The sequence below is a fragment of the Peromyscus leucopus genome, chromosome 7, assembly GCF_004664715.2.
Source record: "Peromyscus leucopus breed LL Stock chromosome 7, UCI_PerLeu_2.1, whole genome shotgun sequence".
NCBI classification, from domain to species: domain Eukaryota; kingdom Metazoa; phylum Chordata; class Mammalia; order Rodentia; family Cricetidae; genus Peromyscus; species Peromyscus leucopus.
Genome location: NC_051069.1, coordinates 18,971,135 through 19,043,223, shown reverse-complemented (window position 1 = coordinate 19,043,223; position 72,089 = coordinate 18,971,135). Strand labels below are relative to the sequence as shown.

The window sequence follows — 72,089 nt, the reverse complement described above, 5'->3', positions numbered from 1 at the left end:
CGTTTCATTAGTCTCCTTTTGATACTGATTGGTGCTTTATAAACCCTAAAGCTTAGTGACAGGTGACAGCTACATATTGTTTTTCATGAGTCTGTGGCTGGGTACATGCTGCTCAGCATCAGGCTCGGCTGCTCTTGGCAAGGCTTGTGGAAGCTTCTGTGCTTAGTTCACAAGCCAGCTGGGGGCTGGCTGATCTAAAAGAGCTCTGACATGCACAGCCTGGCTTTCCCTACATGGGAAAGTCTTTAGTCTTCCAGCAGGCCAACTCAAGCTTGCTCTCCTGGTGGTGGCCAAGTTCAAGCAGAAGGAACAGCAGGGAATTCAAAACATCTTCAAGTCTTTGCCTGTGTCAAGTCGATCTTGTCTATTGGCCAAGAGGAAGGCACCAGGCAGGCCCAGCATCAGTGGGAAGAACAGAGAGATTATATTAAAGGAAAGGGCGACATTTAGGATGACTGGTCTAACCCATCCTAGCTGGAGTGTTGTTCTAAGGAGAGACATTTGAGTCCCTCCCTTTGACTCTCAGACTGTGGGATAATGGATCCCAAGAAAGTGGAATTTCCCCCCAAGAGTCTCATGCTGGGAGAAGGAAAAGGCTGGAGCCTGTTGTCAACCTGACGGGGGAGGGAAGCTTGTTTCCACCCAGTTCTCATAACTTGTAAGGCTACCTTCCCTGAGATCCTGGAGCTGAGACAAAGATGGCTCAGTGACTGGCTGGGGATGGAGCAGGCAAGCTACATCTTGACTAGGATTGTTTACCTATTGTCCTCTATTTAAACCTAGACCTCATGTCAGGACCCAAAAGACAGACTTGGAGGAAGCATCATGGAACCTCTTTTGTTCCTCTTCTCGATGCGATCACATAGAATAAATCTCCACTCTCTACTTTTATTATTACCTGTCTCTCATTGGTTTGTTGAGGGTGAGTGTCTGAGCCTGGCTTGTAAGGACTGCCAGAGCCCGGGCTCTGACTCTACCAACTCCAGGAACAGTACAATATTCAAATTAAAGTAGTTTAAAACTGTCTAAGTTGGTTGGTTGTTAATGGTGTGTGTGTGTGTGTGTGTGTGCGCGTGTGTGGTCTTTTTTTTTTTTTTTGGTTTTTCGAGACAGGGTTTCTCTGTGTAGCTTTGCGCCTTTCCTGGGACTCACTTGGTAGCCCAGAGTGGCTTCGAACTCGCAGAGATCCGCCTGGGTCTGCCTCCCAAGTGCTGGGATTAAAGGCATGTGCCACCACCGCCCGGCATGTGTAGTCTTTAACCTACCAATAGAGTGAGTAGTAGCTGGTTTGGGGCATCTACCCCTTTCTTTCCATTTCTACAACTTCTTGCAAAGGAACCTGATTTCTTTAGTGGTGCATAACTCTCCCTGTGTAAGTGGGAGATGTTTTCAAAATGATGTGTAGCCAATCAAAGCACCATGCTCTCCTAGCAATGGTGATTGCTCAGGAATGGGCATATCCCAAACTGGACTAAGACCCTTTAGTCTTTGTATGAAGCAGCCTTCCCTGGTGGACCACAAATCTCACTGTATACAGAGTGGGGGCTGCTTTTGTCACTGTGGAGCCAACGGATGGGGGCTGACTTAATCCAGTTGCTGATTCTTTGAGCTGCTAGAGTCACTTATGTCATGTGATACAGACATATGACTCATTTTTTTCAGTCACACAAGACAATACATCATTTATTTTTATTTAAATGAATTCAAGATTTGTACATATCAAATACTTAGATCAATGTCTTCAGGGAATACTCAAATATCTGCTATTATTTGTTTATACCAATTCAAGTTGTGTTTTCTGTCCTTTGCAATAAAAAGAATCCTAACTGATACAACTGAGAAGAAAATAAGATGGCAAAAGAACCCATTTACAGTAGCAATAGGGGAAATTAAAATAGCAAAACAAAACAAAACAAAAAAACCAACCCAGATCTGTAGTTACTGACCTAAGAAATAAGAGAGATACATGTGAAGAAAATGACTTAAGTTTATTAAGTGATCTTAAGAAGTTCTGAATATTTGAAAAGAAACAATCAGAGCCTGGATGGAAAGATGACATATTTAAATGGATTAGATTTCCCTTAAACTATCTATAAAATTTCTCTTCATGGGTTCTCACTCCACCTCATCCCCACCCCCACATTCTGATACCCTTCCCTCATCCTTCCAAATGGGCACACTTCTCCTGTAATCACTGTTGTGGTTTGAATGAGAACGGCCCCCATAGGCTCATGTATTTGAATGCTTGGTCCCCAGTTGGTGGAACTGCTAGGGAAGGATTAGGATGTGTGGCCTTGTTGGAGGAGGTGTGTCACTGGAGACAGGTTTTAAGGTTGCAAAATCCTATACCATTCCCAGTTTTTTTTTCTTTGTTTCTCTGCCTCCAGTTTGTGGATCAAGATGTAAGTTCTCAGTTATTGCTCCAGAGCCATGCCTGCCTGCCTGCTACCATGCTTCCTGCCATGTTGATCATGGACTCTAACTCTGTAGCCATGAGCCCCACAATTAAATGGTTTCTTCTATAGGTTGCCTTGGTGATGGAAAAGTAACTAAGACAACCACGCACTATTTCCTTCCATGCTGGTCATATGCATATTTTCTGAATCTGTTTCTTATACACACCCACCTCCACACTTCCAGTTTAGGCCTCTATAAACCCGGACTGCATTGCACTTTTAATCCCTCAACAGTCTTGCTGCCACGTTCAGATTCACCAGCTTTTTAACAAAGCAGTGAAAGACACCATTATCTTGTCTCCCTTCTTATCCTATGTTCCTTTTCTCTGATAGCTCTGAATGGTTTGTAATACTCTGCTCTGATCACTTTTCCTCACTTCTGTGTCACTGTGCATGTCCTCAAGATTAGCTTCCCCAACACCATCCATGGTTCAGTAACAGCTAGGCGTGTTCATACATCTATCTCTCAACTTGAATTAAGAAATACATCTTACGCACCTTGGTAAACTGGCACCGTGTTTGGTACATAGTATGACTTTGTGAGGGTTTACTGCTGAATAGATGAAAGAATAAATAGCTCCCTATACCTCTACTGCAGAGGAGCAGGGAAAATGAGCATTTCCTGGAGGGATATTCCACCTCCACAATAGAGACAGAAGCAAGTCTGCTCTAGGGTGTGTGGAACTCATGCCTGAGAGGACCTAGGCAGGATATTCGGGGTCGAACTAAAGCAGAATCTGCAGGATTGAGCAGCGAGAGGGAAATGAACACAGTCACTTGAGCTGAAACTGTCATTCCACAAAGCAGTGACAATAACAAGGCATACATATTCATGATGTCATTATCCTGAGACTTTATGAGGTGTTGGCAGAGGATGAACTTTGCCGGAATTTTCGCTTCATTGCCTGAAATTATTACTGATAAAATAACAGTAATAACAAAACCCAACAAAGCAAAACCCAGTGGTCTCTGTGAACCAACGAGATGATGAGAAACTCAAGGTAATGGCTGAGCGGAGGCAGATTTGGGTGAGCACCCGCCCAGGGCTCCTGTCTGCCAAGACTTTTATTGGGAATATCCTCAGGCTTGGCTCGCACTCCTAGGCCTGATTGCTGAAGACAGTTTCTTCCTTGCCAAAGAACATGCATAAATTTAGACTCCCAAGGCTATGCTTGCTTTCTCAGAGAATATTATTTTATTATTCAAATGAAACTATAAATTTCTTCAGATTATGGGTACCATATGTGCTCATGGAAGGAAACATGGAAAATATAAGATATGTATACAGTAAAAGTAACTCCTAATCCTATTATTCCAACATAATAATTTTGTCATATTTTTGTTCAAATCATTTTCTCAAAAATACAGAGTAAAGCTTAGCAAGTGGGATATACTCTCTGGTTGCCTAATGAAGACCTGAAGAACAAGTGTGTTTGCCAGGTAGGAATTGGAAAGCTTGGAGAGAAGCACTCAGCCTTGCTTTGCCTCAGTTTCTCAGTCTGTAAAGGATCAGTTGAAACAGCATTCCCCAGAGTTAGTTCTGAAGTGAGTGAGAGAATGGATGGGAATAACCTGGCTCAAAGAACAGCATGGAGTAGGTTGCTAGGGACTGGGAGCTGTTGCTAGTATAACTTCTCTGAAGTCATTCTGGCCCCCTCTCCATAGCTAACTGCTGCATCCAGTTTCCAAACCCTGATGATCTTACATATTTCACTCTGTTCAAATACCATTGCCTTCCTGGAGGAGATAAGATGCTTTATTTAATCCACCCCCTGTGTCTGCTTTGGTTTAGGCCCTCGGGGTTTCTTGCTTGGGCACCCCATTCCTTTTGCTTCTTTTCCTACTCACTTCCCAATTATTGATCATGCAGGAAGCAGGAGAATTTCTTAAATGTGATCTGACCGTATCATATTCCTATGACAGTCACTGGGCACTTCATTATCCCAAGGACTACCACCCAGCAGTTCTAACAAGGAGTGAACTATTGATGTATATTAAAGCATGAATGGGATGGATCTGAAGGGAATTATACTGAGCTATAAAACCAGTTTTGTTTTGTTTTTTAAATCAGGGCTGGAGAGATGGCTCAGGAGTTGAGTGCTGGCTGCTCTATCCGAGTGTGAGTCATGGTACCCATGTCAGGTGCCTTATGGCGGCCTGTAACTCCAGTTCCTGGGGATCCAGTGCCTCCATGGGTACACAATCTCACAAGCTCCTATCTACACACACACACACACACACACACACACACACATTCATAATATAAAATAATAAAACACTAAAAGAAAATAAAACCTCATACATACTGTGTAACCCCATTTTTAACTCTTGAGATGATTGAACAGTGGATATAGATTAGTGACTGCTAGGGCTTGAGACTGGGATTGGGGTGGAAAGTGAGTGTGGTTATAAAAAAAACCAGCACAAAACAGCTTTCTCCCCCAAATTAATTCATTTTATCCACAATATCCATAAAAAGCAACTACATTTTGCATAGTATTCTTATTACAGAGAATTGTTATGGTGATGGAATTGTTCTAAATATTGTCACTGTTGGTGATGATGCAAACTCGCCTTCACATTAAAATTACATAAAACTAAACAACAGACACTTTGGTTCATATAAAAACTGGGAGAATTGAGTAAGGTAGGTGGATTGTATCAATGTTGGTTTTCTGATTGCCATATTGCCCTGTAATTACATATCACATCATGGCAGGAAGAGAATATAGAAATGATCTGTTCATATCATTCATGAAAGTTATTTGTTACAAGATTCTTAGAGGTTTCATAAAAATGCTGGGTTTAAAAACAATTATATGATATAAAAGTGTTAATAAAAAAATAAACCCACAGAAAATCAGGAGTGTTTTTGAAAAATCCTATTTAGGCCATTCATGCAGACTTACACTTGGGTAAATAGGTGTAATTAAGAAAAGAGAGCCTCACACATTTGTGTATCCACACCCATTAATTCATCTATGTGGCTTACAGTACGGATAAATGTAACCCCAAACCTACAGTTAGATAAGAGCATTGGAATAGCTTTCCTGTAATTGGATGGTACTTTAAGTTGAATTTACATACATCATATTAGAGATCACAAAAAAATCAGATCATTGCTAGTCTTTTGATTTAAATATTGATTCTATCTTATTGGTAAAATATTTTGGTGCTCTCTTAAAACAGGGTCAGTAGAATATGCAGAGTTCATTGTTCTGGTAGAATTGGTGACTTCAAGGTTCTGGATCCACTCCAGGAAGTACAAGGCTCAGACTTCAAGTAACTTCTATACAAAATTACTGCTAAAGATGGAATTGTATGTGCCCCACACCCATTCATACACTGAAGGCTTAATATCTAATGTAACTATATCTGGAAATAATTAAGGTTGAAGAGTTTGTAAGGGTGGGGCCTTAATCCAACAGGATTAGTGTCCTTGTAATAAAATATTGATAACTATCACTCCATGTGAACACACTAAGCAGGCCAAATGAGCACAAATTAGAAGGTGGCCATCACCAAGACATGGTTGTCCTGACATGCTGATTTTGGACTTCAAGTCTCCAAATCCAGGAGAATTAAGCCCCCCTGTCTATGGTACTGTCTATGGTCCAAGTTGATGAAAACAGTTGCCAAGCTACAACTGGATGGTTTCATTACAATGGTTAAAATGTAGAGTCTCCTTGTGTTTACCAGCAGCTAGGAGGCTGGCCATCCTGGCAGACACCTTGAGAGAAGGACATTCGAAGAAAGCCCTCCTTTGGGGGTCTGTGCCCGCTGCACCAGCCTTGCCAACTGTAGGAAACACCCTGGGGAGTGTACCAGAAGGAAGTATGAACACAATCTCCTGAAGAAGCTGTGTCTGCAGAGGCCGATTGGCTGATCAGAATGTCAGTGCTGTGGAGGGGCGGGCATGCTGCAGGAGCAAAGGCTAGCTGCCCTAGCTTGGGCTAGTTCTAGCCCTCTGGAACAGCCATTCCTTGCCCACCTCTGTGTTGGTACTACAATCTTGTGACTAGTAGTTTAAAACCTTTTGGAATCTATTAATTTAGTGGTTGACTAGCTTCTGTCAATCCAAAAGCTAAGAAAGTCATCAGATACTGTCTTGGACCTGTATAAAATCTTGCCCCATCCACTATATTTGTCTCTCTGACAATGTATTTTAAACTTGCCATGATTTATAACTTTCTTTGTTCTAGAAAACTAACTTGATGAAACCGCTTCCACATTGGAACATCGAATATGGGGTAACCCAAATCTGTGTTCCCAGGCCATGGTCACTCAGAACAGTTCCAGAAAAAGACTATCTCTTATTCCCCTTAAGACGAGAACTCTGGTTATGGAGCCAACAGAAAGCAAGTGCTTGTTCTGGTGATGCCCCCTCCCCCTCCCTTCACCATCCCCACTTGTTTGTACCACGAGAGGAGAGGCAACAGAACACACAATCTTTTTATGGTAGTGGTTCTTGTGTGAGTTTTTCTGTGTGATGTGAACAAAGCCTACAGACACGGACTCCGTATGTGATCCCACCAAAATCTAGCTTAGTGAACTGGTGAGTTCATTGACATTACTTACAGGATCAGAGGTGGAGGGTTGCTTGCAGGAACATGGGTGACTCAATGACAGCCGTAGCACCAAAAAGCCCACCCCAGAATGGATGACGACTCCCAGAAAGCTGCATCGCTAGAGCTCCATGTATAATCTGCAGGCAGCTCAGTCTGCCAGAGTCTCCTTTATTCAGTTATTGTTACTGCTTATATAGCCGCGGGGAGAAGCCTTGTGAATATTATAATTTCTTCAGCACTGGGAGTCTGGTAAGTCTCCTTTACCAGCTAAGTCTTATGAAGCCCCCTCCCTGCTCCCAGGAGAGGATCTTCCATTCCAGGTCTGAGGAGATAGCTACCCTGCTGAGGGAGGCATAGAGTCAAGTTCTGACAGGAGTGGAAGGGAAACGGAATGATTGCTGCTTTTCTGGATCATTCACAATTGAAGCCAGACCTTGTCGGGTTTCATGGAGAGCCACCGGATCAATACCTCCAGAGCGGAGCTTCTCAGCTTTGTGTGTACACAAATCACCCAGAGAGGGAGTCACCAGGACAGTCTCATTCAGCAGGTCTGAGGGGGGCCCAGGTTGTTCCTTTCTCTTAGCGTTTATGGTTGGGGTCCACACGCTGGATTTGGAAAAGTTCCGGGTTTTAGACTTGGAGGCACCTGAGAACAAAGCTACCATCTTGCTTCCCGTTTGATCTCTAGACTTGGCCTGATGCCCAGCACGGGAATAATTTCTCAATAAATATTTGCCTAAGTGAATGAATGGGGAAATTGTCCATAAGGACAAATCTTATAGATTTTCTCTTGGTGTTAGCGCCTAGCCAAAACCCAAATAGATACAAACCAAACCACAATTAAACATGTGTTTATTACTTGGAAGTCTCCAAGCGCTTTAATTAATAATGACTTATTTGATTCTCATGCTTTCTGTAATCCTCCCAGGAGGAATGGTCATTATTAGTTTGTTACATGTATAAAAGTCAGACAGGCTGAGTCATTGCCCTAAGGAAGGCTAGCAGCATGGGCACTAGAAAATTGACCTTCCAGTTGCCAGGAGTTTTCCTGCTATACGCTAGAGAAAGTAAAAACATAAGGAATCCCTTGTCGGCTTGAGACCAGTGATGCCCCCGCTTCTCTGTGTTTGGAATACACTCAGCACAGAGGCACCACCATGACAAAAATGTAATGTGGTGTGATAGGAAGAAGTTTCTCAAAAAACTTTGTTAAGCTCTGTTTGGGAGACTTGGGCAAATCAGGGGCCACTGGTGACCCCTCGCTGTCCTAACAGAACACTTATATCTCCTTTTAGCTTCTCCCAAGTCCTGAGATGTATTTCCTTGCCCAGAACAACATCCTGCAGACACCAGGCTCTCCAGGCGGAGTTCAGCCAGTGGGCAACCAGGTCCAGCCTGCCTGGTTCACTGTAGCTCTGATCGTTGTTTCCTTGCTTGTTCTAAAAGAAAAGAAAAGAAAAAACAAAAACCAAAAAACAAGGGGAGGGGCTCTTTACATCTGAATTCAAATCTTATGCTTTCCTCATTTCTGGATTCTGGAATTAGAAATGTCCTGAATAAAACCAGTTCATCTGACCTTTGTACGCACTGTAGGCAGCAACCATCAAGGGACACGTTGACTAGCAGGGTAGGGAGGGGTTAACTTTTTTCTTTTTAAGTGTTCATGTGCGTGTGTGTGTGTGTGTGTGTGTGTGTGTGTGTGTGTGTGTGTGTGATGTATGCTCACATGGGTGTGCAGGTGTGTATGCTTGTATGCAAATATGCAGAAGCCTGGGCAGGATACCAGACGTCCTCTTCTGTGCTCTCTGAACCAGGAGCTAGGCTAGCTTGGCCAGTGAGTTTGCAGGGAGTATCCATTCAGCTAGGCTAGCTTGGCCAGTGAGTTTGCAGGGTCCCCCTGTCTCCATCCACTGAGGCTGGGGTTACAAGCATGCATGCAACTTTTTACATGAATTCTGGGGTTCAAACTCAAGTCCTTATTTCTGTAGAACAAGGCTCTTACTCACTCAGCCATCTCTTGAGGCCTGGTTTTTCCAAATTTAATCTTAGTTTCTCTCGTCTTTGCTATGCTTCATAAATTGTCATGAATTTTCTTCTATGGCTCCCCCTGAAAGCATAATACAGGCCTCGATATTTAGATAAAAAGTAACTTTTGGTCTGTGACCTTGCTCTGACTTCTTTCCTTACCATGTCTTGTGTATCTGTGAAGTATCCCAAGGATATTAATGGATGACATCATACTCATTAGTGTGTCTGTAAGCAGCAGGGTTCTGGAGGCTACACAAGGTCAGTGGGATAGGCGGGGGAGGGAGATGTATTATTAATGAAGAGTCCACATGTTAACCGTCTCACATATTTCTTTTTCCACAGACATGCACGGTAGCATCTGACCTGAACATGACCCAGCCCAGGCTCTGCAAATCCATCTTGCTGAGGCTTCCACTGGGAAGCAGTAAGAAGGAGAGCCAACTTCCTTCCCCAGGGAGACAGGCGAGAAAGAACTTAAGAGACTGCCCCAGTTGTTTGTGTATCAAAGCAGGGAATTCTCCAAAGGCAAATGGGAAATGGGAAAATTCAACAGCATTTATAGGTATGAATTTACCTTGCAGATATCTGAGTGGGAAATACTAACTTGTTATCACCTAGGAGTAAGATGTGAGCATCTATGGATGTTTATAATCCACCAGAAGCTTGGGCAGTAGGGTAGAATTCTAAGTGGAAGGTGTGGTGGTTTGAGAGAAAATGGCCCCAAAGGGAGTGAACTGTTAGGGGGTGTGGCTTTGTTGGAGTAGGTGTGGCCTTGTTGGAGGAAGTGTGTCACTGTAGGGGTGGGCTTTGAGGTCTCATATATGTATGCTCAAGCCACTCCCAGTGACCCAGACCACTTTCTGTTCCCTGTGAGTCAAGACATAAGAACTCTCAGCTCCTTCCCTAGAACATGTCTGCCTGCATGGTGCCTTGCTCCCCGCCATGATGATAATGGACTAATCCTCTGAACTGTAATCAAGCCACCCCAATGAAATGTTTTCCTTTGTAAGAGTTGCCATGGTCATGGTGTCTCTTCACAGCAATAGAAATCCTAAGACAGAGGATATAATGATTAGAAGTCTTGGCTTAGGGCCTTGAAGTTCAAGGGTTAGTTTAGCACCCCCTGCCCCCACCCCCATCTTCTTCCACTTTTCTCTTCCCTTCCTCCTCTTCCTTCTCCTCTTCTTCTGTCGATATTTTTGGATTTTTTTTCATTTTTCTTTATTAAGAAATTTTCTTTATTTTATTTTATTTTACAATACAATTCAGTTCTACATATCAGCCACGGATTTCCTTGTTTCCGCCCCCCTCTCCTTCCCCCCAGCACACCCCTTATTCCCACCTCCTCCAGGCCAAAAGCTCCCCCGAGGACTGAGATCAACCTGGTAGACTCAGTCCAGGCAGGTCCAGTCCCCTCCTCCCAGGCCGAGCCAAGCGACCCTGCATAAGCCCCACGTTTCAGTCAACTCATGCAATGAGCACAGGACCCGGTCCCACTGCCTGGATGCTGGATACTTTTGGATTTTGAGATAGGATCACACGTGGTAGCACAGGCTGGCTTGGAACTTGTGATTTTCCTGCCTTAGCCTCCTCAGCACAGGGATTATGGGTGTGAGCCACTATGCCTGATTCATTTCCTTCCCTGTCTTGAGTCCTTTGGCACCGCATTGAAATCCTATAGGCCTGCTTGTCAAGAAAAGCCGGGGAGGGGCAGGGAAGGGGGAACACGGTGTGTGGGCTGGAGAGATGGCTCAGAGGTTAAGAGCACCGGTTGCTCTTTAGAGGACTTGGGTTCAATTCCCAGCCACCACATGGTGGTTTACAACTATCTGATACCCTCTTCTGATATACATGGGCATCAAGCACGCATGTGGTACACGTACATACATGCATGCAAAACACTCACACATAAAATAAAATGAATAATTCTAGCAATTAAAAAAAAAGAAAAGAAGAGCAAGTAAGAAGCAAACAAAAGCTCCTGAACTTCCGATGCTGTCAAGGAGCTGAAACCATGCAAGTTCAGGGCTAGCTGGGTCCCACACATGGCGCTGGAGCTCACTAAACACTAGCATTAGAAATGGAATCCAAGCTGGAACCTCTTCCCAGGCCTTGATGTTGCACTTGGTTCTGCTTTTCTGCCCCATTTCTGAACTAGAACATTCCCGATTATGCTCCCAGGAGGACTGGAGTCAATGCTTTTGCAGAGGATGTATTACTGTGCCCCAGGTTCCTCCGTGGCTCTGGGCTCAGTGAACTGAGAATTTCTGCTTTTCATTTTCTCTATCCTCTTCCTCTTTTCTCTGGCACCTTCTATTTTCTTCACTCTTGCTCTTCCAACTCTGGTTCCACTGTTCCTCCTATTCAGTCTGGACCTGGCCTCCTCTATTTGCAGATCAGTATAGACTGTGCCCATGGAATTTGATTGTCAGGGTTCATTTCCCCATCACATTTTCGGCCTACTCTTTGCGGTTGAAATTCTCAACTCAAAAAAACGATATATCAAAAAAGACCCATACCTCCGATGTATTTATGACATACCTCTGATGTAATTATGACAGTATTTATGACAGGATCCCATGATGCACTTCTGCTAGAGCAGGAAAGCAAAGAGATGCACTTGTATCTGCATCAGTGAGTTACGAGCAGACAGTTCGTATTTATATCTGTCTTTTGGTCCACTTCGGTCATATAACATCTCTTTCCTTAAACTGCCCCTGTTTAGTCTGTTGTACCAAAGCAGTCAACAGCATCCTCTTTCTCTCTCAAACATTCCCTGATTTGGAGTATGTATTGTAAAGCCATCCCCTCCCGTCTTTGGAATGATGCCTATCTGGGCTTCTTTACAAATACAGACAAGATGATGGATTACCAGGAAATGTTTTTCACCTCAGCACAATAACAACTGTGGAAGACAAATCTACCCAAAGTCTCGTTTCAGAAACAATGCTTCAAAGAGTATTTTTTATTTCTTTCCTTGTAGTGCAAACTAGAAATGTTTTAAAAATCATATATCAAGTAGTGTTTTGGAAAACTTAAAGGGAATGTGCTACACAATTTACATTTTATGTGGTCAACCCTTGCTCAGGGGAATAAACACGAGCATGCTAAGAATACCCTGGGGAACCACATACATACACAGCATACATCCCACGTCTCTGATGCTCCTGAAACCTTCTCCTCTTCGTTTTCTCACCTCGCTCTGTGTGACTGGGTAGACTGCATCTCCTACAAAGAGGTGTGAATGAGAAGGCTAATAATACCTTGAAGGAGCTGGCAGCGACTGTTCATCCTAAAACTGTGCAGCCGTGTTTAGATACTACCAAAAGCATCCAAGGAGCCGGGAGGGGAATGTCTTAGCTTGGTAACGTGAGCTACCTCTACCTGAGCAGAAGAGAACCACATGCCATCACGCTGCATTGCCAATGCAGGACTACAGTAAATAGGAAGAGGCAGTATACATATGCAGTTGGTAAAGTCTGCCTTGCATATGGAGCAATGCTTGGATCTGCAGGTAGAAGTACTGTGTGCTCAAGACAGAGACCATCTACTCGGCTCACGGCTTTCCCTTCTGGAGACATTGTTCTTGGTACGCAGTAAGCATCGACTGACTCTCCCCTCCTCATCGTCTAACAGAGGGCACGGGTTGCAGGAGAGGTAGTAGAAATGCTACCACCTGACTCCAGGACTGAGAGAGAAAAATGACAGTCCTGGAGTGGAGGAATCCTACCGGGCAACAACAGGCAGCTGAGGGTTTTTAAAAAATCAGACGTCTTGTGATAATCATGGGAGATTTTATAGAAAGCAATGAAGAAAAAGTAAGAGGGTAAGGAATGGTGATACATGCCTTTAATCTTAATTTAACTGATGATGGAGGCAGGTGAATATCTGAATTCCAGGCCAGCCTAGGCTACACAGTGAGTTCCAGGTCAGGCAGGGTTACATAGTGAGAGTCTGTCAAAAATTAAATAAATAAATAAATAAATAAATAAATAAATAAAAGATCTTACTCATTAAAGCATCGTCAGACCTTAGGATCAAGGAAATCTCTCAGCCATAACACCTTCTAAATTACACCTGGCTACTCTGAAAGACAGTAATTTATAACCAATTGTTTGTCTTTGACATTCCACCCACTCACAGATTTGCATATCTTAAGACCCATAGAGCACAAAGACATCCGAATGAAACCCACTCTCCGTTACTGTAGAATGATATGTAATTTATTCATATACCGACAGTTAGGCAGTACTCAAAATTCATTTAAATAAGCAAGTGATTACACAAACATCTAATAATACTAAAATCGATAGTCCCAAAGTATAAAATACCATGGGTATGAAATACCATGGTAAATACTATTCAACAGACTACGATCATAATTCCAAACTAAATCACATTTTGAAGAAGATGATTCTTAGCAGTTTGAGGATAATTTCATTTTTTTCTTCTCCCAAGCAACTTCTTCCACTGTTATAAGGATGCTAATTTCAAGGAATAGTGCATGGTATCATTGCTCGGGTTTCTGTGTTGTAACACGTTTTCTTGCAAAAAATTAAAAATATTGCCCCTCAACATAGAAAACAAACCAGTCAGCCCCCAACCCCCTAAAGCGAAGATGCTTGAATTGGGGTAGTGCTAACTCTGGGGTTCAGCAAGGGGCAGGCAGTGAGAAACCCTTTGCAGCCTCGGAAAGATATGGCTTCTTTTCTGTAGCTCCAAGCATCATACACATATGTAGACATCCAAGCCATGAAGTGATGGGGATAAAGTAAGCTTCTATCCTGACGACTGCAACACAGTTGCAACCGTGGTTACGTTAGGCTACAGGTCTGCAGGGTTTCACACAAGGACGGCTCCTATTTAAGCTAATTTCTTACAGCCTCATTACATTTTGGTGAAGTGCAGCTGTATGTGCAGGAAGAGTTTGGCTTATCATGTGTCTGTCTGCGTTATTTTAAAGTCTTACACTTTCCCAGAATGAGGTCCAAGCATGAAGCCAGCGTGAGAAGCTAGCCGCAGTCCTGATGAAACATTTTAATAAGTAGGAACACAGAATGAGATGCAGTTTAATCTCTTTCATACAAATTACAGCTAGGGAGTTATTATACATTTTTAATATTGAATGATGAGGAGGAGGGAAAAAAATCTAAAAAAATATAAAACTTTCTTCATACCTGGGCGTCAAGGTCAGATGCTAACACTGCATAATGCCACAATCTGAGCAGTCACTGGAGGGCAGATACTCCAGACATCGTGGTATTTGGGGGATCTTGGAATTATGACCAAGAGATGAAAATACTGTACCAAAAGGCATGCATATATATATATATGTATATGTATAATCACTATGTGCATTCGGTGTGTGAGCTGTCACCTAAGCAGAGATCTAAGACAACAATGAGGCAGTGTTCTGAGGATCTGTTGAAACCGGCGTGGGCACTACATGTTGATTAAGCCCTCAGATGCAGCAAAATGTGGGCACAGCGCCATGTCTGGGTTCTGTAGCTGTTTTATGATCCTCTTGCGGAATTTCTCCCGCACGCGATTAAATTCCATTATGTCCATGGGGTCCTCCTCAATCCAAAACTTGTGAAACTCGTGCATCAGATAGCCTGTTAGGGACAAGACAGTGAGAAGACCGCAAGAAAACAGTCCTTAGCCACCTTCCAAACCACCGTGGAGGAGTCAGACCAAAGCATCAGTCTCCGTGGAGTTCACAGGAAACACCAAGATTTAAAGTATGACCAGTGGAGTAGAAGCTGCCAAGCTGCCTATTCTGTTTCCTCTTTTTGCAGCTAGTATCAGAGACATTTTCAGCTCCACAAAGCAGGAGGGCAAATCAATTCTATCACCTCTTGAATATGAATCATACTGGGAACATGCTCTCTTTTCTTAATTTTTTTTTTTTTTTTTTTTTTTTACTTTTCTGAGTGTTGGCCTGTTATGTATGGCTGTACACCACATTGTGCAGTTCCCTTGGAGGCCAGAAGGGGCACTGGATCCCCTGGAACTGGAGTTACAGTTGTGAGCTGCTACTTGAGTGCTGGGAATCCAATCTGGATCCTCTGGAAGAGCAAGCAGTCAGAGCTCTTAACCAATGAGCAATCTCATCAGCTCAACTTGGATTTTTGGTTTCCTTCCTTTCTCTCTCTGTCTCTCTCTCTCCCCCTCTCTTTCTTTCAAGGCAAGGTTTCTCTATGTAGCCTGGAACTTGCTCTATAGACCAGCCTCTGCCTCCCAAATGTTGGGACTAAAGGCATGCATTACAATTCCTTTATTATTTTTAATTATTTCAAAAATATTTTCAAATTCTTAAAATTATGTTTATTTAGCTATGCTTGTATTCAGGTATATAGGTGTGTGCCCATGTGAGTACACACGTGAGTGCACATGTGAGCACACATGTTTGTAGAGGCCAGGGGATACTATTGGGCATCTCTCTCCATCTTACATATTGAGGTGGAGCCTCTCGCTTGAACACAGAACTTGCCACTTCAGTTAGTCTAGTTAACTAGCTTGTTCTGGGGGTCACCCCTCTATGCCTCCTGAGCACCGCGATTGCGGATGGGCCGTCATGTCTACTTGGTATTTATATGGCTTCTGGGAATCTGAGCTCTGGTCTTGCTTGCAAGGCAAGTGATTACCCAGTGAGCCACCTCCCCTCCCCTGAACTTGTTCCAAAAGACCAACAATGACTCCTTCATCCTCCCTCCCAACTAAATTAACACAACAATCCAGTCCTTCAAAAGTACTCCACTCTGCCCTTTTTCCTCTTGGTATTCAATTTAACTAAAATTTTAAATTGCCCCAACACATCAGACAAATGCATTTAACCATCTAGTATGAGACAGTAAGAACTATAAATCAAATCTAAGCTATACAGACTCGTGATCAGCTTCATGTAATTGCTAATAATACTTCCTTCCAAAGTAAAATTCCATATTCAAAAGCTTTTGTGTCTCAAAGTTGATGTTTATGAACACTCTGGAGTGGAAATGTTCTTGGAATAAGTGTTAAGTCTTTGAAGGAAGAATCTGTTTATTGTTTATTTTTCCTTCCCCATTTCCCCTCTCTTCCATCACATTGCTCGTTTTTACACACATCTAAAATAACTGAAATGTGAATACTTCCTTTAAAAGAAAGTATTTTATTTGTTTGTATGTAGTAAACCCCAATGCAACTGCAGGTCTCTCTATAAATTAGAAAAAAAAGAAGAAGAAGAAAAGAGAAGAATCCCAGTTTAAAAAAAGAAGTGAATGCTCTACGAGTTGTTCTTTGTTCTAACTTTAGAAGGTGCAAGCAAATCCAGACGGAATGCTGGAGAGGATCCTGGTTGGGCTCTCAGAACTTCTACTTTCGTGTATAAAGAGAATCTAGGAGGAATGAGCAAGGGAAGGAATGCAGAAATAGAAGAGAACTGGGAAAAAACATACTCAATGGAACAACTAAGGAAACAGCTTTTCTTCTGGTAACTAACAATGTGTGGAAATAGCTTCAACATAATTCTACAACAGTTTTAAAACATCATATTCATGTTTCATTATAACACAGTATTGGAGGTGTCCTTCCACAACACACACTGCTTGATGATGACCCGTTTACACAAACACACACCTTCATTACTCCTCTCACAGCGTATGTAGGCACACTTAGACACTTCTAAGAACTCAGTCACTCAAGCGCAGGAGAAAAGGTTGAGGGAGTAATTATTTTACATTGATTTTGGGTTGTTTATTCTGTTTCATTTCTTCTCTCTCTCTCTCTCTCTCTCTCTCTCTCTCTCTCTCTCTCTCTTTCTCTCTCTCTCTCTCTTTTGACAAGGTCTCTCACAGCCCAGTCTGCCCTTGAACTCACTGTGTTACAGAGGACCTTGGATACCTGCCTGATTCTCCTACTTCCACCTCCCAGTGCATTACCACACCTGGTTTATGTGTGATTAGGGATTGAACCTACGGCCGATGTGTGCCAGGAGAGCATTCTACCAAGTGAACTACATCCCCGTCCCTATTCCATTTCTTCCAGGGCAATGGACAAGACTGCTTCTTAACATTTCTAATGGAGGCATTCACTCCCCTTATCCAGCTGGCCTTGGGGCTACACAAAAGCTGACTACTAGGAAAACTGCAAATCAGGTCCACCATCACGCCAGGACCTGTCTTCTCTATTTCCACTCATGCTACCCTTTGGTTCCCTGAGGGGGCCCGAGGCTGAGTCCAGGCTTGGGCATCTCTAGGAGCAGCACTGGAGTGACACAGATGAGGGGATGATTTGTTTTGTTTTGTTTTGTATTTTTAAAAGGCCGTGGTATGGAGTCCTGGTTAGTTAGTCTTCAATGTGTAATCCTCCTACTTCAGCCCAAGATTCTTAGAAGGTTCCTGGGTAGGAAGCTGTTGGCCTGTACTTCATGGAACAAATCTAATCCTTCTCTGACACTTGCAGTGTGCTTTGTGCCCAGCACGCATCTCTTCTCCAGGTTAAGCGTCTGGCCTCTCCATCACAGCTCATGTGAAGTGTTGGTCCTACTCGCTTCAATGCGTGATGACAGCGCTGTCTCTTCTGACCCCTGCATCTTACTGGCCCACAGGAACTCAACCCTCTGTCCATTTCAGTGAGTGGAAAAAGTTCCTAAAACATCTCAGGAATAGCCTGGGGTAATTTGTTAAACATGCAGATCCACCCAGATTCAGCCAGATGAATCTCTATCTCTGAAGTTTAAAACCTAAGATCTAGAAGACTCCATCTTTTTACATCCCTCCCTGGCCTCCTTCTAGGAATGTTTCAATTGATATGGTTATAAAAGAAATAAATGAAAATTCATAATTTCTTCTCTTCTTAATATATAAAACACACATATACTTTTTCCAACTGGTCTTTGAGCTCAAAAAAGCATACTTGAGTTGTTTTGCTAGGAGAGTCAGATTTATATTATTATGAATTAAAATCATCCATGATATATTCATCTCATTGGCATACTTCCATTGACATCAATAAAACAGGTACTGTGGAAACTAATTTTTTTTAATTTGAGTTTTTGCTGTATTTATATGGTACAATGTGAAAATTTGGTCCATGAGTGTGATATGGACTATCAAATCAGAATATGTAGCATGTTGATCTCCTTGTAATGAATAATTTAATGAATATATTAACTTACACATAAAGATGCCCACTTTCCTACAGTGTGCAGACACCCTGGCATCTGACTCTGAAGGGGATGTAGTATATCTCAGAGTTCTAGGAGAACTCAGACAGTTGTTTCCCTCATTTTTCTATTTTATACACAATTGCAGAGGACCATCTTGGAGAGTGGGGGTGCTTCATACTCTGACACCATTTTCATGGTACTTCCTTGATAAGCACAAATGTAAACTGTAAATCCTGTAAACAGATTCCCAGGGACTCTCCCTATCTTATCAGGAAAATGAGTAGAGACCATATAACATGATTGCAATAAAAATACAGAAATGGTGACCTGGCTTCCAAAGTACATATTATAATCATAAAACTCCACTCATTTATGTATTGTTACACAGCATTCAAATATTCATTTGGCCAGTTGTCTGGTCAACCTGTCTACCAATTATGTATGTAACAGATACACTGTTGGGCACTGAAGATGGAGAAAAAGGTAAGAGTTCTCATGTTTCCTAATTCTCTGTCTCTTGGAGAGAGAGAGAGAGAGATGGGTATTTAATATCTGACAATGATTTGTTAGCTGAGAACGCTAACAAAGGAGTGTGGAAAGGGAGGGAGAAAACGGAGTCAATCCATTGCTTCTAGTCTTCAGTTTCATTCATGCCCCAGTGCTGTGGGTTGGCCAACCAGACTTTATGTCTCTACCTTACAGATGTGGACACTGGGTTCAGCCAGGAAGCTCAAACAGGGCATGCTCACACAGTTGACAGCGGAAAGCCTGAGCTGAAACAGGCAGTCTTCCCATCGTTGCTACAGGCTGCTTCCTCTGGTGCTTATTTCTATGTTAACGGTTCTCTCTCTTGAAGGTCAAAGAACAGATAATCCGCTCTGTCTTTTGTGCTTGTCCCTTCCTTAACTTTACCCCATTACAGTTGGGCTGTGTGTTCAGTGGAGCTTTAGATTGGCTGGCATTTTTGCAACAACAAGCCTTGGCAGCGCAACGTTCACTGACTAAGACTGTAAAGTCAGGACGATAGAGCCATTACATTCTTATTTCCTTCCCTCTAGATGAAATACTTGTTTTGAATACTAATTTGGCTTGCCATCTGAAGCCTGATGCATATTTATTGCTGCTCAAATGTGTCTTGGTTTTGCTTCACTGCACCCTGTTGCTAGAGAGCAGAGACATGTGCAAGGACACAGATAATTGTAAGAACATCACAGGGGAGATTGCAGAAGTGACCGTGCCCACTGGAGGGGCAATGAATCCAGGGCATGGTTCGCCTCTTCTAAAGACACCCAGTCTCTCTGACCATAACCTAATCCGTTGGTGATTGCTGCTCTTTCTGAAACCTGAAGAGTGTCTTGGGAAATAAGATACACTGCTTCATGCTTATATATCTGGGCTAGGACTCTCCTGAAAAACCTATCAATTGGGTAAAGCTAAAACATTTCCAGATCAGCTACACCCTCTTTTTCCCTGAAAAGAATATCATTCAGTATTATAGTTATCTTATCTGTCAGTCCATCCATCCATCCATCCATCCATCCATCCATCCATCCATCCATCCATCCATCCAATATATAGTTACTAAACTCTCTACTAGGCTGAGCATTTAGCAATAACAAAACATCTCCTCCTACCCTTAGATATCAATTCTTTTCAGTTTAAACACGGGAGACGTCGGTTGCTGTGTGGTTCTGATTTTTAACTCCAAGCAGATGAATCACGAGTCTGGAGGCAGAGCCCTTCTAGCCCATCAGAGCTCTGTGGCTTCTTACAGGAATGTCCATTTTTTGTGGCTTTGAATAGATTTCCCCAAAGGAATTTACCTCCAGTTCGCCTCAAATTAAACTCATCCTATTTTTCCTTGCAAGAGCGTCCCTGATTTACCCAAGAAAGATGGAAACTATAGAACAGAGCAACTTATAAAGGGCTAACAAAAACATAGTGCAAGAGATTTTGTTTGTTAACAGCTATGTTCATACTCTCCAGCATGGCTCAAAGCTCTTCAGGGTCCATTCCAAATTCTTCTCTTAAACTTCCTGCATCATATCTAACCATACCCTCTCAGTATCGTATCTAATCGTACCCTCTCTACTATACTGTTTGGATCTGCTGTACACTCCCATCTTGTGGCCTGTGTCTTTACCACTTCTCTGGCTAGGTCCCTCAGCACCCATTGCTTTGTGTTCTGCTCTTCAGCCTTAGGTTTTCACTGAGAATGGCATTTGCTTTAGGGAGCTCTCTCTGCTTCAGACTCAGTGGGTGATGACGGCCATATGCCTTTGCAGTGCTTTAAGAGTATGTTGTACTTAATGGTTTCAATGCCGGTCTTCCTCAGGATAGACCCTGATTTGCAGTAAAATCCCAGTGATATTTGTTGGGAATGGAGTTGTTACAGGAGTGAATATAATCACCCACGGGTCAAAATGGGAGCTATAAAATGTCATGTGAAGACCTTAGATTTTCTAACAAGTTATAAAGTAAATACTTCGAATATTGTTTTCATTTTTGCCAGTGATACTTGCATTGTTCAGTACCAGATAGTTTAATATGTTTTAATGGGAAAACAAAGCACCAAGCAGGCAGTGGCCTCTCCTATCCTAGTCCTTGCTCTAAAGTTGCTCTGGCTGAGCCTTCTGACTGTCAAACTCTATAGCCCCACGCATGCTGCATTCCATTTCTGGGCTGTTTTCTAAACCCCTATTTACAGAAGATACAGGTCTAGGCCCTGTTCACCAGCCCAACCATACTCAGTTCCTTACCGTTTTTTTAATCTAGGACTAATTGCCTACTTTGTTCATTTACTTAGTTTTCCATTTAATTTAACCACAAACCACCTTCCCTAAGGATGCCAAATGCATCCTAGATGTGTTCAACCATGGTAGATGTTTGTTTGCTCAGTTTCAGAGCATTGTCAAAATCCAGATCGATTCTTCTGAGCCTATTGTGTGGGATCTGCTTTGGGAGGGCCCCCTTCCCTCACCTGAGGATTCCCTTCTCTTTCCTCCCGGAAAGACTTCCTGTTGTCCAGGTTCATTTATTCTTTCTGGAATTACTCTCTTATTTTGTAGAAACATCATATTTTTCAGGAGTTTCCTTGTCAAGTTATGGAGAAGCAAAATATTTAAGACCTTGTATTTATAAAAAAAAAATGTCTGTCCTGATACTCAATACTCAATTGATAAGTTAGCCTGGGAATATAATTTGAAATTGTAAATCATATCCCCTTTGTGCCATCTTAAGTTTCTATAGTCATTATTTCATTGTATTTTGGAATAAAATGCTGCTCTGGAGAAGTCCAGTGTAATCTTGATTTCAAAGTTATTGTGTGACAGTTCTAGAAATTTTCGGCATCATCTCTTTACAGTGTCGTAGTATCTCACAGTGATAGAGACTTTGGTTTGGTAGATTTGAATCTATTATGTGGGTGCTTGGAACTTAAAATATGAAAATCTGCTCTTCAGGCCTAAAGTTTTATCACATTTATTTATTTACTTTGTGTGTGTGTGTGTGTGTGTGTGTGTGTGTGTGTGTGTGTGTGTGTGTGTAGAAGTCAGGATAACTTATAGGACTTGACCCTTGCTTTCCACCATGTAGGCCTTGAGGATCAAACTCAGATCTTCAGGCTTGGCAGCAAGTGCCTTCACCCACAGAGCCATCTTGCTGGCCTGATTTTTTTTCTTGATTTATAGATTTGTTTCCTTTCCCTGAGTTTCTCCTTTTTGTAACCCCCCCCCCCCCCCACACACACACTTCAGATAGGAGACGTCCCACAATGGCCCTTTCATGTTTCAACCTTTATTTTTTTTTACTTTTCATCAATACCTCTTTGACCTACTTTCTAGGCAAGTCTTTCAACCTTACTTTCTAATCTTCTTGTGAATTTCATTTCTGTCAAAACATAGGACCTGGCATTCAACACAGGCTGTCTTTAGAGTTGCATTCTTCAGTGTTAAGCTGTGCTAGATCAAAGGGAGACAGACATAGTCAGACCTGAAGTTGACACATTGCATATCACATAAGAGCCAAGAAAAAGAAAAATCCCTGATGCCCAGAAATGTAAGCGTGGGTGTTGAAATGAGAAAATAAATAAACAATGAAGTTAAACCCAAAGGAACTTCTTTCCAGGGCCTAGTGTAGCTTTGCCACAATGATTTCTCAGCTTTGACCCTTGTCTGCTCTGTAGAAATCCATACTGAAAATTAAACAAGATACTTACAGAACGTTTGTTGGAAGTGAGACAGTGTTGGTGCTTCGGGGGCGATGTTGTAGAAATGGGTTTTGAGAGCACCACTCACGAGCAGATTATATGCCAGATCGGTGATATTGATGCCCACGATTGCAAAGGAGTACCTGCAGGCAGGACCCACAAAAACAAAAAATGTTGCACATGAGAGATATAAACACTCCAAAAATTGATACCTGAGTTCTAAATTCCTTTAAACCACCAGAGTGGCAAGCCATCTATCCATCTCTATCATATCAAAGTCTTGTCCTCTAAATCTACCACAAAGTTTTGGTAGCACATGCTAAGAGAACTGAGAGTCCACCTGCTTTGACTTGGTGATTCCATTTCCAAACATATGCTAGGTCAGTGTTTGAAGTGGACAAAACTTTATGCATAACAATATTTATTACAGCATTATTTATCACGGCAAGACATAGAAACCACTCAAATATGCTCAAAAGACTCCTAGAGAAATTAATTATGGTAATTTTTGTGTTTATTAAATTATGGTAATTTTATAGATAACTAAAATTGCATTCTTAGAGACTTTAAGGCCTGTGAAGAACAAGCCAAGATTTAGTATAGGTGCACATGGGTGCAGAGAGAAACATCTAGAATGAAAAGCTGTGAGTTCTTACTGTGGGTATGCACAAGTGATAGATGGGCTGATGGGTTGAGTTCTGGTCTTCATTCTTGTGTTTTTCTAAATTTAAATTTTATGTGAGAAAGATTTAAGGTATTACCACAAAGTATATTTTATGTCCCTCTTCTACAGAGAAGGGAATAGAATTCTTAAATTCTCACTGTTTTTATAAATCCAGCATAGAAATATTTTTGAATATTTTGAAATATATTTTGAATAGGCCATTAACAACATTTATTAAATTGTTTGTTTACTTGTTTGTGTGTGTGCATCTGCTCTCGCACGCGTGCATGTGTATGTGCGTGTGTGTGTGTGTGTGTGTGTGTGTGTGTGTGTGTGTGTGTAGGTCAAGACATTGTAGCATCTTTCCTTCTACATATAGGTTCTGGGGATCAAACTCAGGTCATCAGCCTTGGTGGCAAGTTTGTTTACCTCCTTAGCCATGTTGTCAGGTATCTAATGTAAAAATGTGAAACAATTTTAAAATTTTATTTCATTATTTTATGAGTATTGATGTTTTGTCCACATGTATATCTGTGTACCATGTGAGTGCCTAGTACTGATGGAGGAGCTTTGGTTCTCCTGGAACTGGAGTTAAAGATGGCTGTGAGTTATCATGTGGGTGCTGGGAATCAAATCCAGTCTTGTTGTCCCTGGGCTAGGGCTGACAGTCTTCATGTATGATCCCACACTTACCCAATTGCTTTATCCATCCTTTTCTTTTCCCATTCTGCTTTGCTGAATTTGCTGAAATAAAGAATGAATAAATAAATGAACATTTAATATTTAATTTGTTCTTAGTCTCTTTGAATGCGTATATTCAACCAATAACTACACATAGGGATACATGTAACTCTATTATTACACTAATCGGTCTGAATAGATCACTGCTAAAGGCAGTAGTACAAGCTTGGTATGATGACACACCCCTGGAATCCCATCAATCCCCACATGTATTGTTGCTTTTAGCGTTGATACATTCAAACTGATTAGTGTTAGGTAGCATACATATACATACAGGTAACAGTTTTAACATAAGCCAATGCAAGAAGACGTTGAGTTCTAGGCCAGCCTGGGTTACATAGTAAGACCTTGTCTCAAAAACAAACTTTAGCATTGGTGCTACATATGATATTTAAATTCATCTAAGCATGGAAAAGGAGAATTTTCTAGAACAGATGGCAAATGGCACACTACAAACGCTCACAGAATACCACAGCACACAGCCACAGAAACAGTACATAATGAATATTTAAACAAATGTGCTTCCTACTCTGTGAATGACCATCTACGATGCCAAGTAACTTCTGGAATTCATGTTAAAATATCCCACCTACTTTTCAAAGTATAATTTCTAACCAACAAAGGAAACTAAAGAGGCACCAGAACAGTTTTACCTCTAGAAGATTCATTTTCAAAATGAGTTGAATTGCATGTGAAATTGAAAATTTTTTCTAAGTATCCACTTTCTCTTTAACAGAGCTTCAAAAGTCCGCAGCATGTCTATATGTTTTAAATGAAATCTTATGTCTATATTTGCTAAATGAAATCTTTGCATTTGAAATACAAGAAAAGGCCAAGTGGCTTCCCTTCATTTGATAACTTATAAGATAGCCCCCAAGCAAACAACAGAAATTGACAGGCAGAATTCTCTTAAAATTACATCTACCTTTATCCCTCAAGTTACTTCAGGACCCCATGAATAATCACAAAGGCAGAAATATATCATGCTTGCTGAGGAACAGCTGGGAGCATGTCCTTAGTACATATACTCATGCCTCACTGTTGAATTCCTGAAATGTGTAGGGTCTGCTAGAAGCTATGATGTTACCATAATGGGTCAAACTATACCTCCTTCAGACAATTACCTAAGAAATAGATGAGAAAGAAATCAGAATGTTTTCGAGACATTCTGATTCACACTTGGTGACCTTCACCATCAATTTGAAGCAACTAATACAAAAGCTTCTTCCTCTTTGACTGGATTGTAGCTTGAGGGATACCCTAGGTTCCTACACAGCACACACATGAAGGCCATCCTCCTTAAGAGTGGTCCACAGACCCTCAAGGCCTCTCTGATGACCGTTGAAGGAGCCACAATTGTGGAGCCTCTGTCTACCCTCTCCTTGCTTGAGGATGGCTCACTGACAAAATTAATCTCCCTTCAATCATTATTCAAACAATATTTGAAGCTTATTGTTACTTTCCCAGGATCATGGAGTATCCATGACTCCTGGTTCTGATCCAGGAAACACCACTTGGAAACACATGTAAACTCTCAGCAAACTTTACTTAGGAGGAGTTCAGAGGCTCCACAATGCAGAACTATGCAATCCAGAAGATACAGTTGAAAAGTCAAAATAGCTTGAGTTTGAGCATGCAATCTATCCAGAAACAGTGAGATGATTTTGATGTTTTTCTTGAAATGAATAAAAGTAAAGGAGATGAATTTTTAATCTCATAAAAGACTGTAAATCTAAGTCTGGGAAAGTAATGTAACTTAATGAACTTTAGTCAAATGGAGCTAGGAGGATATAGCACTGTCAGTGAAATAAACCCAAGTCAACCGATTCCTGAATCTTAAGACTGCTACAATAAAACTCTAGGTTTATTTAGCCAGTAATAACTAAGTGCTATTAGGTAGAGGACAAAAAAACCTACTAGGATTAGGACAGTAAAATAGGAGGAATTCTCAGAAGAGTCACTGACTCACACATTAACTACCATTTATAGTTAACAAATTGGAAATACACCAGTCAAGGCTAGAAGTGGTGGGGTACACTTTTAATCCCAGCTCTAGGGAGGTAAAGGCAGGTGGATCTCTGTGAGTTTGAGGCCAGCCTGGTCTACAGAGTGAGCTCCAGGCCATCTATGGCTATGTAATAAGACTATGTCTCAAAAAAAAATATTAATCTAAGATCAAATTTTCACTATGTAAGAAAATTCACAAGTAAAATGTCCCTTGAGGGGATTAGGTTATGTGTGTGAGATGGTCACCTCTCTAGGGAAAGGATTAAACATCCCTCAACTGGGTATAGTTCTGGCTTCATTAGGTTAGATCAATCTGGCTTTTAGCTAATAAAAATGCAGCCCACAAATAATCAACCATATCAGATTAAAATTTGGTGAATGTTTGCCTTTGAAAGTGTTTTTCACAAATCTATTTATTTTAGAAATTCTTATCCTATTCATTCTAATACAGAATAAAAACAACAAAACACAAAAGCAAAGAAAAATACCTTATTTCCTCTTTAGTGACATCCCTTCATGTGTTCAGTCAAAGAAAAGAAATCAAGTAAACATAAATGCAAATGCAGTTTTGAACTTTAAAGCAAAAGAGCTTTAGAAAGTCCAGCTTTCTCTGTGGGTCTTTGTCTTTCAAGCTTCCTGATGCCCACACCATACTCCCTTGTCTCTGAATTCTTTCCTCCATATCCGGCCCTCCACGCTCACCTTTTAATCTTCTTAGACACTCTTGCCACGCATCTTGCTTGAAGGGCACCTCTCTACCTTGTTAGTCCTGACGTGAGTATCTGAAGTATTAACCTTCCTGTTTAGCGCCCGTCAAAAGGTCTAGCTCCCAATGAGCTGGCTCTCCTGATAACACTTCTCTATAGATCCATGTGGGAAATGGTATTTTACTGATCCCCCCAAAACAAAACAAACAACAACAACAACAACAAAACTAACCCATCTTTTATTTGGAGCAATTACCTGCATTTTGGATGAAGAGAGTCGGAGAGGACCTGCTGAGCCACTGTGGCATCCCGTTCTGCAAAATATCTGCAGGCAGAGGAAAGAACACCATGATTTCACTGTCTGCAAGACAGCCACCCTTATCTGGTGGGAGGCCACTTGGCACCCAGTGGTAGACACTGGCATGAGCTCATCACTCTTCCAGAGCCAACAGACTTGAAAACTTAATTATGCACTTCATTACTACCCAGAGAGCCAAGTATATAATCAAGCATTATAGATAAGGGGTCAGGTGACTCAGTGATGGAAGACTCCCCCCCCCCAGAAGCCTGAGAGAAGCAACATGGGGGAAGGGGAGAGAGAACTCTAGGTTCCTTCCCTTCCCTCCCTTCCTCACCTCTCCCCTACCCCCCCCTCTCTCCCTTCCATCCTTCCTTTCTTCCTGTTTTTTCCTAAGACAGTGTGTCCTGCAGCTCAGGTTAGCACTGATCCCAATTAGATAGACAAGGATGAGTCCTGACCCCTTGCTTCTGTTTCCCAAGAGTTAGGATTACAGATGTGAGCCACGATGCCCAGATCAAATGCATCTTTCTTAGAAAGCAGTCTCATTGTATTTGAATTCTTGATGATTAGAAAACATCTCACAGAACTTAGGGATGTTAATTCAATGAAATTGCTTCCTGGGAGAAATTGGCAATGAACTTTCAGAATAAACATAAAAATTCATACAACCTGAAAAGCACTTCATAAAAAGTATTTAACACAGGCAATAATAAAACTATAACAAAATTGCTAATATATGTCTATATAATTTATTACACAAATCTAAGGAGGGGGATACAGGAAAATTCAAAGCAGCAATTTTAGATTTGTTTATTTTGTGTGTCTGTGCACATGTGGAGGTCAGAGGAGAACTTAATGGAGTCAGTTCTCACCCTTCACTATGCAGATTCCCAGGCTCAAACCCAGGCATGTGGCAGAGGGCAATTTTCCCTGCTGAGCCATTTCAAGGTCCAGTATTGATACTTTTTAGAGGTACATATTGAAATATGAGAGGCGAAATGGCAAATAGTAAGGGATTTTTCATTAACTTTTTTTGTCTAAAAATTATGTTGCAATTTCTGAATATTGAATTCAGATGATAAATTATATCCATCAATATAAGAGGGTGTGTTTTTGCATATGCTTGAAGTTTTTCATAATAAAAAATAAAAAAAAACATATTTAAGAGCTGCTTTAAAATTTCTATGAAGTTTGTTGAAATACAAGCAAGGTGCTGGCAAGTTTTAAAACTGTATGAAGCCAAGTTGCCCCTTAGAGGATTGAATGTTTTTATGGAATCTTTTGGGCAGTGGCTTTTGAAAGTGCTAACTCTACTATGGCATTTTAATGCCAGCTGACCAGAGAATTGCTCTAATGGTTAACTATTCTTTATTTTACTCACTGTAAATTATAAAGTCCCAGGAGACCCATTCCTCGAAAATCCGTTTTCGGATCATCACCTTGGAAACCAATCTCACACCACTGCTTAGAAATCCGAGCTTCCAGTGGTGTGTTGGGCTTCAGGAACTCCCACAGCTGCAGCAGAAGAAAAGAGAACCACTGTTGGGTGTGCACACACAAGTGTCCTGTCTTATTGGTTCAGATGCTGTGAGCTGCATTCTGATAAGGGGAGTTGCTGTGGGATGTCTTTCTGTATGCTGTGAATATGTGTTGCTTTGCTTGGTTAATAAATAAGCTGTTCTGGCCTATGGCAAGTCAGGTTATAGCCAATGGCAAGTCAGGAAATCCAAGAGAGAGAGACAGGAAGAAGAAAGGCAGAGGCAAGAGAGATGCCAGCCGCCACCCAAGGAGACTCAGGTAACACCACAGTACACGAGGTAAAACATAGATGAATAGAAATGGGTTAATTTAAGATATAAGAGCTAGCTAGATATATGGCCTGCCTTAGACCATACAGTTTGTAAATAATATTAAGTCTCTGATCGATTATTTTATAAGCAGCTGTAGGACTGTGGGGTTGGACGGGACTGGAGAAACCTTCCGACTACAGGGAGTTGCAAAAATAAGTATATGCACATATATTACAATAGTGGTTCTTAAAGGTGACCCAACAGGGTTGGATGATAAAAAAGCAAAAACGTTATTTCATAATAAAAGCAAGAGGTTATGAGCCTCTACGCTCATCTCAAGAGTGAGCTGTAGAATGCTGTTATGGAGCTGTTGCTTTGAAGGCAATGGAATGCATACATGTATATCCCAGTGTTTTAAATCTTTATACTTTTGTTCTTAACCAATGAGATAAAGAGATAAATAATAGCCTACAACAAGGCTCTCTTCAGGAGAAGGGGGTCTCTGAGATATTTAAGACTACAAAAGAAAAGGAGAATGGAAAGTGTTAAGGTTGCCTCTTGTTCAACTCCACAGAAACTTTTTTCTAACATTCCATTAACATGCTTAGCATGAGCACCATTAAAAAAAACATCTCTTAGGTCTCACCTGTGATGGAAGTGAGAGCAAGTATCATACAGCTAGATAAAGAAACATCAGCAGTGTTCACGAGTAAGCCTCAAAACACAACATTATCTTGAAGAGTCGCCTAAATTAATTTCATTCAAAACCAACATTATACACTTCTCTGTTTTATACATTTAGTTTGTTTTCTGTAGAGAACTAGGTTTAGCACACATCGTGATGATAGAGATAGGTAGACCGATGGCAGGGAATGTGAGCCATGGTTCTGTATAATACGTAATGCTTAGAGGTGAATGCAGCTCTGAATCTCCTGACTCGGGTGCTGGGAATTGAGTTTGGGTCCTCTGGAGGGAAGAGCAGAAAGCACTCTTAACTGCTGAGCCATCTCTCCAGCCCCACAAATATTATATAAATGTAAATATTATATTTTATTTCTTTGTGTGTGTATTCTGTGTATGTATGTGTTAGTGTGTGGTGTGTGTGTGTGTGTGTGTGTGTGTGTGTGTGTGTGTGTGTGTGGACATGTGTGCACCTGTCTGTTCATTTGAGTGCAGCTGGAGTTTGGTCTTAAGGGTCTACCTCAATTGCTCTTTATCTTATTTTATGTTTTTAACCTGGAGCTCACCAATTCATCTAGCCTGGCTGGCCGATGAGCTCCAGCAAGCCTTCTGTCTCTACCTTCCCTGGTTTGTGGCTGCAGAAACATGCCATCCCACTTGACTTTTGTAAGGCGCTGCAGATTCAAACTGTAGATCCTCATGTTTTATAGTAAGCACTTTGCCAACAGCCTTTCTCCCAGGCCCAAAGATTTTGTTTTCTTCTGACTATTTCAGAAATGGTTAACCTTCCAAATTTTTATTTTATATTATGGGAATCTTAAAGTTTCAACAGAACAGTAATGTACAGTTATCTTGCTTTATTGTGAATTGTCATGTATCAGGCACAGTGTAAAGTCTAATATTTAGTGGCAAAAACCACAGAGGTAAAAATTTGCAGTTCAGAGGTAGAGATAGCTCAGCAGGTAGAGTGCTGGTTACCCAAGCATGGGGACCTGAGGTCGCCTCCCAGAATTCTGTACAAAAGCTTGGAGTGGTGGCTCCTGCCTCTAATTCCAGTTCTGAGGATGTAGAGGGAGAGGAGAAACTCTGGAATTTGAGAGCTCTAGGTCTATGAGAAACACAATCTCCAAAAGCAAGGTGGGTGGACTCTGAGTAGTGACACTTGCGGTTGACTTCTCACCTCTACAGTCACATGCATAAATGTGCACATGTGCCCCACTTGTGTGCACCCCCCCAATCCTGCAGTTCATTTTCATATATTGTGGTTATTATAGATGTGACTCTAATATTACTTCTTAATAAGATACAATATCTGTGCTGGTGTCACAGCATGCTACTTCAACTTATCTAGAGGTATAGAGACACAGAGATATCGGGCATGGTGGTATGTGCCTGAAATCATGGGACATGGGAGGTAGAGGCAGGTGGATCCAGAGTTCAAGGTCAGCCTGGTGACACAGTGAATTAAAGGCTAGCCTGGGTTAGCTGAACTTATAAACTGGGTCAGCAAACTCTGTGCAAGATCTCTGTAGCTACTTCAGGCAGTGAGCTGTGTGTGCTCTGCAGCAGTTTCTTCCTTTTGTCTTTGTAGTGGGATCGCCGCCTGGGACAACAGAAACACTTGCACGTGGTTAGGTGACCATAAAACACTAATAAAAATGGGTGGTGGGCCAAATTTGGCCCATGTGCTTTTGCTTGCTGACTCTTGTCCTAAACAATTTTGTGATGTAGGAAGCAGGGGTATCATCACGCATCCTAAAGATGGGGCTTGAACTGGGGCAGTTATACACCAGCCCTGGCCAGGCTCTGCGGATACAGGAGTAGACTCGGCACAGCGTCCTCTGAAGAAACAGTGCAGTGCTGTGGTTGGAGCGCTTTCTCAGCCTCGTGTTTCTCACCCTCCTCTCCAAATGGAGAGCACATCAGCACAAGGTTATTGTGAGAATCAAAATGGAGAACTCTGCAGAGTTTATTAGTGACCGGAACACAGCAAACATTCAGCAAGTGTTTCAATATTATGACTTTATTGTTCTTGTACTTGGAATTCAAATACCCGGAAGGGTAGAATAAAGATCTCACCTCTGTATTTGGGGAAGCTAGAGACTATTTCAAAATCCAGTGAATATGGATTAAGAAAGCCAGGTGGCTTCTTCTGTGAGGACAACAAATAGCAATGGGAAGAGCATGAGCAAATTCCTGGCACGTGGTTGTCACAGCCTGGCCTGCTTTGTGGTGCAGTCCTCCGTATGTGATGGATGGGGATGCAGCAGACAGAGCCGAGAGAGATGCATCAGGAAGGGGCTGCAGCGCTGCTCTGAGCAGTATGGACTCTGCTGTGGTGCGTGGGGAGTTTGAAGGTGTTTTGATTTGCTGGGGAAAACATCTTGCCTATACCCCAGACTGGCCTTTAAGTCCCAGGCATCTTTACTTCAACCTCCCCAGTGCTGGGATTCAGGTGTCTAGGGATGTTAATCTATCTTAATGGCTGGACTTGTCTCATAAAAACTTCTCTGTCAGTTAGAAGATGGAAGGGAAGCTGCTAATGGCCAGATTTAGGACTGAAAAACCGTAACGGCCACGCTGGAGAAGATGGTAAGAACAGGAGAATGGGCACGGACCCACAGGAGACATTTCAGTGAGTCATATGGATAAGAGTTCAGGATTTCTGTAGGTGCAGATCATGTCCTGATTAGAGTTCAAACCATGTAGGGTAAAAGGGAAAAGCCGGTCATAAAAGGGCCGAACTCAGAGCCAGGCGTGGTGGCTCACACCTGTAGTCTCAGCATTTTGGAAGCTGAGGCAGGAGGATAGCCACAAAGTCAAAGACAGACTTGGCTACACAGTGAGTTCAGGACCAACTCACAAAAACATAGTGAGGTTTTGTCTCAAAACAATAAAAAGCAAAAAGTGCCAAATCTGATGGTAAAGAGATCTGGCTTTATTATTTCCTAGGTATGTGATAGTCAGACAGACTGCCTAAACTAAAAGAAATGTAGTTTTCTCACCTCTAAAATAATCACTACCCTGATTCCTTAGCCATGACATCAGAATGATAGTACATACATACTCAAATCATAACCACTGATAAACGTTAACAGACTGATCCAGAGGTTCTCATCCTTCCAAACGCTGTGGTCTTTTAATAGAGTTCCTCATGTTGTGGTGACTCCCAACCATAAAATTGTTTTCACTGCTACTTTATAACAGTAATTTTGCTGTTGTGAATTGTAATATCAGAAATATCTGATATGCAGGACGTCTGATATGTGACCCTGTGAAAAAGTTGTTTGTCCCCCAAAGGAGTCGTGACCCACTGGTTGAGAACCACTGAAGTCATCACATGTGTCTGAAGCGAGTGCATTACACTGGCTGAGATAAACTCAAAGTTAACAAATAGGATTTGGATGCCTGCCATGGGCCATCTTCAGCTGTTCTTAACACACAGCTAAGCGTGATGGCTAATCTTGGTTGTCACTTCACCACATCTGGAATGAACAGAAACCCAAGCAGCTGGGAACGTCTGAGGGATTTTCCTCGGGTGGATTACTTGAGATGGGAAGACCCATCCTAAATCTGGGCCATGACTTCTGTGGCAGCCTCCACAAGAAGGGCATGGGAGAAGGATGCTTTTGCTTCTGCCTGCTTGTCCCCGCACTCACTGGTGAGTCCATCTGTCCTGCTCCTGGGCCTTTGCTAGAACCACCAGTTCTATCGGCTGCTCAGGACTTCAACACAGACTGAGAACTGGCAGCTCTCTGGGAATTCCCTGGGATCCCATGCCCTGGATTGGAACTGATGAGACATCCAGTCTTGTGGATTAAACAGCCACAGGCTCCATCAGGAGACAGCCATTGTTGGGCTGCTTGAACCATAGTTGGTAAGTCACTCTAATAAACCCCCTTTTAGTGTATATATTCATCCTGTCAGTTCTGTGACTTAAAGAACCCTGACTAATACACTAAAGAATTTCAGTAAATCATGCATTTACCCGCCATTCCCCTTTTTGCTGGACACCTACTATAAGCCAGCTCACACACCAGACAAACCACATAGCAAGCATCCAAATACCATTAGCTAATTTTGAGTTTATCTCAGCCATTGTGAAGCATTTCAGACACGTATAAGCAGGCTGTTAATTGTACTGATTCATTTCATTTTTATTCACCTTGATCCTAGCCATTAAATCATTTTGATGAGTTTGACGGCCTCTATCAGCAAATGGTCAGGGCAACCGACAACAGGAGAAGGTAGAACTCAGCTAGAAAGTTAGCTAAGGTTAACAGGAGGGAAAGAGAAGGCATGCTATTGCCAAGAATGAGGTTTCTTCAGTTTTTAGTGATCACCTCAGATCCAGCACTAATTAGTAGTGACAAATGAATCACCAGCTTGAGTACTTGCATACACAAAAACATGCACTCTTTCTCACAAAATACGAGATGCGTTAAAAAACAATTACATCTGCTGACATTTTCAGTTAAACAAAGGCAAGGCAGACAAACCAATGCTTCCTTCTTTTTTTTTTTGAGATTTATTTTTAATTACGTATATGTGTGTATTAGTGTATACACTTACAAGACTGCAGGTGCCTAAAGAGGCCAGCAGAGGGCATCAGATCCCCTGGCACTGAAGTGATGGGCGGCTGGGAGCCACCACCTTCTGGGCACTTTGCTCTCTTGCCTGGGCCGTCTCTCCAGCCCCTTCTCTCTCTCTCTCTCTCTCTCTCTCTCTCTCTCTCTCTCTCTCTCTCTCTCTCTCTCTCTCTCTCCTCATTCTGTCACAGCCTACTTGAAATTTAGGAAGAGGCAGAGACGCACCTGATGCCAGTGGAGGATCTATTTTCAGAAGTGAAGGTCTAAAACTTTCTAATTTAGTTAGTACTTCCAAATGTGGGTCTGAATTTTATTCTTTGGACTTTATTATCTCATACTTTGGTGTTTTGTGGGAAGTTTCATGGCTGTTTGATGATGATGCAGCATCAGCACTCATAGGATTTGAAGCAAGGAGTACTTACAAGTCCATATTACTTTCCTCGCAGTCTTAATGTGCCAAGTATAAACCTTTACCTCCTCTTTGAATATTTGCCAAGTCACATGAATAAATAATCAGCATGAGGATCTCGGGTAATTTCCCCAGAGGGCTATTGCTGAGGCAGAAGTCAACATCCTTGTCTTTGATGTGTATTAAAGTCGTAAGTAAAAACCCCATGACACTCTGACAAATGCTGTCTCGTTTCTCCTGCAGCTTTCAATACATTTGAAACAATCCAAACCCGAGCCAAGTGTGAAGTGCCCCTCCCCCACAGAAATAACCTCTGACGTTTTCTCAGACTGTAAGTCATCTGGCTTTAAAGTTAATTTCTCATATGAGTTTTCTGATGAAAAATTTACCCCCAACCGGCAAGAGAACTCAGCCTGGCCAATCCGTCACAGCGCCCATGTCCTACTCATCTTTGTATCCTCAATGTACAGAGAATGCCTAGCCTGAGTGCTTGGCAGCCATCAGCTGATGTTAGGGAAGGGACTCACCTTCAAAAGCATCTCTTCGTGCTGAGGGTTGTCGGAGTCGTAGGGCTCTCTGCGTAGCTTTTCCACATCTGCAATGAGGTTTCTGTAACCCACAATTTGCAGAAGGCAAGCCTGGAGAGAGATTCCCAGCCTAAAGTACAGAAGAATCCAGTGTGAGGAGAAACAGACCCAGGTGCTGTTGGCATTTGCTCACCGGATGCTTGTTTGAATCATAATATCAGAAATATCTGATATGCAGAGTATCTGATATGTGACCCTTGTGAAAGGGTCGTTCAACCCCCAAATGGTCAAGACCCACAGGTTGAGAACTGCTGTTCTAGAAAAAAAAAAGCCCTATTCTTTCAATTCCCTCTCACGGGGCATAGCTTCTGATTCATATGGTACACATTCCGCTGTGAATGCATATGATGTTGAATATATCTGTATCTATGCATATATATGTAACAATAATAATTAAAGAAAAGGAAGACAAGAATTTGAAAGGGATTGGGGGCAGAGCATGGAAGGGCTGGAAGGGAGGAGAGGAAGGGGGAAATGATGTAATTATATTTTAATTAAAAAATAAAAATGAAAGCCAATTTTTAAATTTTAATAAAGATTGATCTATTAATTTGTGCGTGTGTGGCTGCGTGAGTTTATGTGCAGCCAGAAGAGGGCATTAGATTCCTTAGAACTGGAATTATAGGCAGCTGTGAGTTGCCATTTGGGTCCTGAGAACCAAACCCAGGTTCTCTGCAGGAGCATTAAGTGCTCTTAACTGTTGAACTATCTCTCCAGCCCATGAGAAGATTTTAAAACTTAATTTGCTACATAATTAAATCAACCTTAATGTCTGAATAAGGCAAAGGCACAGCCTCCTAGCTCATGAGACTATAGAAAGATGCTGTAGAGACTAGGAGGAAATGGAGGTTTTTTTGACTGAGCTCCTGGATAGATCAAGAGCAGCACCTAGCATACTCTGAAATTCCCTTCAGCTCTGCCTCCATCTTTGTTATTAACAGTCTTTCTCAGTAGTGACTCTGAAGTCCTCATGTATATAGATCTATGAGACAGTTTGATTGTTACCAACTTCAAGCTGTCTCTAAATATACCTGCATTTAGAATTTATTCTCCTTAATGTCTTTAAGGTCCAAATTTTACTGAAAAATTGCTGCACCCAGTGGAAAATATAAGGCTAATTTTAAATGTCACGAACATTGCCAAGTGCATTTTAATACTTCCAAAATGAGAGGAATAAATTATAAAGTTCTAAAGTATTCATATAAAAACTATCTCTTCCTCCCACACACGCCTGTCTTCTTGACAAGCAGGTAGGAACTTTCTCCAAGATTATCGGCCCAGCATGATGGATGGAATATTCATGAGGGAACTGAAGGAATATTCTAGATGGAGGAGAATCAGCGTAAGCCATTTATGATTTGAACATGTGCAATTAATGTAAAACACAGAAGCCAAGTAATGTCCTGTTGATGACCGTCCTTCCTTGACCTCACATTTTGACATCAGCTTGCACACCCCTTTTTTCCATTCACGGCCAGGGGAGCACAAGCTTACAAACCAGAAGCCTAAGGTCACTGCTATTTACAAACACGAAGTACCTCTGTTTTACTTATTATTCATCTGAAAGTCAAGAAACTGCAGATAATTATTTTTAAAGAGAGAGGGGGAGGGGGAGAGAGACAGAGAAAAAGAGAGAGAGAGAGAGAGAGAGACAGACAGACAGACAGACAGACAGACACAGCTATATGATTTGTGCTCTGTATTTCTCACATGCAAGTCCAATTCTTACTGTGGGTTGATGTCGGGGTTAATTTTTTTCAGTTCCATGATGTCGTCAATAGTCTTTTCGATGGCATCGGGGTGGACACTCACTGATGTCTGCAACAGCTGGAGAACACCTTTCAGTCAGCTTCTCTCATTAGCATCAGTGGCTTGACTAATACCTCCGGGGACGGAGGCTTCAAGTACTGCACTTCCGTCTGGAAGTAGGTGCTAAAAACAGACTGATAGCGTGCGTCCTGTGTTCCCACAGCTGGGGTAGGGCCATTTTCCCAGTCGAGGTATTTGACATAAAGCAGGCATACAGAAGCCTTGTGCTTTGCCTCTTTCTCTGCCTTGTCATTTGTTTTAAGCTATTTATATTACACTGGTATAGTTTCTTTTTCATCTGATAGAATGAGGCCCTGGGGACATAGTCTAGAAGTTGCCAAAGTTAAAAGAGGATAAGATAAAATTACCAAAAAATTTTGCAAAGTAAAGCATATTTTTCTCTTATGTAGATACTTTAAAAACTATTTATTTTTTTCTATAGGTATGGGTGTTCTGTCTGTGCACCATGTATGTGCAATGCACTTGGAGGTCAGAGGAGGGCGTCAGAGCCCCGACCGCAGATGGGCAATGCTGCTATTACATTTTTTTCTTTTGATTTTTTGAGACAGGGTTTCTCTGTGTAGCCCTGACTGTCCTGGAACTCTGTAGACCAGACTGGCCTTGAACTCACAGAGATCCGCCTGCCTCTCCCTCCCAAGTGCTGGGATTAAAGGTGTGCACCACCACCACCTGGCTATTATATTCTTATTTTATGATTTAAGAGGTGGTACGAAATAAGTTAATTCAACACTAGACTAAACTTTACAAGTCTGCCTAGAAACTGTCATATATGTAAAAATGTACGTTAGCCACGAGCTAACCACTTTCTGATACAGTTTGGTTCTTACAACTTTAATTTTAGTTTTTATTGTCTTAAAAAGTATTTTATTACATTGTGTACATATCTGTGTGGGGCGCACACACGGCACAGCGTGAGCGGAAGTCAGAGGACAGCCTGAGAAGTCAGTTCCTCCACGTGGGACCTGGGGACCAAACCCAGGCTTGGTGGCCGCCATCTTTTCCAGCTGAGCCGTCTCGCTGTTCCACAATTTTTATGTTTTATGATTGAGGTAAGCCCCTCAGTGAAAAGTTACTGAAAAATAAGGAAACAATTTACTTACCTTGCTTTTCGAGTCCCTCAGCGACGTTTCTGTTAAAGCAATTAACACACACACAAATGCCATTAGATACAATGAGCTATGAGTGTTTGAATATTACTCACTTAAATATTATATTGCATTCTCAATCGCACCAACTGTGAATTCCTCGCTCACCGATTTTCATGGTTCTAGAAGCTCCAGGCTTGGTGCTGTAGCAAATCCTTTGCAGTTCACACCTTCCTGTGAGCTTCCGCATCACGAACTTCATGCAGCGCCACAAAAATTTACAGTAGAAATACAGGCACACCTGGATCAACATCCTGTGGGGAACAAAAGACAGCGCCCTTCCCATAGAAAGCTGGCAGAGAAGAGAAGGCAGCCACCACCAGCAAGAAAAGAAGCCGGGAAGAGAACCAACCGTTAGATCTCAGCATCCACAGGTGTTCATCACTCCACTCCTGAGAGGGACAGTCACCAAGGTTACACAACTCCAGCCAGCGGAGGGGAAAACCCTGGGGTTCTGTTTCCCACCTTTGTCCAAATATTTTGGAAACCAATCAGTGTTAATATGGCCTCTGCCTGAGACATAGGGTGGGGGTGGCCCCTCTTGCCTAGATGAATGGCTATTCACCCTCCACTTGCCCACCTCCCACCCCCACCCCGCCTCCATTAATTCCTCAATGCCCTCCACTCATGCCCACTGCCAGCATTTTCTCCTTTCCTGTCTCCCATCCTTTCCTGTCTCCCTACACTTTCTTCCCCTGGCCTCTGCTCTTCTCTGTTGGTTGTGTGGCTACTGCCTTCCTTGCTGACCAACCCCAGCATGCCTTGTTCTGCCCGAAGGCTTCCTTATCAATTTGCAGAAGAGGCATTTTTGACCTTTCTTTCTTCCTCCAAGAGGACAACGTTCTGTGATTTAAATTTTTCAGAAACTTTATGGGAGTCTTTTCTGGACACCCTGACAAAGCAACACATTCTTTTTTTTTTTGGTTTTTCGAGACAGGGTTTCTCTGTGTAGCTTTGCGCCTTTTCCTGGAACCCACTTGGTAGCCCAGGCTGGCCTCGAACTCACAGAGATCCGCCTGCCTCTGCCTCCCGAGTGCTGGGATTAAAGGCGTGAGCCACCAATATCCGGCAAAATTTCTTTTGTATATGTATATGTTTTTTGTTTGTTTGTTTTTAATTATGTATACAGCATATATGACAGCAGGCCAGAAGAGGGCACCAAATCTCCTTACAGATGGCTGTGAGCCACCATGTGGTTGCTAGGAATTGAACTCAGGACCTCTGGAAGAGCAGCCAGTGCTCTTACCCTCTGAGCCATCTCTCCAGCCCAGCAACACATTCTTTACCATACATGCCAACTCACTCCAAGCATGCATGTATTCACATGTAACTGAACTTGTGACTTTGTTTTTTATGTATTTTTGATTTGGAAATGGAATTGCCTGCTACTTTATGCTATTGTTCAGAATCTCACAGTGACTCGTGCTTTAGAGAGAATGACAACCTGTCACCCAGAATGTTCTGTTCAGCCCCTCTTCACATTGTGTTCCTAGGAGACGATTATTCTATTACTTCCCATTGGTGTCATTTCTACGAGTTTTTTTTTTTCTCAAATATTCTCTGATTCTCTCTTGTTCCAAAATAAGGTGTTTAGAGCTATTTGGATCAATTACAGTGGTTAGCATCCTTAACAATGTGACTCATTTAGTTTGCCGATTAGTCAACTAATTCTTTGGCTCCATTCATGTGTTTGCATTGGTCTGGTCCTAATATCATGCACAGCCTTTGTTAAAGGTAGTCTAATGTGTACAAAGGCACAGCGTTTAGATTTTATAAACACAAAGGAAGTGGTGACAGGGAAGAGCACAGCAGCCAAACCTCCCCACAAGGAAGACACAATGGTGTACTCCACAGGCAAGAAAATCACACCCCAGGAGAGCTTCATAGCATGAAAACGCTCATGATATTTACTCGATTGAAAAAACTGCTCACAGATGTACAAGCCATGACCTAAGTTTTCTCTAAGAAGTAAAACAGTCTTAATAGTGATATGTAAACAACTGGAGGGGGCTGGCAGTCTACATGATGAAAATGTTAATAATGGTATTGCTAATTACTGAAGTCATCAGCAATAATTTCTTCTTGATTTACTGAACACATTTTCTTTTTCCTAAATATTCTTCTTCTTATTATTATTTTGGTTTTTCAAGACAGGGTTCCTCTGTGTAGCTTTGTGCCTTTCCTGGAACTCACTTGGTAGCCCAGGTTGGCCTCGAACTCACAGAGATCCACCTGGCTCTGCCTCCCAAGTGCTAGGATTAAAGGTGGGCACCCCACCACCCGGCTTCTAAATATTATCTTAAGAAACATGGAAATAATAAAAGCCCTAACATGTATAAAGTGATAACCAGAAGTCATTATAGGATATGCTTTTCCTGTGTACAGCCAGTTACTATGAAAGTGACTGGCTGCTGCACTTACTATGTTAATTAAATCTGACATTTAAGTGTTCAAGTCAAATGTATTCTAAGCTCTGGTAGGATTTGGGTTAACAGATTTCAAAAAGAAAAGTTACCCTAAAGAATAAAGTTGGTGGAACATTTTAATTAGGCAAGTGAGAGGATTATGAAACCTCAGTGCGTTCATCTGGAAAATGAATGCTATTTTCTGACTGTTGCATGACTATCCAAGAAAAAAAATGGAGTTATATCTTCTTTGACTGGTCTCCAGCCAAATGGCAATGGCAGTTGTCTTGGGAAGTATTGTCCTGTTATACAGTAAGGGGGGAAAGCTGTCATGTCTGTTCTGTGTCCAGTTTTCAATGGCAAATGGCCTCAGAAAATGGATCAATGTCCAAATGAAGCACCCTTTCAAGTCTGTGCATCGGGACTTGGCCACAGGATCTTTGGGTCCTTGTAGAATTTAATCTCCCAAGAGTTAAAAGGCTCTGAGAATTGCGTATGGAGTGAACATACTCCAAAGGCCCGTGTGTTAAAGCCTTGGTCCTTAGGGAGGAACTACTGGGACATAGCAGGAAGGCTTTATAGGTCACGGGCGCCTGTCTGTGGAGGGGACTGTGGGACCCTGCCCCTCTCCTCTGTCCCTCTCCTCTTCCTTTTCTGTGTGGTCAGGAGGTGAGCAACTTGGTCCTTGAGTCCTTCCAACCTGAAGTGCAGCCTTACCCCAGGCCTAGAGTGACAGGACACAGTAGTAACTTCAAAATTATGAGTCAAGGAAATCTCATTTGAGGTTGCTCTCAGGTATTGGTTAAAGCAAGAGACACTTATTAACACATGGAGCTCCTTCATGGCCACTCTACCCAGGGTAAAGGTACCAGCCATTCTACAGCTTGATTTAAGCTCCAGAATGTCTCCCCTGTGACTGCGGCATCAGGCCTACGTAGAGGTGTGGCTTGAGCCTTAGAAGTGTCCTCCTCTGTGTCAGGAAGTGTCTATCTGTGCGGTGACTTAGAGCCCGGGTATCATTTCTCCCCCAGGTCTTGCATTGGAGGAGAAACACCCATGTGGCTTTCATAAGCAGATAATTTTACAGAAGAGGAGAAAAAAGACATCATAGTCTGTTTGTTTTTCTTTCTCTCTCTCTCTTTTTCATACCAACAAGGATATTTACACTGTCAAAAGTAATGAAATGCAGTCGAAATGTCATGGTGGGGCTTAGGACAGAAGTGTTACTCTGAGGGTGTGCAGACGTCTGTGACAGCCCATAGTCACATAAACCACACCACGAAACACCAGTGACAGACTCCCAGATGAAATGGCACTCACATACTACCTACTCGTTTGTAAGCTTCATACTTGCAGTCTTTGTAACACTACTTGTTATCCAAGGTGAATTTAAATTTCCCCTTATTTTTCTGTTTTTTTTTTTTTAAAGAAGGGAAGTTTGTTTTAAAGACTATTTATTTATGTGTATGAGTGTTGTGCCAGCATGTATGTATGTATACCACACATGTGCCTAGTATCTGCGAGTTCAGAAGAGGGAGTTGGATCCCCTGGAACTGGAGTTAGGAATATTTGTGAGACGCTGTGTGGGTGCTGGGAGCCAGACCCATGTCCTCTGCAAGAGCTACAAGTGTTCATAACTGCTAAGCCACCTTTCCAGTCCTTCCCTTATTTTTCTAATGAGCCAGCATACAGACATTTCACTTAAAGAACAGTTTGCCATGCTAAGTACTATCTTTAAAAGAAAAAAATCACCGGATCTTTCAATATTTTGTTAAACATAATCTACTTTGTGTTTAGTGTGTAGGCCTGGTCTAGGCAAGGCATACTTGAAGGTAGAAGCTCTGAGTCCCTTCCTACATTGGCAGTCCTATTTTGAGGACAGAAACTATATCCGACTGTCTACCAGGCAGAAGGACCAGACAGGCAAAAACTCCCATATGCATGGCTTCAAGTCCCAAAGAGATGCTTGGGGTGGTCGAGAGCAAAACAAATTTTAACATGGTGGCAAGTTCTGTGAGATTCTTAACTGTTTTGACATATTACTCTGAGAAGGAAGAAATTAAGAAACAGATGAGTGAATATGTTTTTTCCTTTTTGACTGAGGAAGGAAAGAGAGGGAGAGAGGGAAGGGGCGAGGGAGGAAGGGTCTGTCTAGTCCTCAGGGTGGAGGGACCTCAGATTCACTCTTGGCTGTTTCCCGTTGTGGTTTGTGCCCTTGGGTTTGAGAGGAGGCCTTGCTAACACACTCGTGGAGCTGACCTCGCTGGCTTTCTCACTCACCGCCCGCATCCTGCTCTTTCATCTCTCACCCCTTCCACTGATGACCCACGCTCAGGGCAACGTCTCCCAGCCTGAATCGGCCACCGATAAAAGCTTAGTTTTGAGAACATTTTCTTTTCTCCATTCACTACTGCTAAGTCTGTTAGATTTGGTAGGAATTCTCAGGACTGGAAGGCCAAGCCTCTGGCGGTCACCCGTGCACAGGCAGGGTTTTGCACCTGCTTCTGATCTTGTCTTTCTGATCATGCTCCAGAATGAGGAGCGGCAGCTTCTGAGCAGGGATGCCTTGCTGAAGCACAGGGAACTCTGACTCAGTAGTAAGAGCTACTATACGCCTCTCATTTCCAACATTTTCTGCTGTTTATTAACACACCGTATAGTGCGGGTTATGGCTGAGTTCACAGCAATGTTCTTCCATAAAATAGTTATGACTATGTTTAGTATGGAAATTCACTCTCTAGCCTGAACCAGAATAGCTATCTGGTGTAAATTATTGAAAATGAATCATTTCCCTGTCACCAAATAAAAGTGAACTCCTGTCTAGGCTGCTCCATTAGAGGGACACTGTCAGCAGGGCCAGGGGGACTCAGAAAAAGGGGATTCAACTAGAGCCAGGTTGTACCTCACTCCGAGGGTGAGGGGTGGGTATCTGTGTTGCACACTACTCCATCATCTTAAATTTGGGGATCTGGCATTTTCATTTGAAATAATAAGAGAAAACAGGCTTTAAAAATCTAGTTTCATTGAATATGCTAATGAAAGTCAATTCTTGCTTGAAGAAATCCTGCAATAAACAAGAAGTAGACTCTTGGTGAGAAAAAGAGATGCCCAAAAGAGAAATCAGTGCTTGGCTCAAATCATAGTTTCCCCAAATGATATATTTCTCATGGAAATGAACATTTAGCCCAGCAAGCCACTCAACGTTCCCAGCATCAAATACACACTCTAAAATGACTGAAGAAATCTGTGGTTGGTCTCTTGAAGTTCTTAAGTAGAGGTACTGGCAGTTGGTGTGGAATTGAGGTGGCAAAAGGTGTTTGACCTAGCGAAGGGGACCCTTTCCTATGTAAGACTTCAAAAGGGAAGAGAGATTCAGATGATTTGATATGTGAACTGGAATGTGAAATCACATGTGGAAAATGTTCCCCTCTGATAGAGCAGCGGAGAGTCCCCGGCCCTGTCACCAGGTGGAGTGGGACCCACAGTCTTTCTTAACATTCGTTGTCTGAAGAGACTGTCCTGTCTTCCAAAAAAGTAAAAATTAAAGGGGCTGGTGGGCAACTATCTTCCATGGTTTGATGCTATCGCTAATTCTGTTGCCATGGTGACGGGCATCGTGTTGAAGTTCGGAGAAATTTTGTTTGTGGGTTTAGAGCCCAAGCAGTGATCACGGTCAGTGAGACAATTAATTAATTAATGGCTCATCCTCTTCCATCCAAGGAGAAGGGGATGGAGGTTTAATTCAATTTATTAACGGCATCATTACCCAAATTAAAAATCTGAAGCGTAAAAGCCTTCCTTTTACAAGATTCACTTTTTTTTGAAAGTCACAATCTTTTTGTTCTGTGTATACCACGTATGAGGGAAAACAGCAAACACTACATATTAACATTCAGAAATACTTCAATGTCATCTCAACTCTAAACTTCTATTGGTAAATTAAAGTTTTTTTTTTTTTTTTAAACTAGGGTCGGGGGAGGTGACTCATTAAGTGCTTTCTTCACAAGTGTGAGGACCAGAGTTCAAGCCCGAGCACCCACATAAAGAGCCCAGTGTGGCACTGGGCTCCTGAAACACTGGTGATGAAGAGGCAGAAACGGGACGATCTCTGGCCCGCTCTTCAGCTGCTCTAGCCAATCAGTGAGCTCTAGGTTTAATGAGAGACTCTGGCTCTCAAATGAGGTGGAGAGTGACTGAGGAAAATATCCAGTATTGACCTTTGGCCTCCACATACACGTACCACACATGTTCACACAAACACATCCACACAAAAGTATCTCTCAAATCATCAAAATTAAATAAACAAATACAGTATAGTCACCTGTGGTAGTGTGAATGCAATTGGCCTCCCTAAGCTCATAGGAAGTGGCACTATCGGGAGGTGTGGCCTTGTTGAAGGAAGTGTGTCACTGTGGGCCAGGCTTGGAGGTCTCTTTTGTTCTTAAGTTTTCCAACAGCGTTACAGTCCATTTCCTGTTGCCCTCTGATCAAGATGTAGCCAGCACCATGTCTGCCTGCATGCTGCCCTGCTCCCTGCCATAATGATAATGGACTGAACCTCCGAACTGTAAGCCAGCCCCAATTAAATGTTTTCCTTGTAAGAGTTGCTGTGGTCATGGTGTCTCTTCACAGCAATAGAAACCCTAACTAAGACATCATCTAAAGGTAACATTGATTCTTTATCATTCATTATAGGTCTCAAAATGTTCTTATAGGAGGTAAAAAAATGGCCTCTTATTATTAAGTTGATGTATAATATAATTAAAAATTTTTAGACTAGGTCAGAGGATCATATTATTATTGTGAATAACCCAATTTCTGTTGAGTTAAAGACGTTGAGGGCTTGGAGGACAGAGACTGAGTTCAGGGGAAGCGAACATTGCCCTCAGCAGTGGACTTATTCTCTTGTGGAACTAAACACATACACAGTGGAACCAACTCCCAACGGCATACAGAGGAATGAAGAGTAGGGATCGTGGCAGAGGAGGAAGAGAGTCATATGATGTCCTCGTCCCTAATGTAGTCACAGTCTAGTAAGGACGAGGACAAGCAGAGCAAAATATGGGGGCTGGCAAGATGGCTCAGTGGGTAAGGGCAGTGAAGCCCAGTGACCCGCGCTTGCTTCCTGGAACACACATAAAGTGGGATGAAAGAACCCACTCCGCAGAATTGTCCTTTGACCACCATATGTGCACTGACACACACTCACACACACTCACACTCACACACACTCACACACACACTCACACACACACACTCACACACACACACTCACACACACATACACACACACACACACATACATACACACACACTCACACACACACACTCACACACACACACACTCACACACACACACACACACACACACACACACACACACGGTGGTAGTAATAATAAAGAAAGAATTAAAAACTGAAATACTGAAAAATAGTACAGTAATTCTAGAGGGGGATGGATGGTTCTATCCTCCGAGGTGGAAGAGAAAAGCTAGTCTTGAAAAGATCCTTTAAAGACTGACTCTATTTTTAATTGTGTGTGTGTGTGTGTGTGCGCGCGTGTTTTTGGGCTCAAGTTTTTCTGAAACACATTGAGACACTGTAGAAAAAGTTCGTCAGTACAGTCTTGACACAAACCTCACTGTCACATCACATAACCCCTGTGACGCAGGAAGCTCCTGAATGCTAAGCTTAATATCACATGGAAGCTTCCTGTTAGCATGAGTCTACAGCTAAAGGATCCGCATTTGTGTTCAGGAGATAGTCATAAATACCAGTTTTCCTTGTTTGTATAAATAGGTGGGTTAATAACCATAGCAACCAAAAACATATCGGGTCAAATAAGTGCATTAGTGATATTTCAGGTACTATTTTGTTTCACATAGCTGAGATAAACAGGTTAGTGTTTTTGTTCAACACAAACTCTGGCATCTGGAAATGGTTTAATTGTGGCCTCCAGATAGTTTGCATAATCACCCGGTAGTCACCACTGACCATACCAAAGCACAGTGAATCCCTCACTCCCCTACCTAGGCCTCCAGAAACAACGATGGAAACAAAACCCGAGGGGAGAAGAAGAGAGCCTTAGACTGCCCCCAACAGAGTCAAATAATTTCTCCAAAGAAGTAAGCCCACCTACAACTTGGTTAGAGGGTGACCAGAGCAGGACAAGGAATGTGTCACAGACAGAGGTCGTTATCTCGAGGGAAAGAAGAGCACGTTGGAAAACGTGTTGACCTTTCTAACACTCATACTGACTTTATTTGTCATATTTTAGTATGTTCAATATATTTCATTAATAGAAAAACCGATGGTAATTAGTAATCTCGGAGTTAGTCATGAGGTCCAGCCAGTGGTTTCCGAACAGCAGGACGGTCCAGAGAACCTATCACAGGTACCCTGCAGGTCAGTGTAGAGCTGTCACTGGACGTTGCAGAGACATCACTGGACAGCAGGAACAAGCCAACAGCAACTGTGAGCAGGGAGAGGCACTGGTGTGCACTGGTGTGTCAGCCAAGCCCCACATTTTAGAGATTTAAAATCCTTTCTCTCAGAACAATGATTTTACACAAACTACATTAATCAATCCCTTAATAGCTGATTCATAGTTCTCAACTTTCAGGCGGCTGCATATCATTCTTAGGGACCCAAGTCTCCAAGGTTGTGAAGAGCATTCATGCGCTTGGCCAAGCTCAGGCTCCCCTGTCATCTCCAAGTGCTCTCTCAACACCAAAGTGTGGACAGGGTAAGAGAGGAGCCTCATGTACAGGTTACCCTCATTCAAAATGCAAATCCAACAACCCTGTCTGGGGACCACAACTGAGGAGCAGAGGAAACAGCTTTCTAACTGGCAAGCGAGTTTCTCCACTTGAGAGGGCTCACCCAGGAAGCCTCGGTCACTTACCTCAGGAAGTGCTTCATTGTGCTGCTGTGGACTCTCCAGATGCGATGCCAACTGTCTTCAAGCAACTGCTTCCAAATTTTCTTTTGCCAAAGTAAATGTGGGCTACGGGGGAAAAATTAGAGTTACCAGGATTTCCTAAAACCATCTGCTTTGCTGGAGTAAGACACTATGCTTCATGCCCAGAACACCATTCCTTGAGCCACCCACAAAGGGGATTCAAGGGCTGGAGATGAAAGCCGCAGCCTTTCACCTTACAGCTGGACAGTTAACTTTCCATTTGAAGTCACTTGCTGCAGATGGTCTTATGAGCTTCAATAATAAGCCTTTTCTCCTTTTTTCTACATTTTGAGGACCAATACATATAAGAAAAATAAAATAAAGAACCATAAAAATTACTATCATGGTTTCTGGATATCCCATGGCCTCCAGCCTGGCAGCCTCAGCCTTCCACAAGCACAATTCAGAAAGAACTGGAGGGAACTGATATTATTGCTAAGCTCAGAATCAGTACAACTAGTATATGCTAAAAGAAGATTTTAAATAGTTGTTTAAGAGTCAGGAACTCCGAACAAATAAATGATGTGCCAAGTGCCAAGTTCAAGTTTTTGGTGCCCCCCCCCACAATGAATAGAGTAGTAACAGTTCATATTACACAGCTCTTTGCAGTTCAAGCTTCTCTAAGACTCAGGGAGTGGATACGGTAGAGGAGGGAGTAGAAAGAATGTAAGAGCAGAAGACAGGGCGGAAGACTGTGAAACACCATCTTCTGGACATGATGTGGCCATGATAGTCACGGACGGACGCACAGTAGGTGTGGTCACATGCACTTGGCCTGCGCAGGACTGGTCCTGTCAACAGTCAGTTATGAGCGGGAGCAGGGGCAGGGGTGGGGGATCCACACCCCGCAACACTGAACTATTGGACTGCTGCTGGATTCTGGGAGAGGAGAAGTCATTGTCTTCGGCTGTGTATCCATTGGTGAGACCACCAAGTCCCAATAGACACCCTGGTTAAAGTCAGTGGATAATGAAATAAGATAGGAAGCCATGAATGTGAGAAAGGGATTCAGAGGGAGGAAGTGGGTTGACAGGGGAGAAGGAGAGGATGAGTGTGAAACTAATTAGAATGCACTATAGGCACAAATAAAATTGTCAAACAACCAATTTAATCTTTAAAAGTCTCAAAATGTTTGCTTTCACAAAGCCTACAACATCTAGCACATCCTCTGTGGTGCTTTGAAAGAAAATGGCCCCCCAAAGGGAGTGACACTATTAGGAGGTGTGACTTTGTGGGAGTAGGTGTGGTCTTGTGGAAGAAGCGTGTCACTGTGGAGGCGGGCTTTGAGGTCTCATATATGCTCAAGCCATGCCCAGTGAGTCAGTTCACTTCCTGTTGCCTTTGGATCAAGATGTAAGGACTCTAAGCTCCAGCACCATGTCTGCCTGCATGCTGCCATGCTTCCCACCATGATGATAATGAACTGAACCTCTGAACTGTAAGCAGGCCACCCCACTTAAATGTTTTCCTTTTTTTATAAGAGTTGCCATGGTCATGGTGTCTCTTCACAGCAATAGAAACCCTAAGTAAGACAATCGTCTTTCTTCTGGGAAGGATGACACACGGGGCAGCCTATGGAGAATGGAGGATGGGTGAGATGGATGAGACAGACTTGGCTGCAAATGAGAGCAGAGAGAAGACATCCCTGAAGGAGGGGCAAGGGGGAAGCCCAGCTTCAGGAGGAGTGAGTGCCGCAGTGGAGGAGGGAAGAATCCCAGCCCAAAAGTCGGGGACACAGCGCAATTAAAGTCCAGTCTTCACCTTAACATGTATTTGCCTCTGCAGGTACTCTCTACGGTGTAGAGTCTACATGTTTGAAAATCTACGCATGGAGACTGTGGTTGATCGCTTTTGCCAAGATAGAAAGGAGAGAAATGACCTTTAACCTTTTAAGTGTTTTTTTTTTTTTCATAAACTATGTCAGAAGCAAAATTAAAAATACTTGTTCATTTTGGATGGTGGGACTACTACATCATTCTTTGCACATATGTGGCTTCTAAATGAATCAAATCTTTAACTGAATTATGTAGTGCCTCGAGAGGTCTTACGTTTCTCACTACTCACCTTTGAAAGGAGCCAGGGAGTCTTGGAGAAATGGTCAGTCTAAGGCTGGGACATAATGAGAAACATCATGTTGTACCAGAAAGGGACATGTTTAAGACAAACAAAATAAACAACAGATAAACATGGAAAGAGCCCCCAATGGCCAAAGAAGGAACAATCTGGGTAACAAAATAAAGCAGTATTGAATCAGAACCCATGGATAATGAAGACCCAAGGTTCTGTATCAGTACTCTGTCAGTACTGGATGACTGAATCAGTAAACACAAGGAGGAGGCTACATAACTCTTACCTCTTAAAGGAAGGCTAGATCTAGTGTCTTCCTGAATATAGTATAAAAAGACAGAGAAAGGAGGAAGTCATACAGAGAAACTTGACAAGCACAGGTCAGGGGCTAAAGGCAAATGCCACCAGCGAGAAGTCGCATGGACAACACAGAGCCACATGTAAATGATACTTGTTCCCGTGGTTCCCCTCAATGCTATCACCCCAGTGCAATCAGGAGAGAAGCATTAGACAAACCCCAGAGGGAGGACACGCCGTAGAATACATAACTAGACTTCTCAAAACGCTTAAGGTAATTAGACATAAGGAAAGTCCCATGAAGTATGGAAGCCAACAGGCATGTGCCTAGATTGATCCATTAAAGGAGGTGTCCTAGGCAGGGTCCTGAAGCAGAAAAGGGATGGATATGCGGTAAAAGCTAAGGACATGTGACGAGAGAACAGTCCTGAGTGTCATAGTTCAGTGGGTGAAGGCACTGGCTGTGCATGGTGACCTGAACTCAGTTACCTGAACCCATGATGGAAGGAGAGAACAAACCCCTGGAAGCTGTCCTCTGACCTCCACACACATGAGGGTGGCATATGCATGCTTTCATTCACACACACACACACACACACACACACACACACACACACACACACACCATGCACATATCCAGAGAGTAATAATAATAAAACAAGACTGAAAACACTTATAAAATACTATTTAAAAGAGAAAATATGGAATGGACTTGGGTCAATAATGAGATACCAACACATATCTGTTAGCTGTGGCAAGTATATTGCATCAGTGCAAGATATTAACACTGGAAACTGGGTGGTAGTATAAAGGAACTATCTGTACTGCTTTTGCGACGTCTCTGTAAACAAATATCATTCTAAACTCGTGTGTTTAGGGAGATGTAATGCTTCTTATGCCTTAGACACAGAGTTAGGCAATAAGGATACAGGGTGAATTAGAGGGGCGTGGCTGCATCCTTCAGACCTAACAATCTTGAGTGACAGGCTGACACAGGAAAGCAGATAGGTACCTAGGCACAGAACTACAAGGGGAAATGTCTCCTGAGACACCGAGTAAGAGAGACGACCAGCTTAAGTGTAGGAGGCTGGGGGCTCCCCAAAGAGCACACACAACACCTCAGAAATGAAAGAAAGCACAATGTGTCTAGAGAGGATGTTCCTGTGATAGAAGGCGGCCCTCAGGGAGAAGGCAGCAGGAGGTGAAAAGGTGAGTAAGGTCGTGTCGGAAGGCTTTGAAGCATCTCACATGAGCAGTGAGAACTAGTGCAAGTTTTCAAGTTGGTATGTAACACAGCTTAATTATTGGTTAAAAAATACTCCAGGGGCTGGAAAGATGGCTTGTGATTAAGAGAGTTGGCTACTCTTCCAGAGGACCTGGATTTGATTCCCAGCACTCACGTGGTGGCTTGGAACCATCTGTAACTCCAGTTCTAAGGGATCTGATGCACTCATCTGGCTTCTGTATACATGAGGCATGCAAATGGTGCACAAAATGCATGCATGTAAACCATTCATACACATAAAATCACAGTGAAATTTAAAAATATACTCTGATTGTAGTATAAAGAATGAGTTGCACTGGGGTGAAATTACAGGTGGTGAAACCATTTAGAAGCTTGCTGTGATGATCCTGATAGTGGTATAGGAAGGCAGTGGATGGAGATACAGGGTGAAGAATTTGAGAGATACTTAGCAGGTGGAGCTGGCAGGACTTTTGTGGTCTGACCAGTTGTTGTTGTTGGGGTTGGTGAAGGAAAAGGAGGAGCCCAACATACGTCCCTTTTTGTGGATGGCAACTGGATAGAGAGTTCACTGAGATACAGAACTTTGGAGAATTGGACTTGGGAATCTAGGACATTCTAAGTTTTTAGGGCCAAGTGATGGTATGGAGAAAGATGGATTTGAAGGTTAAGAGATCAGTAAAAATTCTAGATAAACACTTATAATATAATTAGTACCATAGTCCAGGAGGAATTACTAAACAAGCCAGATACACAATCCATATTCATGACAACTGTTCTTCTTCATGAGGATGAAACTAAATTGGACTTCTCATAAGACAGAGATGGTAAAGAATGAATTACAGCCAGTAATATGCTGTCAGACTTAACAGACAATTTTATCCTCAAGTAGTTCAATTTCATGGGGCTACAAATTTGGTTTATCTAAACAAACAAACAAACAAACAAACAAACAAAAAACCCTTTTATGTCCAGTTAGCAGAATAATAGTAAGTTCTGCCCTAGAGACTACCTGTCTAGTCACAAACTCTTGACTGGACACCAAGATGGGTGGTGAGGGAAGAGGGTTGGATCAGGGAGACACTGGGAGAGGGGTGGATGCAATCAAAACACATTGTCTGCAATTCTCAAAGAACTAATAAAACTTTATAAGATAAAATGAAAATATATAGACGTCAATTCATAACAGCACAGGAAAAATGAAACGATGCAACACTAACACTAAAGAAGTGCTAAAGCAAAACCTTTCTGTGCTGACACCATAGTCCCTGAATTTACCCCTGGGGAAGAAACTTCTCAAGTGTGGATGTGGCCAGCACTGCACTGGACAGTGCAACACAGTTTGGAACTATGAGGAAGACTTACTCTCCACAGGAAAGTCGCCAATGTGGTAGGGAGGGCACTGGTGGTCATGAGCGAAACTTTTGGAGAGGAAGTTCATAGCTTGAATCTACAACTAGCCAGCTGATAGCTTTAGTCAAGCTGCTTAATCTCTCTAGGGTTCAGTGGGGAGGGTAATTGTAGCTACTTTGCAAGGTAGTTCCAAGGACTGAATGGAGCAAAGCATGCAGATGCTTTGTATACTTACAGGTGCATAATGGGCACCCAGGACTCGAGCACCCATGGCGTTATTACTTTGCCATCATTATCATGTCTTCAACTAAAGTAAAAGATGATTTCGTCAAGGGTCACTTGAGAAACTGTTAAAATGAGTTCTGGTTTTGGTGACCTGCGTTGAGGCAATGATGGTGATACGAGAGAGAAGCGAATAGGTGAGGAGTATTTATCAGACAGAATCAGCTGGGTCCACTTATTGGTGGACAAAAGTGACGGAAACAAGAGTCATCTGTTCAGTCATCTGCCCTCCAAATAGGAGGAAAACATGACAATTAGATCTAATTTATGTACACACCCCCCCCACAAAAGAAACATTAACAATGACTGGACGTAATGGGGCAGGATCGATGACGCTCTGAGCTGCTGTTGACAGGGAGTATCCTTTGGCTGCTTTTCTGCCAGTTCGCACTTTCTGGGTGTCTCCTCACCACCACCACTGTCACAACAGACATCTCGAGTGTCTGTGCACATCAGGCTACTAAGTTTAGTGATTAAATGTCAGTTCCCTGCTTGGTTATAGCTACTTCACTCACTGACACAGAAAAAGCTCACCAATTTTCTGGCTAGAAATTACTGCCACCTCTTTCATGGGAAACATAAAGGAAAATATAGAAAGAGAAAAGTCATTCTGTGCAATGTCCCTTACCCTGACTTTCCCTCTAGATGGAGGTTACTCAGGGGTGGACATCAGAATTTTCTGTTGTCTTCTGCATCCTTAATAGTGTTCCAAAACTTAAAGAAAAAATTGTCTGTGTGTGTGTGTGTGTGTGTGTGTGTGTGTGTGTGTGTGTGTCACACCCATGTGCTTGCCTGAAGGCCAAAGGTGAATGTCAATGTTCTTCTCTATGACTCTCTTACTTATTCCCTGGAAACAAGCCCCAGAAATCCTCCCATCTCTGCCCCAACCAATGTTGGAGCTACAGGTGCCTGCATCCCTGCCCAGCAAGAGCACAGCATGTGAGTACAAGGCATCTGGACTCTGGTCCTGATGCTGAGCGGCAAGCACTCCTATCCACTAAGCTGTCTTTTTATCCACCACCTGCCCAGGATCCTAAACTGTATGATGCCTGGTATGTCGCACACTCACTGTTCCATTTGTCAGTGAATGCTGTCCTCTTTTTAGGAAAATACACTTTAAAAATACCAATCGATAATAACGCTAGTAAAACAAACTCTAAATGTCCCACCTGGAAGAAAAAAAATCATAGCTCTTACCTTCCCTATAATAAAGAATACGATTATAAACCAGGCTTGTTAAGCATGATAGGGCATGGCAGTGATTTGTCTCCATGTGTACAGAGATGAACGGATCCAAAGGGGAAGATCAAATGATTGGGCTTGCTGATCAAACACCCTGAGAGGAGTTGGCACTTCGGTATGGGGCTGTGCTGTTATCTGCCTCTTCCCTCTTTTTCCAGCTGGGAGGGAAGGGATAGCGATGAGTGGTCCAAGACTTCTGAAAGGCTCTTCATTCCCGACATCAGGGGACTTGCCCTGCCTTCTTTGAGCATGAAGCTCCCAGAGGTTCTTTATAAAGTACCACAGTGTAACTCCATCTCTTCCATCCAGCCCTTGAACACCCCAGGGAATGGGTTAGAGACTCCTCCACTAGAGGAAGCAAAGCTCCTTTCTTCAAAATCTTACTCTATGAGAGAGAGAGAGAGAGAGAGAGAGAGAGAGAGAGAGAGAGAGAGAGAGAGAGAGAGAAGCTACTTCCTGTACAGTCTTTAAAAAATTTAACTGACTGTATCCTCTAACAACCAAGATGCTTGTGGGCACGTGATACACATACATAAAAAGCAACCCAGTGGGTTGGGGATTTAGCTCAGTGGTAGAGCGCTTGTCTAGCAAGCACAAGGCCCTGGGTTCGATCCTCAGCTTAAAAAAAAAAAAAAAAAGCAACCCACAAGGTGAGTGCTATTTCCTTTTAACATCTGCCCAACTTGTGATTATCCTAGTATTTTAAAAAGTTGTATAGAGTACATTTAAAAATAAACTTCTAATCCCAGCGCTCAGGAGGCAGAGGCAGGCAGTGTCTGTGGGTTTGAGGCCAGCCTGGTCTACAGAGTGAGTTCCAGGACAGTCAGGGCTGTTACACAAAGAAACCCTACCTCAAAGAAACCAAAATAAACAAACAAATAAATAAATAAATAAATAAATAACAAAAATAAAATTCAACCTGAAGATTTAAATCTCAGTTTAAGGTTTGGTGGGATTAATAACTGCTAATATTTATATATGTACTGCTAAGAGTTGGGCAACAACCAGTGGGTTTTGTTTATCTAAACTCAATCCTAGCCACTTCCTGAAGTGAATCATTAAGTTTGTCTCCTTTTGGGGGACACTGAGCTAGAGAGATTAAGGGACCTTCCGAGGAAGGTCTATGGTTAGCACGAGGCAAAGTTGAGATTCAGGAGGCAGTGGCTCTTGGTTCTCTTCTGTGCTCCCTCTAGAAGCCACTGGAACAAAAATTCCAGACAGACATGGAAAAGAGAATGAAAACTCTCATCTAACTGACACTAAAGTGCAAAGCTAGGAAGCCATTAAGGTGTGAGTCTGCACCTGTACCCCAAGCTTCATGGCATCCTTGGGGAGCTACCTGGGAGACCGACCACCTTCCAGGCACCTCTGACCTTATCTTATGATGCTTGTGGCCCTTGTAGAATGTAATGAAATAAGACTAGAGATGACATTCCTCAGGCAGGTGGAGACTTGGGAATCTACTAGAAATAGATGTAAGGGGGCCCAGAGGGATGGCTCAGTGGTTAGGAGCACTGGCCGCCCTTCCAGAGGACCGGCTTGGACTCCCAGCACCCACATGGTGGCTCAGCCTGACAACCTTGTGTAGTGCCAGCCCCAGGGGACCCAACACCCTCTTTTTTATTTTATTTTAATTTTTATTTTTTGAGACAGGGTTTCATTGTGTAATAACCCTAGCTGTCCTGGAACTCGCTTTGTAGATCAGTCTGGCCTCAAACTCACAGAGATCCACCTGCCTCTGCCTCCAGAGTGCTGGGATTAAAGGTGTGCACCACCACTGCCTGGTCCAAGACCCTCTTTTGGCCACCACAGGCACTGCACACATGTGGTGCACAGATATACATGCATAACAAAGTGAATGCAAAATAAATATTTAAAAAAAAGAAATAGATGTGTTTCTTTTTGACCCACCCCTTCCTCAGTGATGATATATTTGCATGGAGAAGGCAAAACAGAGGGAAAACATGAGCACTCTAGAAAAGGCTCACACTAACAAATAACTGAAGCTGATGGAGTTTAAAGGTCAGACGAACTCAGCTCACATTAATTCTTTATTATGCTTTGCATGTATGCCTATCTTCAGATGATTTCCAATTCATTAGAAAAGAAAACCCTACCCAAAATGAGCATGCCATCCAGGAATACAGGACACTAACCGAGGGCACAGATTGTGGGTAAAGGAGCTGGGTAAAAACAACTTCTTGAACTGCAGGGCTCTGCCTGGGCAGAGCTACAAACCGAAGACAGGTGCTCTCATCGGTCCTTTCAGATCAAATGGGCTGTGCATCGGCCTTATGTTGGGTGAGCAGATAGGTCTAAATTAGTGTGGTGGTTCCAAAGAAAATGGCCCCCAAAGGGAATGGCATTATTAGGAGGCGTGGCTTTGTTGGAGGAAGTGTGTCACTGTGGGGACGAGCTTTGAGGTTTTTTTTTTTTTTTTTTTTTCCTCAAGCTTCACTCAGTGTGACAATCAGTTGACTTCCTGTTGCCTGCAAGATGTAGCACTCTCGGATCCAGCACCGTGTCTGCCTGGACGCCGCCATGCTCCCCTTCATGATTGTAATGGACAGAACCTCTGAAACTGTAAACTGTCACCTCCATTAAATGTTCTTTGTAAGAGTTGCCCTGGTCATAGTGTCTCCTCACAGTAATAGGAATCCTTAACTAAGACAATTAGCAAATTCAGATAATGTCTATATTTTCACCCTGCTTTATATTTGAGCAAGTCCTAAGAAGTAACAAATCTATATAAAGAAAGACGAGAGACTTGTGTGTGGTGGTGCACGCTTTTAATTCCAGCACTCAGGAGGCAGAGGCAGGCAGATCTCTGTGAGTTCGAGGCCAGCCTGGTCTACAGAGAGAGTTCCAGGACAGGCAGGACTGTTACACAGAGAAACCCTGTCTCAAAAGACCAAAAACAAACAAAAAACAAAAAGATACGATGCAATAAAATATCAAATTCAATAAAAAGACAGAAAATGGAAGGAATCAGTAAGATGATGGAGGGATGAGATGGAATGGGGAAAAAGGGGGAAGAAAAGAAAAAAAATTCCTAAGGCTGTGAGCATTTGAAGTATGGATAAAAATGTAATTTTGGGTTTAAGGTGTTCACACGATGACAGAAAACTAGCAATATGAAAAATGACCACCCGGAGAATGAAAGAGTCTTTGAGATTTTACAGTTACCGTTCACACATGCCACCCAGCATATCCCACTAGAGATGTAATGCTCACGGATAACCATCTCCCCGAGGCCACGTTCCAGAGTCGCTCCTTCCTTCTTCCTCAGCAATTATCTTTAAAACCGACCCGCTGACATGCCCTAACATGACAAGCAGGAAGCCTTTTCCCTTCCTCAGACATGAACACTCATTGGGGGTGATTTTGTGATTTTCATCAATGGCAGCAGTCCGTGTTCACCGTAGAAGTCAAGGTTGCCCGTCAGTTTACTTGTGACCTGCTTCAAAAGCCCATGGTTGTCTGCCTTTCCAGGCAGGGAACGGTGGGCGAGCACAGTTGATGAGCTACGCCTCTGACCTTTAAAAGACTATGGAGAATTTAAAAAGTAATGGTCCATTTGACACAAAATGTCCTCAATATTTTAGTTTTGAAAATCAAAATGCTAGATAAAAACCACTGTAAAACGCAGGAAAAATGTGGCCACAGTTTCTCACATTAAAAGTAAATGTGCTTTCCTGAGAAACACATATCTGGAGTGAAGAAAGATGGGCTCTTAGGAACTGGAGGACCAAGTCTTACTATTATGATGTTTTAAGTAATGTGAAATTATCACCCTGGTGTAAACAAACCTTTTATTTCATGTATTTACTTTCTTACCTTTTTCTAGTTTTGTGTATTGTGTGTGTGTGTGTGTGTGTGTGTGTGTGTGTGTGTGTGTGTGTGTGTCTGGGTACTTGTGCCTGTGTGTGGCTGGAACGTGTGGATGGGTGTGGATGGGTGTATGTACATCAGTGCAGGTGGCCACAGGAGTCAGAGGCATTCCCTATTGCTTGCTGCCTTATTTCTTGAGCTAGGGTTTCTCACTGAACCTAGATCTCACTGATTTGGCAAGACTGGCCCCGGACGCCCTCTTATCTCATCCCTCTGCTCTGGGACTACAGGCACATGCCTCTGCTCCTGGCTTTCCCCATGGGGATCAGGCTCAGGCCCTCATGGTTGCGTGGTAAGCACTTTACAGACTGAGCCACCTCCCCAGTTCCTTACTGAGCTTTTTACTCAGAATATGATAGTTTTTATCAATGACATCCTAGGTTCAGTGAAATATAGATGGGCTGACTGGGAACAGAATGGTGATTAAGACATGATACACTCTAGACACTTCTAAACTTTACATGTTAAAAGAGAAAAAAATGTTGCCTCTTAAACTAGTTGAAACATAATATTTTTTGTCCTGACAAGTATCCTTTCTTACACCAACCCCCCATTTCACCCTAAAGCAATCTTTAAATCATTATACTCCTAGGTTCACATGTCCCCACCTAGGTTTGCCATTGGGGTCCCCAGACCACTAGCTTAGGCCAGGCAAGGTGACTTGTCTCACAAACACCAAGAGAACAAATAAACATCTCCCCATCTCGCGCCTTTCAGAATGTTGTGCACTCAGTGGGTCCTAGTGGCTGATGACTGCCCCTCCATTAGCCTGGGATTAGTCCTGTGCTAAGCAGGGCTTACTACTGCAGAAACAGAAACTAGTGGGCCATAATGGATCATTCCCAGAACCCCAACATTCAAGAGGCTAAGGCAGGAAGATCTCCAAGAGTTCAAGGCCAGTCTGGGCTACTGTCTCAAAAAACCAAACCTCAAACCAAACAAACTCTCTCTCCTATTTAAGTAGAAAATGCATTTGTCATGAAAGTAATCCCCAGATTTCCAGGTGGGCACGGAAATTAGGTTTGGACCAAGGCTGTAGAGCCAGAAAGAAAGAAAGGAAGGAAAGAAGGGAGGGAGGGAGGGAGGAAGGAAGGAAGGAAAGAAAAAAAGAGAAAAAAAAGCTTAACATGTGACATAGAAGTCCCAGAGGAAAGAAACCGCTACCGCCACCACCAGACCCAGGCTGGTACTGCTTCGGCACTGTCTGGCGTTGGTAGAGGGGCTTTAATGGCTGGAACCCCGCGATGGAATTTGGATGCCAGGAACAGGTCTCAGATTCGAAGGTGTGTGAAAAAAAAGAAACCTCTGGCACTTTCTACGCGTGTTGTGGGAAGTGGATCTGTTTTGTAACACAAGGGAGTCTTGTGATGGTTGATTTCACATGTCAACTTCACTGGCTCAAGGAGTCCCAGGTACATTATTTCTGGGTATGTCTGAATGTAGTTTCTGGATAAGATCAGTGTCTGAACCCCTGGACTGGATAACGTGTATTTCCCTTCCCAGTGTGGCCAGCACTATCCAGTCTGCAGTGGGCCTGAACGGGGCAGAGGTGGGAGGAGGAACTGGTGTCTTCTGGCTCTTTGGTAGAATCACAACAACTTTTCTGGGTCTTTAGTTTGCAGACAACAGATTATGGACACAATTAAAAGAGCCCATCTTTTGTAATAAGTCTCTTCATGCACACACACACACACACACACACACACACACACACACACACACACATACCAGGGGTGGACGTGTGTGCACAAATGTGCCTCTTTCTGTTGGTTCTGTTTCTCTGTAAAACAATGAATACAGTCCCCAACATAGGACAGGAATTTTGAAGGCTGTGTTTAAAAAGAGTAACAAATGTCCATCCTATAGTATAAACAGATGTCTCTGAAACCAAAACATGATGCAGAGTGAGGCCAGAGACAGCACCCCTACTGTCATACTCAATTAGATGTACAAGTTAAGACACATACCTAGTGTGATCATCATTCAGAAAGAACAATTTCAAATATGAGCTTATGTAATTAAAGAATATTCTGGAAATAACCCAGTGGTAGTTGCAGAACAGATGCACTTATTTGACTTTTAAGCGATTAGTTTGTGATTGTTAGTTGCCTAGGCAATAATTAAGTATAAAATAATGAAGTTATACATTCATTTTAAAACAAAGGACAGAAGTACACTAGTTATCTGTTACATATAGTTTATTAAATTGAATTGGACAATGGCAGATCCATGTGTAAACACCTAGGAACTCAATTTAAAGTCTACAATCACATTTATTTTAGGTGGTGATTTTTAGGTCATCTGAGCCAAAGTCGTACTCAGGGAAATCATTTTTCTTACACTCCCACAGGTGGTCTCAAGTGTGCCACTTTACAGATAGTGTGATGAATGTTTTGTTTCTGACGCTCTTTGATTTGAGCTTAGATCGTTGATGAATCCAACCAGAAGTTCTTCTGTTCATATTCAAGGAAAAAAAATGTTTACATAATCTAACAGTAGAAAAACTGGTACTTTCACATTCTGGTCTTGGGAATTGATTTTAGGTCCTAAATGAACCTCACAGCCACCCCTTTAAAAACATAATCTTACTCTTGATTTTTTTTTTCTGGGCCAAGGGATATCAACTTGAATCCCGATTATTATCCAAGTTCTCTATTTTTTGAGATGTTTGTGATGACCTATGTAGATTTGGATCATTAATAAAGTTGTTAAAAATATTATGGCTAATAAAGAATTCTAAAGAAAACCAGCAAAACCCACCTTCTATGCTGGCTTCCACATTCTCTCAACATAGTTGGTTCACACGAGATCACATCTCAGATTTCAATTCTGTATTATATTCTGAGATTATTCAAGGGCCCCACTGATAAGCTGTGTTCCAGAAGGATTCTAAATGTACATGTATTTTTTTTTATGAATATATTATACGTTTCTAGATGCGCTATCATTTAAAGGAATAGTGGAGGAAACATCTGGTACTGTATAGGACAGCTAAGACACAATCATCTGTATTGTCAAATCTTGATCTTATTTATTGCGTTCACACATTGGGCCATGTACACATTATACACAGGATAGAATATGAAGGCATTCCACATTAGGCATTTTAATAAAGGCTTTTAAAATTATGACTAATGATACATGTAATATACATCTCAATTAACACAGTTTTAATGAGTGTTTATCACTTTAGGAGAACCTATGATTAAGCTTCATAACTAAAAATAACTGCTTACATCTTTTAAAGCTAATTTAAATGGCCCTTTAGGTTTAAGACACTTTAAAACTAAAACCCAAGTGCTCCACATTAGTTGCAGGATCTAGAGAAATCAATCTGGACCTGACCAGTTAATTTCTTCCCTGCTGGCCAGCTTTTGTAGTGCTAGAAGGTGTTTTGCAAGCCACCACAAGAGCTCAGGAGACACTAGTCCTACCCAGCACTGGATCCTGCATAGTACAAAACCAACCTGCCAGGAAAGATGTGCTGCTGGTACAATAGTAGTGTGATTCTTCTGCAGCTAACCAACTGCTTTCTAATTGGACTTTAGGCCTGCTCACAAGAGGGATTTCACGCCTGTCTCTGAGAGGGTCGTAGGCCACAGGAGGAATCCATCACTGTTGTGTTGCTAAGTGGTCATGTTATCAAACTGCATTCTAAATATTTACGTTATGCCCATTGATTAGTGCCGCTCTCAACTTTGGTCAGAGGAGCTTCTTTTTGTATTGGGCATCAGTTAACATAGAGACTCAAAACTGGTCCAAGTGCTGGGACTAAGTGCTTGTGGGTGCTTGGGCCTAATCAGACAGCTGTATCAACTGCTCCCCTCCCCAGACTCAGGAAATATCATGGAGGGGAGAGCAGAAAGGATGCAGTCGCTGGAGGATGGGGAAGAGAGTTGTAAAACACTGTCTTCTAGACATGCCATCATCACTACGCTCCTGAACTCATAGCGCCTACACTGGATCAAGACAGTCAAAATTCCAGGATTCATATGGGCAGAGCTCAGATGGCCTCATCTCTAGCTAAGGAGCTACTGGCAGTTAATGACTACTGGAGGAGACAGAATAATTTTTCTTTTGGGGTATAGCCACTGATTGGCTGCCCATGCTCCAGGGGATGGCCCCCTATCCATGGGCAAATGCATAGCACTAATTTGATTCAGTGGATTATTAACAAGTGAGAGAGAGAGAGAGAGAGAGAGAGAGAGAGAGAGAGAGAGAGAGAGAGAATGAACTTGGGAGAGGATGTGTTGGTGGGGTTTGGTAGAGGTTGGAGGAAGGAGGAAAGGTGGATTATCAAAACCTATTGTATGTTTGTGTGAAATTCTCAAAGAATAAATAAAATATTATGTTAAAAATATAGGGGTCGCTGGGCAGTGGTGACACACGCCTTTAATCCCAGCATTCAGGAGGCAGAGCCAGGTGGATCTCTGTGAGTTCGAGGCCAGCCTGGTCTCCAGAGTGAGTTCCAGGAAAGGCACAAAGCTACACAGAAAAACCCTGTCTCGAAAAACAAAACAAAATATAGGGGTCAAAGTTGGGCATGGTGGCTCATGCCTTTAATTCTAGCACTTGGAAGGCAGAGGTAGGAGAAACTCTGTGAGTTAGAGGCCAGTTTGGTCTACATAGTGAGTTCCAGGACAGCCAGAGTTCCATAATAGAGAGACCCTTTCTCAAAACAAACAAACAAAAAGTAAAGGGTCTACTACACTATACAACTTTTAGAAAATTTATCTTTCAGATTTTGACAGGATAGCTCTCTGCTTCATTTACAAGACAAGTATTTATACAATAAATGGTTTACACTTCAAATATTGACAGTGCCAGTTGGTGGAGAAAAAAAAGATGTAGGGAACAGAATTCATGTCATTGATGATCTCTGTTGAACTAAAACAAAAAATCAAAACATCTATGAGATAAATAAATGATTAGCTTCATCATGAATAAAACCTTCAAAACATATGGCAGGGGCTGGAGAGATGGTCCATGGCACATACTACTCTTCCAGAGGACCATGGTTCAATTCTTTGACCCATTTCAAGGGTCACACAAACAGTTTTTAGCTCCAGGAGATCTGACGTCCTCTCCTGGCCTTTGAGGACACTGGCACTCACGTGTATACACAGACACACATATTGTTAAAAAGTCAGCTTTTTACCACCTCGTTGCACACGGGAAAATAGGAAGGAGGGGTACAGTGGCTTAAATCAGCTCTTACATCAGACTTTTAATTAATAAGTTCAGCTTAATAATTAAAATGGAAACTTCATTGCAAGAGTATGTGAGGAACTCCCAATCTGCATCATTAGCTTGCTTGTGACTGGTCTTTAAAATTACACTTATTATTTCTTTAGTTTGTGGTGTGTGTGTGTGTGTGTGTGTGTGTGTGTGTGTGTGTGTGTGTGCGCGTGCGCGTGCAGGTCTGCACCATAGAGTATGTGGAGCACAGAGGACAGCCTGTTGGAGTGGGTTCTCATCTTCCCAGGGTCAAAGTCAGGTCATCAGGCTTGAAGGCGAGTGGCTTCACTGTCTGAGCTATCTCAACTGCAGGGTGATCTATCTATCTTTCTTTCTTTCTTCCTTTCTTTTCTTTCTTTCTTTCTTTCTTTCTTTCTTTCTTTCTTTCTTTCTTTCTTTCTTTCTTTCTTTCTTTCTTTCTTTCTTTCTTTCCTTCTCTCTTTCTTTCTTATTTTTTGTTTGTTTATCTGCTTGAGACTGATTTTTTTTTTTTTTTTTTTTTTTTTTTTTTTAGAAGTAGGTTCCCTGCCTGGACAGAAACTCATTATGTACACTAGGCTGGTCATGAACAAATGGAGATCTGCCTGCTTCTGCCTCCTAAATGCTGGGACTAAAGGTGCACGCACCACCACCTCCAGCTGAGACTGATCTTTAAAAGCAGCTTAATAAATTCTTCTTAGTCAACAACCAAACTGCTTCACCTCCAAAATGTAAAAATTAAAAAAAAAATCCAATCTGTGTAATTGTTTCAACAGCATGGGAAACATCATATAGAGTATATTCACTTTATGTAAGTTTCTCATTTCTTTAAGAACAAAACTATTCATCTATTGAAACCACAGCAAGGCCTCGGTTTATTTTATAGATACAGACATCAGGGCTGGCATCATATCATTATTGTTTAACTCTCGTGCCTTCCATTTTACAGCAGAGAAACTGAAGTAAGGTATGATGCTCTTTGCCCACTGTCAGCACAAGGGGGCTAGAAGGTTACGTGCTCATGGGATGCAAGGACATCCTTAAGCAGAATGTTTGGATTCAGGATGTTTACTAAGGACTTAGAGAATGAGCATCTGGCATCACCCGAAGCTCTCTGGGTGACAGTCCACATGAGTTGCCACTGGGGACCATTGCAGCAAAGCTTTCCTGTAATAAAGCTGTGTGCGTCCATGTGAAATCTCGATGAAAACAAGACCTAGGCTCTAATTGCCTTGAACTTAAATGATTTCATTATGTTCCTTGGTCAGTTTTTTTTTCCTCTCACATAAGCTCAGAATTATAAGGCAAGAAGATGTTTGACCTTCTGCAAAAAGGACTGGCACAAGTTCCTGAATTAAACTGTTTTCTGCTCTATCTTAGTGGATGATCGTTTATTTGATAAGACTATTTCACTAGACTTCAGTGTAGGGTAGTTCTTAGGATTTTTGACAATTTATAGAAGAATATGAGCTGGGCCTCATGGGTCAGACCTGTTGATCCCAGTGACTCAAGAAGCTGAGGCAGGAGGATCACAGGTTCTGGACCTTCCTTGACTACAGAGAAAGTTCAAGGCCATACTGAATAACTTAGTGTGAGACTGTCTCAAAAAAAATGCCCTCCCACCCCCCAGGGATGTAATACAGCTCAGTACTAGAGTGCTTGCCTGGCACCCATAAAACCTTAGGTACACTCCCCAACACCTTTTTTTTAAAAAAGAAAAACTAAAGTAAAAATTAGCCACACATATGGATAATTAAACATTTGAGGCTCTTCTGAAAGATGATTGCTAAGATAGATAGGTTTCTTGACAGAAGGGTAATCTAGATTGGCATTCTATTACGGGGCATTGGAGTTTTGCCAACCAGAATCAGGAAAAGGCAAGTGATGGTCTCTACAGGACTTTCATGGGTTTAACCTTCAACTTCCGGGCAGCACCCTCCACTGATCCTCAGCGATACTTCCAGCATCTCTGCAGACACAGCTGTGTTCGCTGCGGTATTGTTTGGGAATTAATTTCCTTCCGAACACCAAGTAGGTACTCTCTGATACTACAAGCATATGGTCATTTTCACACGGTGCTATTTCTGTAAAATATGCTTTCTTTCCATCACCAGCATCTGCCTCCTTCAAGACAACTCAGTCGAAACGAAGTGATAGCAATGTAATGTCTTTTCCCACTTGGAGCAACAGATTTGCTGAAACTTAAACATACGCTTCTCTTATTTCAAGAAAGTGTACCAAAAGAAACTGAATATTGATCGGCACCTCATATGAGACATTTAAGTATCTGCACTTATATAAAAGTAAAAATGTAAAGAAACAGTGTATTCCGATACTGTGTGGCAGCTTTTTATCTGAAGAGACCAGGATGGCAGTGGAGTAGTGAAAAGCACCCCATGATGTTAGTCAAAGGCAGGTGACCTGCTTTGTGAAATGCAGAGATGGCTCACTGGTTAAGAGCACTGGCTGCTCTTCCAGAGGACCCAGGTTCAGTTCCCAGCACCCACATGACAGCTCACAACCATCTGAGATTCCAGTTCTGGAGGATCCATTGCCCTCTTCTGGCCTCCAAGGGCACCAAGTACACACGTGCTGCACAGACCTACAGGCAAAACACCTTCATACATTCAAAACAGCTTTTAAAGCTTTTTTTTTTTTTTTTTTTTTTTTTTTTTTTTTTTAATGTAGAGATCCCTTTGCCTAACGGCCACTTGCCAGTCTCCACACTTGCCTCATCTCAGAGCCCTCTTCATTCCCATCAGCAAGTATTTCAAAGTCTTTCTTTGGGCGGGGAGGGGGGGGGACAATGGAAAAGTTGGAAGATGAGGAGTACTTCAGGACATGATAGGGCTGTTCTCTTTTTCTAACTGAGGCTATCAGCTAAAAATTCTGAAACTTCTAGCATCATTCTGTTCCCATGACAATTTCTTTACACCTCTTCTCCCATGATAAGAATTCGTTCTCACATCTAAGGCCAGCCCAGTCAACACTGCTGGGGAGCTGACTGTCTCATTCCTTGACGGAGACACCTAGCAGAATCCTGTGTCTTCCTCCAGGCTCTTACATTACCCCGCTCCTCCCGACAAATATATGCCCCACACTTCCGACAAAGCAGGCCCTACATTGGTTGATGTAAATCCATCTCCAGCCCCCGCTTCTTCTCATCTTTGGATTTTTGGCAAACTCCCTCAGAGCCTAACAAGTAGAACTATTCAGTAAACATGTGCAGAACCGAGAATCCTCACTTCCAGGCCTGAGTTATTCTCAATAGCTCAAGAGCTGAGCCTGCCCCAGACTGTCTGCAGAGCAGCATATGACTTCTGTTCCACTTTGTTTTTTCAACCCATAGGCGACCCAAAAAAGGAGGAAAGAAACGTTTCCATTATGGGTTTCCGAGGGGGGGGGGTTAGTCTGTCCAGTCCAAACTAAATTTCAGAGAAACAACTAATAATTTTTAAAGTATAAGTCCAAATATCACACATGACATATTTAAATTAAGTGTTTGCTGTTTATTTGAAATTCAAACTTAGTGAGGCAGCTTGAATTTTAATTTGCTAAATACAACAATTCTAAAAATGTTTTTAAAAAAATTCTTGGAGGACATGGGGTCTGCTTCCTTGACACACCGGGAAGTTTGTGTCTGAGCTCTGCAAACTTCTCAACTAGCCAGATTTTACATCTGTGAACACAGCTGGGTTTATTCCCGAGCGATTTGCTGACATGCTTTAGGAAATGTTGCTTGTTACATAATATTTCCTTTATTTCATTAATTCCATAGAATTCCTTTATAATACCATCAACAATTTTTAGCTCAGGAGATACTCTAATGCTGTCTTCAACAATCTCTTAAAAAGCTAACATTCACATATTTTTAGTTGAATCAGCAAGACACAATGGAGAAAATGAGCAAAATTCCATTTCGGTGCTGTTTTCCTTCATTAATAGAGCCCAGCAACACTCACTGTCCTCAGACTGGGAGAAGCAGTCTGGCAGGCAGAGGTGGAGCCGTGATGTAACTGCGGTAGTCTTTGTTGGAAAAGCCTTTCCTAAATGTGCAACATCTGTAAACTGAAGCGCCTCAGCCTCTTCCTTATAGGAGCGGACTTGCAAGAGAGAATTATTGCCTCATTACTCTTCACAGGGAATCTTGAGCTTTTGGTCAACAAAAGAATTCATTATAGATGGGTCAAGATTACCTACCTGTCTCTCACATGGGGGGGGTGAGGGGGCGCTGACTGACTTTGTCTGCAAACGAGTACCATCTTGGGGTACTGACAGCTACACAGTATGTCAGTTTATTGGTTAATGGAATGGTACAATGAGAGTTATAGCTCAAAGTCTAAGTCTGCTACAACCCAGGAAGTTCCCTGCTATAAAACATGCTGCTGCTGTTCTTGACAGCGACGTCTTACAGAGAAAGCGTTCGCATTCGTTTTTCCCATAAGAGAGAGGTCAAGAAGGAGTATCTCCCAATAGTGAGGAATAATAAGAATGTGTGCCTTTGGCAACATTTCAACTAGATTGACCTCAAAAGGAAACTTCTAGGGAGAGAATGACTAAGACCGCTGTTACTCCGTGTTGTCATAAGACAACAAGAAATTATGACGTTTATTCCAATGTGGGCATGCTACCTGCTTTCCACCATATTGGTAATACCAGTTAAGGACGGTTGTCAAGCGACCCACACAACACGCACACGCACGTTGCTGAGACGCAGAACAAAGGCGGAAAGCCTGCCTAAAATCGGTCTCTCCAAATGACAGCCTCAGTTTATGACACCAATCTAGAGCTCGCGGGGATTTGTGACGTCTTTTTTTTCACGGTTTGCGGGGAGGAAGAGATGAAATTTGGAAAGCTCCAAGCAGTGACTGAGGCTTCCATCTGTGTGTGTGCGGGGCCGAAAGGCTCCCACACATATTCATTAAACTTGATCTGAAGCAAGCGAGTCTGTGAGGTCGTTTCTGAAATATTCATAAGGTGTGTTACCGGACTCGCCGCTTAGAGGTTGAGCAGACACACCAAGAGGGGGAGTAGTCGGTGCCCACACTTGGAAATAAAGCCACTTGGAAAAACAGCATGCCTCACTCCACTGTTCTGGCTTTCACAGCTCCCGGGGCTGTTGTTCTCCGCCCGCCTGTTCAACTGCACCTGCCCCGGAGATGCTCCAAGAGTGGAGTTTCCCACAGTGGGAGGAGATGCAGCGCGCCAGCCTGGCGGACCTGGCTCGGGGTGGAGGCTCCGAGACCTCCGGTCTACAGCGCTGCCCCTCTGCCGCCTGGCACCGCCCTGGGGCCTGACCGGCAGGACAGAGGGCTCCCCGGGGGCCAGGACCCCTCCACTTGTCCCAGTCAGGCCGCCCTTTGTCCCCGCTTAGGATCCCTCCCTAGGCACCTGCAGTGGCGTTCAGTCGCTAGGCGACCCGCGCCCCCGGGACGCAAACAGCTTCCAGCGCTGACCCGCAGCGCCGCGGGTGTTCATTTCCCGGCGCAGGGTGAGAAAGAGGATTTATAGTCTTGGGTGACCCCGGCGCTCCTGCACCAAGGTAGTGCGCACTTTCATTCACGTCCCTTCACCGTCCCCCAACCCCGAGCATTTCTGCGGTACCCTACACAGCCCAGCAGCCGCCTCTCTCTCTTCTCCAAGGACATTCGCCCCTCGCCTCCCCTAGGGTCGCGACTCACCGGGACAGGGACAGCGGTGGGCTCAGCAGCTCCGGGAGAGGGCCAGTGTGATCTCCATCTCCGTCTTCGCTCCGGCTACGCGCTGGCGACCGTGACCACCGCGGCTGGTCCCCGCTCGGAAGCTGGACAGAGGCGGCCGCGGCTGCCGCACTGGCTGCGGGCGCGGGAGGGGCGGGGGAGGGGCGGGAATCTGGGTCGCGTGGAGCCCTGCAAGCCGGGATGCACCCTGGGCGGCCGGCGGCGAGGAGGCGACCGAGAGCAGCTGGGGAGGGCGTGCAGAGGTTTCCCTGGGAGCTAGACGCGGGCGGCTACTGAGCATGCTCAGTCCCGGAAACCCCGGGCGCGGGCGCGGCGGGGAGGAATGAGAGCAGGGCCCGAGACTGAGTCTGGGAGGAAGGGGTTAAAACTGCGGAGTTGCCCGCAGTGGCCCAGTTTCATTGCCCAGGAGTCGACCACCCCTAAAGAAGTCCAGGGCTGTGAACCTGGGGAGGCCTGTCAATGGGATTCCTCAAGAATCTAGGACAAGGCGTATTTCTCCACTCCGCGGAGGATTGCCCAGAAGTCAAAGTTTGTTTTTAGCTCATCGTCAACCTCCCCCCAGTCCAGATAACACAACCTTCACTTGCTTTCCTTGTGCTCTGCCTCCCAGGCATCCCCTGCCTCTCCTGATTTCTGGACAGGTCAGGTCAAGTTGTCAAAGAACCAGCTCTTTAATTAGGTGTAACTGAAAGCTCACGCCAGTCTTCCCAGGTCCATACCTGTATTTCAACCAGGGCTTCAGAAACAACACCTTATCCCAGGCTTAATTATAATGGGGTGAATTATATACACCCTGGCTTGCAGTTATTTGGGAAACACTGCCTAACTCCTAAACACCCACCCCATCCCATCCCCACTCCTTTTCTCTCAGTTGCATTTTCTGTTTTATGAAGAATATCTTCATAGATAAGAGTTTCTGGATAACCCAGAGAAACAGCATGGCCTTTGAAATTGACTGTTCCTCATAAGGCTTTGTTTTTGCTCGTGGTGTTCTGTTCTTTCTGGTATATGTTTATCTTCCTGTTCCACTTCACGAAGACCTACTCACTGTGATCAATGCTGTCCCGGTTGTCAGAGATCACGCATGCGCACCACTGTAACAGTGCTTACCATAGTCAGCGACTGCTCTAAAAGAAGGTAAAACAACCGAGCCAATTATTTTGTGTGGGCACTGAAACAATGTGCCGAGAAAGTAACAATCAAGACAGACAAGGTTTTCATCCTCGGAGAACTCACAATCTGTGGTGGTAGCTCTTGGGAGGCAGAAGCAGGTGGGTTTCCTGAGTTTGAGGCTAGCCTGGTCTACATAGTGAGTCCAACAACAACAACAACAAACAAACAAACAGGCAATAAATACCTAAAATAGAAATCATCACCAAGGACAGAAGCCAAGTGGTCACGACTCTACAGAGACTTGACTCCTCGAAATCAATGGATAAAAGTATTAATAACGACCCAAGGCTGGCCAAACTCTATGGATCCCTGCTAGTTTGTTTTTGCACCATCGATTTTTGCTCCTTTCACTTGATTCCATTGGCTAAAATTGTTCTAATTGCAAATTATTTGTAGAAAGAACCTGTCATCACCAAGGGATGAGTAGGAGGTGTGTGGTGGGGGAGATGGAGCATTCAGTCTCCACACTATTATATCTATCATCTAATTTAAGTGACAGTGTTTGCCAAGTGGCCAAAGACAACCTAGATCCCCAGATCTCCTGAGTCCCACACATCATCCAGACTCCTGTATCACTTTTAACCCCCAGACTTCTCACACCACCTATGTCTTGTATTTATGGCAATAGTTACTCTACAACATATATCTGATTCTTTGTATCTTCCTGCTGTCTGGATGATTTCAGTATTTCATCCTGATCCTGTTGTCGTCTGAGCCTGAGAACCAGCATTCCTGAAGCATGTTTGTATATGGGTATCCACGGTGATTAATGACTAATCACCTTGACACTGTATAATGTGGACACCTCCAGAGTAAGGTCTTATTCATCTTTTTATTATGGAATTTAGCAGATGACTGATATGCAGTGGATCCTTAGTGAGTTTACCAACTACAGGAATGCTGGTCCCTCAGACCATATTTCTTTTTAAGGGGTCTTCCTACTAACCCTGGGATGAATTCACCATCATGCAACTTAATTTGTCCTTTGCCTGGACTATGAATTTCCAATTAGCCACATCTACATGGTTTTGCTTCGGGTTATGAGTTGCTTTTGGATTAAAAAAAATGAAGCCAAGTGCAGTGATTGATGCACACCTTTAATCTTAGCACTTGGGAGGCAGAAGCAGGCAGATGTCTCCATGAGTTTGAGGACAGCTTGGTCTACATAAGGAGTTCCAAGCCAGCTAGGATTACATAGTTAGACCTTGTCTCAAAAAAAAAAAAAAAAAAAAAAATCTGCTCAGAAGATTAACATGCAATCAACAGCAAAGAGATTGGGATCGTACGCTTTATCATTTATAAACAACGCATAAAGAATCCACAGAGGAGGACTGTACCAGAGTCACAGCTGGAGAGCTGAAGAGGAAGGGGAAGAACTGGAGGCTGCTGGGCTCTGGCATCTACTCAGGCTCCTGCTGATTCACCTTAGGGATGCAGAGCTCAGGTCTCTCTGGGATAATGGATACACTTCCTGGATGCCATCACTGACTGAACATTCTCTTCAGGAATTTATTTGACTAAGAACGTTCCCCACCCAAGGCTTCTTTCTTTAGCAAGATTAGATTGAGCAACAAGCAAGGAGGAATGTCTCATCTGGATCACTGTGTAGGCAGGGTGGATGCCACGGCCCATTTGTTGAGTCTCAGGTTAGTATGTATTGTGACGTGGAGAACTAGGAATCGGGAGAGAATTCATTGATGAATTTTCTTAGTAAAAAGGAAATCCATGGATTTCAAATGTTTTGGGTCTTGTCTAAGTTGCTCAGTTGTGTAATGTTGGTAAGTGAATAGAAGAAGGTCACCGTGCTTTGCAGTAGTGGATTTTACAGACTGGCGGAGCTCTGGGTACAAAGCTTAAGCGGTGGCTGGACTTAGTGTGTCTGTGAATATCTGTAAGTATCATCAAGGATAGTCCTGGAGCCCCAGATGGTCAGGTTTGAAGGACATTGCCTGGGCTTTTCATTTACTCCTGTCACTGACTTGGAGGAGAGACCTAAGCAGGATATGATCAACATGGAAAGAAATGGTTCCTTTCTAATACACTGGGGAAGAACTCTCCACCCTAGAGAAAAGGTAGATCTCACACCTGGGAAGAAAACAGTTGTCCATTTGGAAGAAAGGAAAAAGAGGAGTTGTGGAAGAGAGTCAGTAATCAATAACACAAAATACCACAGCTGGTCCTTTTTCAGGAATGGATACCCGAATAGTCTCAATAATCCAGCTGTCACATACTATCTTCATGAACACCATGGTCCTTCCCCAGCTCCCTTGTGTTTTCTGTCACAGTAAACTTGGTTGGCTTTGGAGATCAATCTATATGGTCCCACAACATAGATATTATGAAAAATTGAGTCAGCTTTCTTGGGAGAATTCTGATGGACA

General features: G+C 42.8%; 1 protein-coding gene across 4 annotated transcripts; it reads right to left on the bottom strand.

The window, feature by feature from the left end:
• Positions 1-13,253: 13,253 nt before the first annotated feature.
• On the bottom strand, positions 13,254-68,803 carry Elmod1 (ELMO domain containing 1). Of its 4 annotated transcripts, none has more exons than XM_037207494.1 (12): positions 68,497-68,803; positions 47,167-47,268; positions 37,967-38,150; positions 37,814-37,842; positions 36,613-36,710; positions 34,824-34,953; positions 28,209-28,342; positions 26,783-26,851; positions 26,308-26,331; positions 23,765-23,815; positions 22,417-22,550; positions 13,254-14,667 (listed from the first exon to the last, which is right to left on the bottom strand). In XM_037207494.1, the coding sequence occupies exons 3-12, from the start codon at positions 38,142-38,144 to the stop codon at positions 14,495-14,497; spliced, it is 1,020 nt and encodes a 339-aa protein (XP_037063389.1). In that variant the 5' UTR covers positions 38,145-38,150; positions 47,167-47,268; positions 68,497-68,803; the 3' UTR covers positions 13,254-14,494. The 4 variants fall into 4 exon arrangements, with proteins under 4 accessions (XP_037063389.1, XP_037063390.1, XP_028720804.1 ...); XM_037207495.1 differs by having other exon boundaries at positions 37,967-38,112; XM_028864971.2 differs by lacking the exon at positions 26,308-26,331 and having other exon boundaries at positions 37,967-38,112; positions 68,497-68,800.
• Positions 68,804-72,089: the final 3,286 nt, after the last annotated feature.

Excerpts from the sequence above, each read along its gene's own strand:
- Elmod1 (XM_037207494.1), bottom strand. The coding sequence starts at position 38,144 with ATGGGAAGGGCGCTGTCTTTTGTTCCCCACAGGATGTTGATCCAGGTG. Across the intron at positions 26,852-28,208 it reads CTGGGACTTTATAATTTACA|ATATTTTGCAGAACGGGATG; the intron begins GTGAGTAAAATA and ends CTCTGCCTGCAG. Across the intron at positions 14,668-22,416 it reads TCACTTCCAACAAACGTTCT|GCTATCTGATGCACGAGTTT; the intron begins GTAAGTATCTTG and ends TGTCCCTAACAG.